Source organism: Hydra vulgaris, chromosome 02 (assembly GCF_038396675.1).
Source record: "Hydra vulgaris chromosome 02, alternate assembly HydraT2T_AEP".
In the NCBI taxonomy this organism is placed as follows: domain Eukaryota; kingdom Metazoa; phylum Cnidaria; class Hydrozoa; order Anthoathecata; family Hydridae; genus Hydra; species Hydra vulgaris.
The window spans coordinates 24,172,256-24,240,629 of NC_088921.1; the positions used below are offsets into that span (position 1 = coordinate 24,172,256).

General features: G+C 27.9%; 1 protein-coding gene across 2 annotated transcripts; it reads left to right on the top strand.

Annotated features, from left to right (window-relative positions):
- The first annotated feature begins 8,382 nt into the window (after window positions 1–8,382).
- Window positions 8,383–56,434, top strand: LOC100202892 (uncharacterized). 2 transcript variants are annotated; one of them, XM_065790358.1, is made up of 14 exons: window positions 8,383–8,667; window positions 16,126–19,599; window positions 20,099–21,283; window positions 21,487–22,165; window positions 25,824–44,218; window positions 44,884–45,124; window positions 45,561–45,628; window positions 45,753–45,885; window positions 46,098–46,205; window positions 46,960–47,022; window positions 51,127–51,188; window positions 51,282–51,350; window positions 53,188–53,265; window positions 56,221–56,434. In XM_065790358.1, the coding sequence occupies exons 1-14, from the start codon at window positions 8,613–8,615 to the stop codon at window positions 56,292–56,294; spliced, it is 24,684 nt and encodes an 8,227-aa protein (XP_065646430.1). In that variant the 5' UTR covers window positions 8,383–8,612; the 3' UTR covers window positions 56,295–56,434. The 2 variants fall into 2 exon arrangements, with proteins under 2 accessions (XP_065646430.1, XP_065646431.1); XM_065790359.1 differs by having other exon boundaries at window positions 53,191–53,265.
- Window positions 56,435–68,374: the final 11,940 nt, after the last annotated feature.

A 68,374-nucleotide genomic window follows, 5' to 3' on the forward strand; every position in this document is an offset into this window, starting at 1 on the left:
GGACAAATCCAAGGAAAAGTTTATTTAATTCAAATAGTAATGCATCAGAGAGGGATAAATACTTTTTTTATAAAGAATTTATATATAACTAAAACATTCTTTTCAAATGTAATTGTATGATTTCTAGTTATTATTAAACATTATTTTTGTTGTGGTTTTTGACTTTTAAGTTTATTTTCTAAATGCACCCCAAAAACCACTCTTAGGTTGAACTTGGCTCAAAAATGTAAAAAATAATATTGCAAAATAATTTAACTTTATGAATATTATTGAAAAGGGCACTTAAGGGCTTATAAAAAAGCCAACTTTGCAAACTTAATCTGACATTATCATGCTTTATGGTGTTTTTACTGAAGTATTTGATTTAAAAAACCAAAGAAATTTTTAGAAAAGGCTCAAAATAATCACTTAAAGCTATAAAAATGAAAAACTGATTTATTTTTCCATTACCTTAAACATTTTAATGAAAAATAATCAAACCCTTATACTTTTTAGGTGTAAGTCGGACTAGCTACATTCCAATTAGTAACTGTGTGGTTTTGGGTGCAATAGTTTTTGCGGTGCATATACCTGTAAGCGGATTTTGACAGCGAAACATCTGACAACTGAAAAAAAAATGTTGAACTAAAGGATAATTGCTATTTTACTCTTTATTTTTTTTCTTAAAAACTAATTTTTATTGTTTGTATTTGCATTTTATATTAATCAAAGCATTACATTCTTCATCAAAATTGGTACGAAGTTTTTACGGTATGTATCTTAGTTCTCATAAAGGAAAGACGCGAAAGATTGAACCTCTGACCAATAGAAATTAAGAGAAAGTGCTTCTACTGAGATATCGGATATCAGCATAATTTCAAATAAATGAAAAGTAACTTAATATAATTTTTTTTTTTATCTTGTTTTGATGAAATTAAATTATATTTTGAAATGTTTGTTTATTTTTAGAGAATCGTTCATCGTGCGTGAAAAGTGTAAGTTGAAAAGTATTTGTTTTAACAATTTATTTCTATACCTTTTCAAGATGTAATTGAGAACTTGAAAGTTATAATTAAGAAACGTAAGATGTAATTTAGAACATGAAAGTTGTAAATTAGAAATCGTAAGATGTAATTGAGAAGATGCAAGTTGTAATTGAGAAAAGTATAGAGAACACAAAGTTCTTTGTATTTTGAATTTTGTAATCCTAATATACTTTGTAATTTAAGGCTGGAAATAATAATATAATATCAATAAAATATTAAAAGTCATGAAAAAGGCATTTGAGGTTTAGACGGTAACTGGAAAAATCCTAATCGGTGTCAATTAAAACTTTCTTTTTTTTTTGTTTGTGAAAAATTTAATTGATATTTCAAATGAATAATAAATAAAGCACATATAACTTATGTACAAAAAAATTCAAAATTTAAATTTAAACAACGTCATTAAAAATCATTTAAATATTTAGTTAAACACCAACTTGGACGTCTTCCTTATTTAAAATCGTTGCGTAATGCGTGGTCGTAAGTTGTACAGCGCGTGTACAACTTACATTATTGTATTTTTTGCCGCAGTAACAATTCTTTCTAAATACTGCATTCGTTGTTCCATAATCCCAGCGCCAAATACAGGTGGAATTCGAATAACATTTTTAACGTTTATTTTTATTTTAGACCAGATAGCTTCCACTGGGTTTAACATTGGGCTGTTGGGTCCTAATCGTAACAACTGAGCCGGTGAATTTTCAAACACCCTTTCCAAACGACTCTGACATAGAGCATTGTCTGTTACAACGACCAAATCCTCTAAACGATTCCCTTATGTAACCCACTGGTTAAACAAAGCCAACATCCACTCGTTACAGGAATCTGCTTTAAATGATCCTCTGCGAGTTTCCATCATGATGACATTTGTTGTTGATATAGCTGCAATCAAATGTATGTTTGCATCTTTTGAAGAAGGTATTATCATTTTTGCTCTTTTTCCCTGTTTTGGCATTTTTCTACAAAAAAGATTAAAATTTGTTTCATCTAACCAAACTATCTGATGACCATTTGTGATGTGTTCGTTAATGTTCCTAACATATTCAGCTCTTTTTTTTGTTTGTTTTCATTACTATTCGTTGTAGTAGGCTCCTTGTGCACTTTTTTAAACGAAAATAGTCTGCCTTAGAGGTAATTGGCAATTGTGGTTGTGCTGACGCTAATATTAAATTATCTTAATATCCTTGTTTTAATGGCCACCAATGTCAACTGACTGTCACTTTCAATCCATGTTAGTGTTTCTTCAATTTGATCATAGGTTAGTTTTTTTGGTTTAAAACCACCTCTTCCAATAAAACTTAAATTTCTACTGCGGACCCAATTGTATGCTGTCTTATATTTGACACCTAAAGTTTGCGCCAGAGTCACCCAATCGTCGTTTCGCTCAGCACATTTAATTACTCTTCTTCTATCATTCAATGAAGATAAAACATAATGTTTTCTTTCAACTTGTTCAGTTGTATGTATTTCATGTCTACAAATTGGGCATGGTGGTTCTGGTTGTTCCAGAAGTGATTGTATACAAATTTGGTGAAATAAATGCTTGCACGGATTCAATTTAATAGCAGACTTCCTATTCATAGTGATTGACAAATAACACAACGATCTTTCAATTCCATTACTGTATTACTGTATTGCTGTTGCATAGAAATGCTAAATTTGTTATTATTAACTTATTAAAATGCATGTCCAAGAAGATCTTTTATAATTACCTTTAAGCATACATTGAATTCGCAATAACAAATAATGTTTTCTCATTTACATATTACGATTTCTTATTTACAGCTTTTGTTTTTTAAATTACATATTGCGATTTCTTATTTAAATGTTGGGTTTCTCAATTACTTTAATTATTTTAAAATTTCTTAATTACATGTTGTGGTTCTTAATTACATATCGCGACTTCTAAATTACATGTTGTATTTCTCAATTACATCTTACTTTTCTTAATTTTAACTTTCAAGGTTCTCAATTACGTCTTGAAAAGGTGTAGTTCGTTATTCAGCACGGCAATGTCTTTAATTGTAAAGAAAACTGGTGAAGTCGTAATCAGCGCTAACAAGTTATTAGAAATCGTACAAATTTTTTAAAGTTACAAAATACAAAACAATAAAAATTTTGTTTAAATCATAATTTTGTTTGAAATAGTTAAAATGTTTTTAGCTTATGATATTTGTTATAGAAAAACATTTACTTGTATATTTATAGTCTTAACGTGTATGTAATATTTATATTAAAAAGTTGTTTTTTAAAATATATATGTTTGCTCCTGGAATAGTCCTTTCAAAAAACTTTAATTATTAAAATCTTATTAAATCATGTCAATCATGAGTAAATTCATGATGGGCATGATTTAATAAAAAAAAGTAGTATTCAAACATTAGAGTATTATGTAACGTGAACACCTTTATTTGCATGAACACCTTTTAACCGCAACACCTATACGGTGTTCATGTATCATGAACTCCTTTTTTTATCAACACCTTTTTACAGCAACACCTAAAAGATGTTCATATAGTATCACACGTTTACACCTTTTTTCTTTAACATGAACACCTTTTTCCGTACCAGTGTATATATATGATAAACATGTTGAAAAAAAAGTTTTATAGCAATTTACATAGATAATTGCTAGATAAATTCATAAAGTTTCTATAGAAATTAAATAGCATTCTAAAGAAATTCTATAAGCAATATGTTTCAAAGGGTTATAGAAATTCTATAGAACTTTTTTTCCTGAGACAGATCAAGAAAATCATAGAATGCGACAAATTTGCCACGTTTCTAAACAGGAAAAAGAGATCAGCTCTGAATAGTTTTGTTGCAGCTGTTTCCTGGTTTCCTGGGTTATTACTAATAAATAACGATCAATAATGATTGCTATACGTTAATAATTTTTATTGATTTTTCAAAACCATTCGACGCTTTTAACCACAACATACTTAAAAAAAAGAATTCTATGGAGTTTTAAACAATAACTTACTCTGGTTTGAAGATTATATCTTCAAATCTTTTCTAATATATCTTGTGGCGTTCCCCAGATCAATCTTAGGACCGCTATTATTCCTACTGCATATAACTAATTTATTTAGCATCAAAAATTTTTAATGTTGTTTTGTTTGTTGACGACTGCAATCTTTTTTTCTAAGTAAAATAAAAAATCTGTAATAAGATAAAAGATCTGTGCAAAAATAAATGAGTGGATTACAGGTAATAAACTTTCATTGAATGTAGAGAAAACTAAATTTAGGTTGTTTCGCAAAAAGTTAAAAAATCACAAATTAAAAATAAACAAGTAAAAATTGATTTAGTTCCAAAATATATTACAAATGGTAAAATGTAGTATAAAGTTTTCTAAATAAGCTATAGAATATATATTTTTCATTTTATTAAGAAATAAATAAAAAGAGAAAAATAAGTAAGTAGTAATGATTTTTTCTTTAAATTTACCCAATCTCTCTATAAATAAAATAATTATTAAAAGAGAATCAACTGTTAACTTTCTAGGAGTAATGATAGATGAAAATATATCAAAAAATAGACGAAAAAATCTCCAAAAATATTTCAATCCAATATAGAGTTTAACTGTTTCTTAATAAGGAGTCTTTAAAAATTATGCTTTTTATTTATTTATATTTACTTTCTCTTATTGCAATATTGCATGTGGAAATACCAATTTTACGAAACATAAAAAATGATTTGATAAACAAAAACCATAATGCAGAATTATATTTGGCGTTAACAAAACCATTCACGGAGAATTATTTTAAAAGGTTGTTCATAAATTACGTCACGCTTATGGAAGTGAAGAGGGGAAAGGTTAGTGGTTTTGTGACAACTCATACAGGACTCGTTCGTTACTAAAGAGTTATATAAGGAAAAAGTATAGAAAACTTCGGTTTGGAATAGATTTACAAAGACCCGTATATATATATATATATATATATATATATATATATATATATATATATATATATATATATATATATATATATATATATATATATATATACATGCATATATATACATACATACATACATACATACATACATACATATATATATATATATATATATATATATATATATATATATATATATATATATATATATATAAATAGATATATATATATATATATATAGATATATATATATACATATATATATATATATATATATATATATATATATATATATATATATATATATATATATATATATATATATATATATACACACACACATATATATATATATATATATATATATATATATATATATATATATATATATATATATATATATATATATATATATATATATATATATATATATATATTCCCTAAAGAAATTTAATGCACTAGCCTAATATATACCAAGTTATACTTTGAGATAAACCATGTTTTAGTCAAAACATGTTTTATCTACTAATATAGTTCACTTTTACCTCACAAATATTTCTCATAACCCCCTTACAAAATTTTCAAATGATAACTTTATTATTCTAAAATCTTATTTAAAACTCAGTTCTTTTCAAAATCAAAATTTAAAAGAGAGCATAAGCGTTCTTATAATAAAAAAAAAAAATTATTTTAATTTCTTTCTTTTAAAATTAGTGCTTAAAATAATTAAACTAAAAAAAATCATCAATACTCATTTTTTTTTCTTTTTATTTATTTCTTATTAAAATAAAAAATATATGTTTTCTTTCAAACGAAAGCTTAAAGAATTTATTTTTACAATTGAAGATTTAACAAAATACTTCTGATACTTTTTAGTAATCTTCCTTTTTACCCTTTATTTAAACATGAATTTATAAAAGTTATATATGTATCATTAACAAATGTAATATACATATATAATAGATATAACGCATCTTGTATTTATAACGGAATATTTTAAGTTTCTTACTTTGCTACTTATTTATTATTTTGTAAATATCTTATAAATTTTAACACGAACATTTCTTATCGGTACTCGACGACAAGATCGTATGGTCTTCTACGAGTCCCCGCGTTCTTTTATTTTTTTTCAATAACAATCATTGTATATATATATTTTTTTATTATTATATATTTATATTTTAGATATTGAAATGAAATGCTTATTTGAAATGTAATAAAAAGAACAAAACAAAAAAAAACAAAAAAACAAAAATGTTCCATAGTTTATTTATAAAACCTTATAATACATTTTACCATTTGTAATATATTGCAGAACAATATTGCATTTTACTTGCTAATTTTTAACTTGTAATTTTCTAACATTTTAATTTTTAGCTTGTAACATAAACTGAGGGCGACAATGTTAACGGGGCTCGGCGATAATACACGATATACATTATATGTTTTTTTTTTTGCTCCGATCATTTATTATATATGTACAATCTTTCTTATTGTAAATTTTATTATACAGCTAACAAAATTAAAAATTACAAGGCTGGAAACTATTTGGAGCTGTTTCAAATTCTTATAAAGATCTACGCCACGATGGGATCCAGAATGTCCTTCAAAATTCATCTTGATGAATTCAAAGATAATACGGAAGTTAGCTCAGAGCAGGGCGAGCGTTTTTGTTAAGATATATTGGCCTTTAAACTTTTTTGGTAATCATAATCGCTTAATGCTTAAGGGGATTGCAATTTCTTGAAAATCGTTTTTAATTAAACAAATTAAATCTTTTAAATTAAGGTAGTAAAAAAAAAAAAAAAAAAAGAAACTTATATGAAAACTCTGTCAATATTTAAAATAGCACATTTAAAACTCAACGCTATTTAAGTTTTTTAAAGTCGTCGTAATTGGTTTGAGATTTAAGAATCATGAAAATGCGATTGGGTACAAAACCTCTGATAATCAAATGGCTTTTAAATGTATCGGCAACATGCCTATTTTTATTTGCAATTGGCTTATTTGACTTAACCAATTGAAACTAGAGGATTTAAATATGCCAAAAAAGATTGAAATATGGCTCAGCTTTAAATTTAAAATAAGCTTTTTTAATGTAAACAAAATAACGCAATCTGTTGCAAGCGAATAGCGAGTTTAATTATACTGAGAGTTTAATTATATAGAAAAAGAACTTTATTATGAGTTTTGTACAGTAAAAAACATGTATAGATTAAAAATTAAAAAATAAAGTAATTTACAGCCATAAACTAACTTTAACAAGTCTATATGACATTTCAAAAACGTCATAAGTGTGTAGGACGTCTTTAAGACGTCCAACAAACGTTTTGTGCCCACTGGATAGTCTTATATTAATTTTATTTTGATTTATAACCATAAACTAACACCACTTGGATTTACATTTTGTATACGTTTTATAAACTGAAAAAGACTTATTGAATGTGAGAATAATCAGTGGCGTGGCCAGTAGGTCGTAGGCCGTAGTAATTTTTCCACCAGGTATTAGTAAAAAAAAAAACTCCTTAAATTTACAAATAGGTCCCCTAAATTTGCTGGACATTTCCCCCCCCCCCCCTCTCACTTGAGGTGTGAGGTAGCCTAATCACGGCTCTGAGGATAATAAATATTTTTGAAAAGGTTTCTTTGATTACCTTTCAAAAAATTTTACAGTTTTTTTCATAAGTTGTAAAAACTAATGTGAGATACACTTTGATGAGTTAACTGAGAACACTTTGATGAGTTAACTGTCTAAGGTTTTAGCTATTTAATTTTTGTTTGAACATCTCAAAGAGTAGCCATCGTAATGAGTTTGATACTGGATTTAGAGATTAAAAAACTGATTGATTTTGATACAATGATAAAAAATAAGCTAAATTTTTTCATAAAAGAACTTTTTTTTATTTCTATTGTTTCTTTATTTTAAACGTAAGCGTTAAAATTTTGAAAACAGCTAACGTAAGCAAAAACTTTTACTAGAACATTAAAACTAAAAATTTCACCCTGTTCAAGTTTTCATTTGCTATATATACTTTTTATTTGCTATATTTACTTTTTAATAAGCAGAATGGTAAAAAATTATTTTTCAAGTTGATAACTACTAACTACTTTTACAAGTTTTAAATCTCATTATAATTAAAAAATATAAATTTATATAGATTATAATTTTGACCAACTTTAATTTCCTTATAGATGGATGCCTACCAAAAAAACCTATAACACTATCAAAAACTTTTAAAAAACGTTAAAACTTTTTAAAAACTAATCTCATAAGTAAATACTCCTTAAGGTAGTTGCTTTTCTAGGTACTGTATAGCTTTTTAAAATGACTAAGCCCTCTACAATGTCATTCGTCAATTTGTTCTACTAAAATCCATAGTTACAGAATGGTAATCACTAAAAATGGATTACTGAATAATAGAATTTTATATAAGAAGGTATTAAAACGCTTTAATAACATTATAATGAGCCTTATATATAAATTACCATAAAGAATAACAATCAAAACTATTTAATATGCACTGACATATGAATTTTGAAAATATGATGACTCATTGTTAAACGAATACCATTTAGTGGTTGAGAGTTTTAAAATTACGCTTTAAAGTTACAACTGAAGTTTTGGTTGAACATTTATCGAAATAATATTCACACAATCAATGCGTGTTTCTGAACATTTTCTTGAAACATGAAGTGTGCTTTGCTAGCAATCATTGTTTTAAACTTGTTAAGCGAAAGTACTGGTAAGTGGTGTAATTTTGTTTTAGATATGTTTTTTTAACATTGTATAGCGTTTAATAGTACTTTGTTGGACCTAAATAATTGCTTTTCAAATAAATATAAACACTTAATTTTAACTCATCAATTACACCCGATTATAAACATCAATTACGCCCAATAACTACATTAATTACACTCAAATAACATATATTTTCGGTTCATTTATTTTCTTAGTTCTTAGATTTCAAATAAGTAATGTAGAATAATAACAACATATATAATAAAAACTACATGTAAAAATGTTATAAATAAAATTAACAATAAAATAGTTTAAAACATGAAAAATAAAATATTGCTCCATTGTTGATTACTAAAAATGTTAATTTTTTTACAACAGCAAAAAAAAAAAAGTAGTTGTGTTTCAAAGAAATCATAAAGTGCATTTATAATATGTATAAATTATTTAAAAGAGGGTCGTCTGATTCACTAGTCATTGTTTGAATTACTATGTGATTCTAAAATACAACTTAACCTGATGATCGATTCATAATGATTAGTGCTTAATTATGAATCGATCTTTTATTTTACTTTTATTTATATCAATTTTGATGAAATAAAACTGAAAGTTACATATTTAATTTTATAACGTGTACATTTTCGCGTTTTACAATCAAATTTATCATATAAGACACAAATATTTCCAACTTTAACATTTTGATGTCATGTTCTTTAACATTTATTTTATTTAATCATTTTTTCGTTTTTATTCTATCATTTTAACTTTAGTTGATATAAATTTAAATATTTAAATAAAAACATCTTTCAAACCGCGCGCACACACACACACACACACACACACACACACACACACACACACACACACACACACACACACACACACACACACACACACACATATATGTAAGCGTGTTCGCGTGTGTTTATATATGTCTGTGCTTGTGTGTGTGTAAATATTACGTAGTAATATATTTATTTTTTTTACGTAACATTACTTTTGAACTTTTACTGAATTTACGTAACCTTAGTTTCGTATCATTACGTAAGTAAAGCTTACATTACATAAATCTAATATAACTCCTATTATATACTTTAACTATTATATATACATAACCATAATACTTATACACACAATATATATATATATATATATATATATATATATATATATATATATATATATATATATATATATATATATATATATACACAGTGTCATGGGTCGGAGGCCCCCCTTCCTCCCTACCTCCACAAAAAAAAAACCTGCCAGAAGACCCTTAAATCTAAAAAATTTTTTTACTAGATATTACTATAAAATAGTAAAAAAACTCCATAAATTTGAAAAAAGGCCCTTAAATTTCCAAATGGGCTTCCTTTTATTGCTGGTCCCAACAATTGCCTAGCCGTGGGGGAGCCTAGCCATGGTTTTTGTCTTTTATATCCCAAATTTCTTTCGACAACTCGGTGTCATTTTTATTTTTAATAGTTTTAAAAGATTTTAGGTGATTTGCATACCAAGATTTACATGGAGTTTCACATAAGCCAAATTATGCTTTTTCTTTGTAGTCTGGTTTACTCGGTGGCTTGATAAACGATGTTCTATATCAAGCACTGATAGTTCATTGAGCAGAAGGATTTGTTGACACAGTTGCATGTTTTTTCCTCATCCGTAATTTGTTTATATAATATTCTGTGTTTGTGCGAATGAACAATTATTTCGATGTTTAGCATACATAAGTAGCTTATTTGATTGTATTTCAATTAAATATTTTGCAAAGTTTATGACCGCCAAAAAGTGCAGATCTACCGAGGCCAAAAAACGAATGCCTATTTTTGCTGCAACATTAATACTGAAAGGTGGGTTATACCAGATTATGTTTCGTTTGTGATTTTTGAATAGGTCCGGTTTTATATTCGAATGAGAAGCAAATTTGCAAACATTATCTGATTTAACTAATGCTTCTTGATAAGGAGGAATGGATTGTTAAAAAATACTTTGACTTGAAGAGTTGATTGACAATATTAGTTCAATAGTTTGAGGAAGACTTTTTACTAGGAGGGGGGTTAGATTCAGCATGTATAACTGATGATTAACAATTGTGAATTTGCAGCTGATGGCTATAAGGAGATCATTATTCTTAAAAGCTTATATAGAAAAAAATACTCAAATTGAAAAAAAAAAATTTTTAATATACCATTTAATTCAAAATTCATCATTCTTTCAGAAAAATATGTACATTTTCCATAAAATATTTACTAGTATTACCTTACTTAAAGCGAGTACACGAAATAAATGTGAAAGTAGAAAAACAACTAAAAAAAAGTACCCCTCAATTTTTATTTCGAACCAAGTAATAATTTTAATCAAATAATATAAGAAGATTAAACATTAAAAAAAAAATTAATTATTCCTGTCGGAATCTAATTTCGAGCTTTTGCTTTAGTGGTACCCATAAGCTTGCGCACAGAGTAATAATCAAAACTATTTGGTGCATTTTTAAATGATATTTTAATATCATTTAAAAATGCACCAAATAGTTTTGATTATTACTCTGTTGAAAAGTACTGGGCTATTATTAAAAAAAAAATGAAAAAAACTTTTTTGTTTTTTTCATTTTTCTTTTAATAATAGCCCAGTACTTTTCAATAACTCTCAATTCTGGGCAGTTTGGAGGATTTTCTGTTTTAGGCACAAATTTCACATTATTCTTTTTATACCATTCCATAGCTAGTTTACAATAATGAACTGAAGCTAAATCAGGCGAGAACACAGATCTGTTATTGTGTGATTTAATGAGAGGTAAAAGGCGTTTTTGTAAACATTCTTTAACATTTATTTGACCAGAAAGTGTGAGCAGAGAAATATAAGGTGCTGATTTTTTTGCCACAACTGCAAATATTTTGTGTATTTAAATTTTTTATCTGCTTTTCCTCTATATTTTGCAATGTAATAAACAGCACCATGAATTTGTTGATGATCGTACTTAATATAAGTTTCCTCGTCTTTAACAATACAGAAGTTTTAAAAAATAAAATTGTCATACAACTTTCTGCCGCGGATTCTTGCACTTTTTTGTTGAGTTTCAAAACGGTTGGGCACTTTTTGTGCTTTGAAAGAATGAAAACCATGTTTGTTTTTAACTTTTGCAACAAAACTATGAGAAAATCCATATATTTTTGCGCGTTCCTTTAGTGAATGGCTTGGGTTATTCTTAAAACTGTTCACCGGTTTTCTAACTAGTTTTATATCTTTAAAACCTTCCTTTTTTCCACCACCAGATTTGCGTTTGATCGATGTTTGAGAAAAACGTTGAATAACACAACTAACGATGTATTGATGTATTTGCATCGATTTTGCTATCGAATTGTAGCTACTATTAGGATTTTTTAAATATTTGTGCATAATTTTTTCTCTTTTTTTTTCAGAGGTATTAAAATGATCAACTAAGAATAGTTTTATAAAATTTTACAACACAACACTGTTTTTTTTTTTTTTAAATATTGTGCCCTGTTTTTGATATTTTAATTATTTTTTCATTCTTTTAGTAGAAATGAATGATAATAATGTAACGAAGCTCTAAACAAAAAATTATTGAGTTAAAACCAAAATTAATCAAGAAACATTTTGAATTTTTCAAATTTGCTTTTTTTACCTCTGATTTTGTTGAAAGTTGCTTTTAGTATAATTTATTTACAGTTTTTTTTAATGAAACTTGAGTTTCATATATCATCAAAAATACAATAAAATATTTATAAACCGTTGCTATTCTTCTATTAATTTTTTTTCTTCTTTTTTTTTTATGAGCCACATTAAACACTGCTAGACCATCTTCTCTGTACAATCGTCATTTGTCTTTGTTCTAAGACTGCGACTATTGAAATAAAATAAATATTTCAACTAACTCACAAAAATCTGCGCTATCAAAGACTCTCACGGAGACATCAAATAACGGATTGTCCATAAATTACGTAAGCAAAATTAAACTTATAGACTAAAGTCAAAGGATTAAAGGTTTTCCCTCGCAGAGTCTTTAATTGAACCAAGTAACTTTTCCAGAGTCTTTAATTGAACAGTCTTTAATTGAACCAAGAACTTTTCCAGTCCTGCGAAAACCGCCGCGCAAAAGAGCAAAATGATCTCTTATATTTTTAAAATAAGTTTTGCATTGCGTATTTAATGGACGATCCCTAAAAGAATCAAATTCAAGTAGCCGTGGCGAATTGGAAAGAGTTCTGGCTCAGAAAAGATTCCACGCTGGCTTTAGCCCATTAAGCGGCATTTGTAAAGAAGGAGGCGTGAACTTCTTAGTAAAATGCTTTTCCGCGGTGCTCTGTGATAAGACCGTAAGGACTTCTCGAAGCTTCTTAACACCCTCAAAAAAAAAAAAAAGTTCCGTGAAAGGGATCGACCATAAATTACGAAACGTTAAATTTATTTAAAAAATAGAAAAAAATATTTTGCTCTTTTTTTGCATATTCGCTTTTATTGTCCCAAAAACGTCAAGTATATAAAATTAACCAAAAATATTAATAAAAGTAGAACGGATAATATTAAGATAAAATTTATTCTACTCTTCGGTTTTCCTCGCTTATCTACTTTTTCTTCTCTATATCTACTCATATACCTGTCTTTTTCATCTTTATCAGTTGCCTTCTTCTAGTTTCAGTGCTAAAAAACTAGTTACTGCCAATAGTATTAAAAGTAATCATGATGAACAAATTGATAATTATTTTGTTTTGATGATTTTTTTAAAATAAAAATTTCGATTTCTAAAACGAATCATTGTTGTTAATATTTTCTTTTGATTGAAAATAAAGTAAGTTACCAAATGGATTTTTCTCATTCACTCAAAATTTTTCTCATCTTATATAAATTGTCAAAAGAATTGAAAAATAAGGTATAGAGCAAGCTGTTACTAAGCTTCTAACTAGTAAAGATACCAATAAACAATCAAAAAAACATTTTTGCATTGATGGTTTTTGGCAAACACGTAGACACACATTATTAAATTGGTAATATATATAGCATTGATGTAGAAGTCCATTCAAAATGTTACAAAGAATGAGAATTGTGAAAAATGCAAAAAAATCAAACAAAATCTAACTCCTGGACAGTAGGACATGGTTGTGCCATCAATTATCATAAATCTTTTAAAATGATGGAGTCAATGAAGTTGTAGACTAGTGTTTCCAGTAAAAGAAATTTGACAGAGAAGCTTATAAATTCAATGCAACTCACATTTATAAAACCAAATTTATGAAGTTCAAATTTTATTGTAAAGTTAGCATCTGCTACATTATATATAAATAAAATATACAAATGTAGTGTGTAATATATATATATATATATATATATATATATATATATATATATATATATATATATATATATATATATATATATATATATATATATATTTATATATATATATATTTATATATATATATATATATTTATATATATATATATATATATATTTATATATATATATATATTTATATATATATATATTTATATATATATATATATATATATATATATATTTGTATATATAGTTACCAAATAAACTGGATCTTCAAATATTTATAGCAAAAAACCGTTTTAGTACTTTATACCATTTATTTACAAGAAAATGTTTTTATTCAAAAAACAACATTTTTAACATAAAAGAATAAATAAGTCACAGTATAAAACATGTTTTAGTACTTTGTATGGACTTCTCAAACTTTTAAATCAGCCTCTGTTTTTTGTGGTATTGAGGCAATAAGAGGCTTACAATATTCAGTTTTTTTTTAATGGCACCACACTTTCATTATGGCTTTTGTTAGATCTATTAGTAAAGTTGGATTCTGTTTAGAAAACTCTGCTTTAATTTTTATCCAACAGTTTTTGATAGGGTTTTAATTGTGTGAGTTATATAGCCATGGGTTTAGATGCATTTTATTTCCAAATTATTTACGTTATAATCAAAAGTATAAATCATCATGACTGCTCTCGGTGATTGCATCCCAAATCATATTTGCTGGTCATAGCTTTACAGAAGGTGAAACTTATTGAGGATTTAAAGGACAAGTTTGGTTGCCAGCAAATATTAACTGTTTAACATGTGCTTTGTTTGAATATGCCAAGTTCAATCTTTGTGTTCTATGCAAAATTTGAAATAAATCATGAATATTTTCTTTATAAAGATGTGGCTTTAATGCAGCACACTGCAGGCCTTGTTACGAGATTTCGCTGCGTAGCGAAAACGCGTAACGCATTTCTAAGTTACTCAACTCAGCAAATATATTTTGCATCGTTAGAAGTTATATTGCGTCACTAGCGTCTTTTCAAGTACCGCATAAAAGTTATTTTATTAACGCATAAAAGTTATTTTATTAACGCGTTAAAAATCATACAAACAGTTTTTTTTTTCTCAATATAACAAAAGTTACAAACAAAATCTAAGTTCTTATTAAAAAAATCATTTTTATTATTTTTTTCAAATATGAACTAAATTTTATTTTGAAAAAAATAATTTTTTAATGAAACGTAAAATGTTTGTTTATTTTCTTATGATTTTACATTTGGTTTTTGGTTATTTTATTAACTGTTAATAAATTTTTTCTTATTTAATTTGTGAACTCATTTTAATAATGTTTTTAAACAAGAAAGAGTTTGTTGTTGTTTATCAGTTACCGATAACATATTCGTGATCATAATTTATTTTCATAAATTAAACGAACGTCATTAAAACTTTACGTTATTGAATTAGCAATAAACAAAATATCTTATTAATAAAATATTTACATCAAAATAAATCGTGCATTTTTTAAACTATTATGACTAAAAATAAATTTTATATTTAAAAGGAATTTATATATTTAATTCCTTAAGAAAAAACTTAAAACACTTAATTTTTTCCAACTAATTTTTAACAACAACAAAAAAAATTATGAAACAAGCTGTTTCTTTAACAAAAAATCTATTAGTTTACATTTGCGGTTAAAATACTTACGACTTTATTTCTTCTTAATAAACGTCACGACAATCAAAAGATAATTTAAATATAAAAAAGTTTTTGCGTAGCGCAAAAGTGCTGAACGCGTAGGCAAATCGCCTTTTCGCAAGCAAAATGAGCTGCGTAACGTTTCTTAACAAGGCCTGTCACTGCAATATGCAGGTGCTGTTTTAATGATGAACCAAATAAATATAAAATTATTAATATCTTTCCATTTCCATATTTTGACAGCATGGTGTCTTTTGAATACTTTTTATTTTTAAAGGATTGCTTAAGATTGGCAAAACTTTTTTCCATTAATTAATTTAAGTAATTATAAAAATCATATGTTAAAGAAAATTTTTGGGGTTTATTGCTATATAATAATTTGATATTATATAGTAATTTAATATCCGATTTAATATGATTTTACTTTACCTTTACTCTATTTAACTTTTTTACATTTACTATTTTTATTTTTAGGTTTCAGTTTCAACAGGAGTAGTATTGATCTTTATATATATGAAAATGCTACTATTAACTTCACAGTGGGACAAATAACATTCCAAAATGATTCAAGTTATTATCCAGTTTTCCAAATTGTTGAAGACGATGGGTCATTTTTTCTTTTTGTTAATACAAACATTATAAGTATTGTTGTCAATAAACCTTTAGATGCAGATTCTGGTAATCCTCAACATGTGTTTATGATACAAGAGAAAATTTCAGAAAAAGGAATAAATGTTGTCATCAATATTTTAAATGTTAATGACAATGCACCTACATTTCCACAAAATCGTATATATTTTATTATTAATGAACCAATGTTTAATGGACAACAGGTTGGTCAAATCCGTGCAACTGACTTGGACAATGATGTCATAACTTATTCTTTTAATGCTAGTGCATCTCCTGCTGATACTTCAAAGTTTTTTATTAATCGCAATACAGGGATTATAACTCCTAAAAGTATTCCATCTGACTCTTCTATTGATGCAGAAAAATCACAATTTCATGTACTTCAAGTCTTAGCAACTGATCAGGATCAATTGACAGGATCAATTTGGGTAAATATTATTGTGTTTGATCTTAACGATAACACTAACAAGTTTTTACAAACTCAATATTCATTCACAGTAGACGAAAATGCTGAAATTGGTACTGAAGTAGGAAAAGTTAGTTCTATAGATAATGACATTACCTCTAAAAATTCAGATATCACATATTATATTCTTTCTGGTATTTATAATGACATTTTCACTATAGATCCTAACACAGGAATGATCACTGTTAATGGAAAAATTGATTTTGAAATTCAAAAGCAATATGGTTTACCTGTTTGTGCAACAGATAAACAAACTTTATTTGCAGATGCTCGTGCTAATTGCACTTTTGTCCAAATTAATGTCATGAATTTAAATGACAATCTTCCAACTATATCACCAGTTAATTATTTTTTGACTTTATCAGAAAAACAAGTGACTTATTTTGCATATCAATTTCTTGGTGTTGATGCTGATGGTTCAAAACCAACGTTTGAGTTTAACACATCGCTAACATCTTCTGTTGTAATGAAGCTTTTTAATTTGAATGCAGCTACCGGACTTTTGACGCTAAATGGAAAAAAGTATGACTACGATGATCCAGATAAAGTGAATCTTCCTTATTTTGTTTATGTAGTCGTTAGAGATTCTGAAGCACCATTTAAATATGGTGGTTCTTCTAGATTAATTATAGGTGTTAAAGATACAAATGATAATTCACCTATATTTGACAACTCAAGTTATCTATTTACAGTGAATGAGAACTCTGTGATTGGTACTGTTATTGGTAATGTTAATTCAACAGACTTAGATAAGACAGCATTACCACGACTCTATTTTGAATTGAACAATAGATATGCAGACACTATTAAGGTTGATCAAGTCACAGGTACATTAACAGTTGTTGGAGTACTTGATTATGAAAGTCTTGCTTTTTATTACTTAACTATATGTGCAACTGATCAAGCACTTGATGTTACTCAGACTTTTCCTGCAAATGAACAACGCGTAGGGTGCACTTTTGTAACCATTGTTATAAATGACTTGAATGACAATTTGCCTTACTTTGAAAATTTATTGCTAAGAATTGACATTTCAGAAAAATCTCCTACAGGGCTAAAGATATTTACATTTTTTCCAAAAGACAAAGATAGTAATTCAGTGAACACACTGCAGTGCATACTAAATAACACTTACACTGACTCTAGAAGGTTTAATTTAGATCAAAATACTTGCGTACTGACTGTTTCTGCAGTTGGTCTAATTGATTATGAGGAAAAAAAACAGTTTGATTTATATGTGAATCCATATGATGGCACAAGTTTTGGAACTGAAACTCATCTCATTATTTATTTGATTGATGTGAATGATAACTCTCCACAGTTTTTATCCTCTGTCTACTTTTTTAAAATTGATGAAAATTCAGCATTTAACACCACATTAGGAAATGTTAATGCCACTGATAATGATGTTACTGCATCAAATAATCAAGTAAATTATTTCATTTTAAATAATCAGTCTCCTTTTGAAATATTGAGTTCAGGGACCATCTATGTTAAGAGCCTAGTTGACTATGAAACTACTGCATACTATAATCTCTCTGTGTGTGCTTCAGATAATGCCATTGATTATAAACAACTTAACTCATCAGCTGAGTCAAGAATTGGTTGTACTATAGTAAATATAGAAGTTAATAATTTGAATGACAATAAACCAGTTTTTACTCAAAAAGTATTCTCTGTAAATATAGAAGAAAAGATTTTAATTGGAACTTCAATTTTGAAGATAACAGCATTTGATGCTGATGGAGTTTCTCCAAAGTTTATTTATAATTACACAGCAATGTCAAATACTACTTTAAGTAAATTTAGTTTGACTGGAAATGGTGATATAATCGTAGCAGGAATTATTGATTATGAAGAAGGTATTCAAACTTTTGTTTTAGTGGTACTTTTAATTGATGGTGCTGATGGTCAGGTGTCAGCCTCAACAAATGTGAATATATACTTGTCAAATGTAAATGATAACTCTCCAGTTTTTACTAATGTTTACCACTTCAGTGTAAAAGAGGATGCTCCACCTGGAACACCAGTTGGCACTGTTTTAGCTACAGACCCTGATATTTTTAATTTAACATATTTTATTATGAATACACCAAGTTTATTTGAGTTGGATAGTGTAACAGGAACTATTACAGTATCAAAAGGGGCAACAATTTCATATAAAGCACTAGAGTACTTACTGACTGTATGTGCCACTGATAATTATGTAGACCCACAAGAGTTGAGTCCGTTAAATGAAAAACGTACTACATGTACTGTTGTCACCATCACAATTGAATCAGAAACATTGCCCAAGTTTGTTGGGGGAAATGTTAGCATCCAAGTTTTAAGTTCAACTTCAGTCAACAAAATGATCTTTCAGTTTTTTGTTAATAATCGTTATGGCTCGACTGTAATTTTTGCTTTCAATGCATCCAAAACTAGTCAAGAAGCTATGAGTCTTTTTGGAATAGATGCTAAAAATGGAATTATATTTGTCAGCAATAATTTAAATATAGCAACTCAAAAAACTTATGTAATTTATGTTGTTGCACAAGACAATAATACATTGGTGACAGATGATGAAGCAATGTTAACTATAAGTATTGTTGACAATAATAACAATTTTCCTCTATTCAGCGTTGTGCCATATGTTTTTCAATTCAATAATAATGAAAGTGTTGGTTATTTTGTAGGAAGTGTTTTTCCACCAAATGTAAATTCTACTATTTTAGTTTTCAATATTCTCCAAAGTCAATATAGCTCTTTTTTTGCAATTGACAGTTTTGGTAAAATAACATTAGCAAAAACATTCACTTATGGATTAGGGGTGAAATCATTTACAATTGCTGTTTGTGCTAAAGATTCTGCAGGTAGTTTATTATTTTCCTCATTATTATAATTTTTTTTTTAATTTTTACATTTAATATAGTTTTTTAATGTAATATTTTAACTTCTAACCTTTTTTTTTTTTGACATAATAAGGGCAACCAAGTTCAGTTCTTGAGGCTTTTTATCTAGAAAAAAGCGCTATATATACTTACATATATGTGTAATAAATTCAAATTTAACTGTGAATAAAACATCAATGGTAAGTTCATATTGAAACAGCTATCTGTGGGCTTAGGTACAAAATTGACTGAGGGTTTGGTCAGTATCTACATATAAAGGGCGTTTATTACAGAGTTTTTTTTTTTTTTTTAGTTTTCATAATTTTTTTTTTCTTTTTCTAAAAAAGTGTTTGAAATAATTTAGTAGTATGTATTAGTATTGTGCTGACTATGATACATTTACAATTGCAGAAATCCGCAATTGTAAAAGTCAATGTATATCAATGTATGTCGATGATAATTTACTTTAATTTATTTATAGCTGATTACAAGAAGGATTGCACAGCTGTTGACATCACTGTTCAAAATGTTATGGACAGATTTCCAACACCAGTTTTTGCTTTTGCCTCAGGTATAATATCATTATATGAAATGCTTGCTGTTGGAACACCTATTTTTCAATTAGCTGCAAGTTATTCAAATGGGATTGTAGGGTATATGTTAAATAATTATCTTGATACCTTTCAAGTTGACTCTCAAACAGGAATTGTTATTTTAACAAAAAATCTAAATTCTACAATAGTGCAAAAATATGATCTTTTTTTCACAGCATTTGATGTAAATAATGTCATGGTTAAAACTGATAATTATCAGTTAACAGTTTATGTTTTTAACTCCAGTTCAACTGGTTTTGATAGTTATTTATATCAATTTCAAGTAACAGAAGATTCCACTTATGGAGTGATAGTAGGCACTATTGCCAAATTGACAGTGAATAATCAGCAAGTGTCTTATTTCATTTTAAATAACCAGTTTAGCAATTTGTTTTCCTTAAGCAATAATGGTGGTTATGTACAGATAGTTGTGGTTGGGTCCATTGACCGAGAAGTTTTAGATAAATATGTGCTTACTGTTTGTGTCACTGATAAAGGAAGTTTGCAAGGTTGCGCTCAAGTTTATATTAGTGTAAATGATATCAATGACAATCCTCCAATTTTTTCCTCCCCATTATATAGACTTACAATTTCAGAGAAAGTACCAATAGGATTTGTTTTTAAAAAGTTCAGTGCTACGGATAAAGATATAGGTATTAATGGTATGGTATCTTATTTTATTGACAACAGCACTAACGTATATTCTGATACATTTTATCTTAATAGTACAAACGGAGAGTTGCAACTTTCAGGGAAATTTGACTATGAAAATGAACCTTTTTCAAGTTACAATTTAAAAATAAATGCATTTGATTCTGGCTCACCTCAACTAAGTACTTCCTGTGGTATTGTGATTTCTTTAAGGGATGTAAATGATAATTCACCTGCTTTTACAAATGAAGCTATTTCAATCACTATCAATGAAAGTTTTCCAATAAATTCTGTGGTATTGACAGTTCATGCTGAAGATAAAGATAAAACCTTAGCCAACCGTCAAATAATATATTCAATGCCTGGTGACGATGACGGTTATTTTAGCATTAACTCCTCAACTGGTGATATAATTCTTAAAAGTATGTATGTTTTATTAGTTGTAATATATTTATGCTATTTAACAATATTTGTAGTACAATATATAGAATTTATGGTATTTAAAGTAACTATGATATTTTAAGTATTTAGTTTAACTTATGCAACATGTTTTATATGCTTAACATTGTTTGTTTATTTTACATTGGTTGATTTTTTTGACGTTGGTATTAACAAATGTTTTTAGAAAGCCTTGATGTTGATTTATCAAATAATATATACTACCTAACTGTTGTGGCTAATGATCAAGCTGTTGATAACACACAATATAATCCCATTGCTGAATCTAGAATTGGAGTTGAAGTTGTAACTATTTATGTTAATGATACCAACGATAATTCTCCAATATTTACAATAGACCGTTACATAATATATGTTCCAGAAGATGTTCCTGTTGGTAGTGTTTTATTTCAGTTTATTGCTAGTGATGCTGACAAGTCTTCAATATTTAACACACTTCAATACATTGCTATTGAAATCAATTCAGAATTTTTAATACTAAACCAAACTAGCGGGATGTTAACAGTTAAAAAAAAGTTTAACAATCAACAAGTTTTCACTGTTGTTGCTAAAGCTCGCGACAGTGGTATGCTTGAATCTAATAATGCAACATTGGTTGTTTATGTTGATAATGTAATCGGAAACACACCTCGCTTTAACCAAACATCCTACTATGTAAATGTATTTGAGAATACAATAATTGGGACCAAGATTTTCACTATAACTGCAACTGATGCATACGGTTCAAGTCTAAACAATAATGTTTTATATTCAATAGTTGACCCAGAAAGTTCTGGTATTTTTGATATAAATAGTTTTGGTGAGATAACAATCAAACAGCCTTTAGATAGAGAGAAAAGAGAAAGGTTTGTCTGTTTTCAATTCTTATAAAAATATACAATAAATATATAATATAAACATATATATATATATATATATATATATATATATATATATATATATATATATATACATATATATATATATATATATATATATATATAAACATACATATAAAATATAATAAATATTAGCATACTAAATAAGATCTAGCAGTACTAAATGTTTATTTTATTGTGACAAAAATACTAAAAAAAGATATTTTTATTAGTATTTTTTATTTATTTACATTTAAAAAAAATTTACTTATTAAGTAAAAGAAAATGTTTTCTAACAGGTATGTAATTAATTTCTAACAGGCATGTAATTAATTTTTTGATTGAGTTATTCTTTTTTAATTAAATATTCTCTCTAAATATTTCAAATTAACTATAAGATCTTTATAAGGAATAAAAAAGTTCTAAAATAATTTTATAGTGTTTAAAAATAACCATGATCACATTTTACCTATACTAAAATAAAACTAATAATAACTAAAAAATAAACTAAAAAATCAGTTGTAAAAAGTTCCTTTATCTGAAAATCTAAACTTTTTCCCTAAAAAAAAATAATTTTTTTTGAATAGTTTTGGTTTTTAATTTTTTCAAAATTACCAGAATAAATTTTTAATTTTTTGACTTTTCTTTCAAAAAGTTTTTTAAATTTCAAATTGAATAAATTTGTAAGTAAATATAATTTTAATCAGAAAACTTTTTTGTTCAAGATTTAACTTAAGAGGATCTTAGAAAGATAGGGTTAAAAGGAGGAGGGGATAATTTACCAAGATAAATCCATTAACGAAATTTGTAAGTAAATATAATATAGAAAGTAAATAGTAAATGATAAAAAATATATATATATAATTTACATTTATTGAATTAAAATCTAACTTTTAAAATAAGTATATATAAAAATAATAAAATATATTTATATAAAATAAGTAAAAATATACAGTTATGGCCAAAAAATCTGACCTCCAAATTGCAAAAATACGTTTTTATACTGTATTGTGCATTTATTAATAGAAAAAGTTTTAATTCAAAAAACAACACAAAAGTCACACATAACATACATATAAAATACATATAACACACTTTTAAACTTTGTTTTTTTTTTGATCTTTTAAAACTTTTATTCCTTTAATTGAGACTTCGGGCTTTATTTTATGATAACATGTTTTTTTGTAAAATGTTTCTCAGATCTGCTTGTGAGATTGGATTCTATTTTGAAACTTCTGCTTTCAATTTTACTAAAAGTTTTTGGGTTCTTGCCCCATGATTACAAATGTTTTTTGAGAAAAGTGTGGCTTTGATGCTGTACAGCTGAAGATTAAAATCTTTGGCAAGGTGTCTTTGAACTATGCAGGGAGTAACATTCGCAATAGGAGACTTAAATTAAGTAAGAATTTGTGAGCTTGAAATCTTTATTTCTTTCACAGCCAAATGGGGCATCATGTTGTCAGTTTTTGAAGTGCTATATTTTAGTCTTCCGTACAATTTTCTCGGATTGATGCCATCTGTTGACACAATGAAAAGATATTATAAACTTGTCGGACTTAGTCTTAAGAATCATCAAATGCAATCATTCGTTCAAACTTGCCATCTTCCATTAAATGTTCCGCTTGTTTAGAATACTCTAAGATCATATTGAATTACATCTGATTCTAGTGTATAAAAAACATATAAAATGTTTTACTATTGTGTGATAACTACTCAATTGCCCGCCCACCCATTTTTAAGTAATTATCTATAAAATTATGAGTGGTTGAATCTTTTTAGCCATAACTGTAAGTTTAAAATTTTATAAGTAAAAAAATTAATAATAAGTTCAATCACAACAATCTGTTAAATATATTGCAGTTGTTGTTGCAGTTGTAGTTGTTAAATATATTGCAGTTGGTGTTGCAGTCGCAGTTGTTAAGTATATTGTACAATATCATTGTGGTAAACCTAAATCTCACAGTAATTCTTTTTTTTTTTCTTTTCAGAACAATTTCTCAGCAATAAGAAACAAATAAAAACGAATGGTCATTTTATTTAGTTAAAATATTTTATGTAAATATTATATTGGTTTCCTTTGTGTTAATAGTTTTATCATCATACTTTTTGTAGTTGTGCAAAATCAAACTCTTGAACATTTAAAGTGTCCTTAATATATAGTAAAAAAAGTTCTTCAAAAGTAGATCAACCTGGTAATTAAAAAAAACCAAAATTATTTAAAAGTTTTAAAAATTTGTTTTATAAAAAACAAGGAAAAAAAATATCTTCAATAACTTGTAACAACTTTTTTGATTTTAAAATCAAAATTTTTTATGAAAAAATATTAAAAACACCCTTTAAATGTTCAAAGGTCTTTATATAATATCTATTTATATAACATATATTAAACAGTTATAGTAAAACATGTAATACATGTTATATATATACATTTACATACATACATATATATATATATATATATATATATATATATATATATATATATATATATATATATATATATATATATATATATATATATATATATATATATATATATATATATATATATATATGTATATATATATATATATATATATATATATATATATATATATATATGTATATATTTATATATCTTTATAAATACAGTAAAACATGTAATACATGTTATTTATATAACATATATTGAATAGTTATAGGAAAACATGTAATACATGTTACATATATACATTTACATACATACATACATACATACATATATATATATATATATATATATATATATATATATATATATATATATATATATATATATATATATATATATATATATATATATATAGTAAAACATGTAATACATGTTGTATATATACATTTACATACATATATATATATATATATATATATATATATATGTATGTAAATATATATATATTATTTATATATATATATATATATATATATATATATATATATATAATATGTAAACATGTATATTTTTTAGATATAAATACACTACTGCCTATAATTATTCGAATGGAAGTTTTTTTCGATATAAGATATCAAAGTTTTAATTACTATTGGAAGAAAATTTATTATAATTATATGTTATCTTCCTATTTATTAGGTTTACAAAAATATAATATAGTATATTTTAGTAAACTAATTTTGTCATTATTCCCTATATTTTTACAATGTCACCTGGTGCATTCCAACCAAAACAGCCCCACACTTTAACACTACATCCGCCATGTTTTATAGTCAATATTAAACACTATTTTATTGTACATTCAACAATTTTTTTTGTTTACAGTCATTGATGGTCCATTTTTTATGTTTACAGTCATTGATGGTCCTTTTTTATGTTTACAGTCATTGATGGTCCATTTTTTATGTTGTTATGTAGTCCACTTTAGCATTTTTATCATTTTAATGATTTTTATCTCTAGCATTTTAATCAAAAACCTTTTATTTTTTTTAAATTGTTAAAAGTATTATAATAAAAATTGTCAAAAATATATTAATAAAAATAATGCAAAAATAAACATAAGAAGTAGTTAAATAAAAAATAGCATTTAAAAAAAATTAATTTCATTTGAATAATTATAAACTGTAGTGTAAATACACAAACATTTACAAACATGACTATATAAAATATTTTTAGATATGAATTTTTGGTGGTTGCAACTGATACTGCACTTTCAATGACTCAAAGTAGTCAAGCATGTGCATTGCTTACTATAGCAATTATTGATGTAAATGACAACAGACCAGTTATTACTTCAAGTTCAACTACAATATATTTGCCCATTTCAATCTCATTAAATGCATTTATTTTTGCTTTCACAGCTATTGATTTAGATTCTTCTTCAAATATTGTATTCCTATCAGCTGATCCTTCAAATGCTGCATGGACCTTTTTCAAATTAGACATGTATAGCGGAATTATTAATACAAAATCTCTTTTTGATTTGAATTCACAGATGGAATATAATTTAACTGTTATAGCAAGAGATTCCCCAACTTCATTTTATCTCCAATCTGAGCCAGTAACAATAACCATTAAAATTTTAACTGATGTCAATCATTTGCAATTTACTCTATTAAATTACCCCTTTTCTATTGATGAAAACATGCCATCTGGAAGTTCTGTTGGGAGTGTTGTAGCTTTTGGTTCGAGTTCTATAGAGTATTCCATAAGTGGCGGGATAGACAGTCTTAATACTTTTAGAATTGATAAAACATCTGGTTATATTAACTTGATTGCGTCCCCAGATTTCGAGTCACAATCCTCATATACGTTTAATGTAAAGGCTCATGACATGATGAATCAGAAATATGATGCTTTTTGTACGGTTACTGTGAAAGTCAATGATCTAAATGATATATGGCCTATTATAGACACTGTAACCTTAGGTAATATTTCTGAAAATGCTGGACCTGGACTAATAATTGCAGTAATTCATGTTAAAGATATGGACACTTCAACTATATCAGAAAGTGGTTTGACATTTTTTATAAGCCCTAATAATTTTCCAGTGAAAATAATTAAATCATATCAGCAAGCAGAAGCTACAATTTTAACAATTGGAGATTTTGATGCAGAGGATCCTAATCTTAACAGCAATAGATTTAATGTTACAGTTACAGATGCTGCCGGACATTCAAGTTATAAAGAGATAAGCTTTTTAGTTGTTGACCAGAATGATAATAGTCCAGTTTTTTCAAAACAGTTTTATAATTTTACTGTTTTTGAAAACTCTCCTGATAAAACAATTATTGCCAGTGTTGTTGCTGTAGACAATGATAAATCTGATATATACAAAACTATTAGATATTCATTCAGTGATCCTTTAGCAAATCCTAACATTATCATTGATCCCATTAGTGGAGTTATTTCAACAAATGGAGTAATAGATTTTGAGACAACGCCAAGGTATTATTTAAATGTTATTGCTACAGATAGCTTCACTCCAACAGTAAGAAAAACTTGTGCAATAGTTATTATTAATGTTGGCGATCAAAATGATAATGCACCAGTCTTTACTTCTGCCACAAATTTCAGTGTTTCAGAAAAAACTGTAATTGGAACTGTTGTTTTTATATTATCAGCGATAGATGCTGATGCCAACACAAAAATAACATTTTACTCTCAAATGGATTCTACTTTTAAAATCACTCCTCAAGGTTATGTGATTTTAGCAACTGAACTTGACTATGAACAGAACCAATCATATACATTTACAGTTGTGGCAACTGACAATATTCATAACACACCTCAGTTGATTACAGTTAATGTTATTAATGAAAATGATATCGGTCCAGTGTTCCCTAAAAATTTTTATGAAGCTTTCATAACTGAAAATAAACTTTCCATGAATAAACCATTTTTAATTGTTACTGCCATTGATGGCGATTTACCTCCATTTAATATTGTAACATATGAGCTGATTGATTTAGACAATTTGGGGTCTATGTTTCAATTTTATTTGTTAGACTCAAATGGAGGTATTTCTTATCAAGGAACATTTGATAGAGAAGTTAGAGAACTTTACAGATTTTTAGTCAAAGCAACAAACACCGGAAATCCTACTAGAAGTGCAATTACTTATGTTGAAGTTACAATATTAGATGAAAATGATTATCCTCCAATTGTGCCCTATCCATCTTATAACTTGACTGTATCTGAAAATACTCTTGTTAATCAATTAGTACTGCATATTGATGCAAAAGATCCAAATAAATGTGCTAATGGTTCCATTATGTTTTCATTTTCACCTGGAACTGATCCAACTGAGTCATTTAGAATTGATCCCAAGGAAGGTGATATATATGTTAAAAATAGTTTAAGTTATTCCAAACAAAATGTTTACCAGCTACTAGTCATTGTGAGAGGATGTTCAGTTACTCAGCCTCTCTACACATATGTAAATGTTTTCATTTATCTCAATGAAGAATTAGGCAGTTATCCAAGCACACTTTTAAGAATTAGTGTTAGTGAAAACACAGCCATAAATTCTGTTGTTTTGACCGCACAAAGCATGCAGGTATGGAATGTGAATAATAATCAGTTATTTTATGAAATTGTTTTCTCTGACAGTTCTGACAGCTCTGTGTTAAAAATAAATTATTTAACTGGGGAGGTTATGTTAATTCAACCATTAACTTATGAGATTAAAAATGAGTATATTTTTATAAGACGTGCTGTGTTTAACGGTGTAATCTACGGTGTTCAAACTGTGAATCTTAAGATTATTGATGAAAATAATAACAATCCTATCTTTGATTTACCTAACCAACCTATTACTGTTAGTGTTAATGAGCATTCTCAGATTGGATCATGCTTAACACTAGTTAATGCATCGGATGCTGATGCAAGAAGTCGTGGAAAATTAGTTTTCTCAATTAACCCCCCTGTTGCTGGGTTTATGATTATAAGTGTTAAAGATATGGGTGAGATATTTCTTGAAAAAGATTTGAATGCAGAAGAGAAAATGCTTTATCAACTTGTTTTGTCAGTAAGTGATTCTGAAGGTAGATCTAGCGTGATTTCTAAGATTGTAAATATTCAAGTTGTTGATATAAATGATGAACCTCCAACTTTTGCTCAGTCTGAGTATATATTTAATAAACTTGAGGGACCTTACCAGAATTCTTTTGTTGGCACAGTTACTGCTACAGACAAAGATGTCACACCAACAAATAAGGCTATTTCATATAAAATTGTTAACAATGATGCCAGCCAAGTATTTGGAATTGACACTTTAGGAAACATTTATTTGAAAAAGGAACTAGATCGAGAAATGGTATCTAAATATACTTTTATGGTTGAAGCTGCAAATATAATTAATGGTCAAAAGACTTTAGTTGGTACCTGTTTTGTCAATGTAATTGTTGATGATACCAATGATCATGTTCCTACATATAATGGGGATGTTAGCTTTAGTTTTTATGAAAATGTTCCTATTGGCTCAACACTTTTTATAATAAAAGCGGAAGATCTAGATTCAAATTCTGAATTAGTATATTCATTTGATTATATTGGTGCAATACGATCACCAATTTCAACAATTGGTTTAATCAACGTTGATCAAGTGTCTGGACGAGTTACTTTGCTTGATATTTTTGATTATGAAAAAGCTACAGAATACATTATGTCTGTAAATATATATGATAGAAATTCTCCACAAAATATTTTGAATGTAAAGTTTAACATTCACATCCTTGATGTAAATGATAACTCTCCTCGATTTAATGTACGCCCTCAAACTCAGCTTCAGTATTTCATTGGAGAAGATACACCTTTGAATTATACAATAGCTTTTCTATCAGCTACTGATAATGATTTTGGCTCAAAAATTAATTACAGTCTTGTAAATGTTTTTAACAACAACTTTGCAATTGATCAAAACACTGGCAGGCTTTACACAATTGGTTTATTTGATTACTTAGTTTCATCCCAATACTATTTACTTGTTGTTGCTTCAGATAATGGTTATCCTCAACTCTCAGATACAATACCTGTTGTAGTAAACATAATAGATTTGAATAACCACAATCCTGTTTTCACTCAAACAAATTATAATATAACCATTCTTCAAGGTACTCCTGCTGGTTTATCGATTGGGAAAGTCTCAGCCATTGATTTAGATTCTGGAATATATGGTCAAGTAAACTATTTCTTTAAATCTGGAAGGAATGACATGTTTACAATTGATCAGCGAACTGGCGATATATTTACTTTAGGTCAGGTAACCATCACCTCAAATTTAATAGACAGGTATGAAATCCTTGTTGGATCTCAAGACTCAGATCCTGTGAGTCCAAGGTCATCTCAAGATGTCAAAATTATTGTTAATGCTATAAAGATTAATGTAGAAGTTGCGCAGCCAATGTTTTATCAGCCATATTTAGAGATATATGTCAGAGAAGATCAACCACTTGGGGTGGTTGCTAACACTTTAGCCATAGTACCTGGTGGATTAGTTAACTATTCTATTGTCATAGATGGTTCACAGGCAAGATTGGGTGTATCTAAATTCTCGGTAGATATGCAAGGAAAAATCTCTTTAAACTCCTTCTTAGATTATGAGCAAACTCAATTTATCTCATTTTCCATTAAAGCTCAGGTGATTGGAAGTAATATTTTTGGAACACAAAATGTTTTGGTAATTGTACAAGATGTTGATGATAATATTCCTGTTTTTGCAGAGCCCCAGCAGCAAACGGTAACCATACCAAGTTTAGTAAACATAGGAATAATTGCATTTGTAAAAGCTAATGATACTGACTCAGTAAATAAGGGAAAGTTGAAATTTTCTTTAATCAACGACTATGGCAAAACATTCTCTATAATTAGTGTCAATGATGTTGGATTAGTAATATTAAATCGTATATTGATTGGAGAACCAAATTATTTGCTTGAAGTACAGGTACAAGATCCTGCTGGCCACACAGCTGCACAAACTAATTTTATTAAAGTTTTTGTCAATTCTGGACAAGTTCATGTGTTTCAGTTTACAAAAACCCTGTATAATTTTTTTATTCCAGAATATTTTGAAACTGGATATAATGTTGGGTACGTTTCAGTATTTATTTCTGACTTGGTTACATCTTTATTATCTAGTAACACAGGAGTTACCTCTAACATTGAATATTCAATTGTTCCAGCAGGCAGTGCAGAATATATTTTTAATGTCCTAAATAATGGTTCCATTTTTTCTAAAATTCCATACAATAGTAAAACACCTTACCTATTTTCAGTACAAGCTAATATAAGTGCACTAGGTTTAACAGCAGTAACCTGGGTTTATGTTAGTATTTTGCCTCAAAATAAGAATCCCATATTTTTTTCATATAATAAATACACTCTCACTGAGGATTTTCCTACTGAAACTGTTATATTTAAAGTAGTTGCTATAGATGATAGCTCTGATGTTGTGTATTCGATAGATCAATGCACAGGAGATTTGATGCTGAGTATTAATTCATCAACAGGTGAGGTAGTTTACAAAAGTGGTTTAAACTTTGCAAAAGCCATAACTCACACATGTCAAATAAGAGCTCAAGACCAAACAATGTTATTTGCAACTCAAATGGTAACCATTGATGTGGTAAATGTAAATAAATACAATCCAATATTTGTACCAAAATTTACTGGAAAAAAGTATTATAACTCAAGTATAATAGAAAACTCTGTTGCTATTCAGCCTGTAGTGACAGTATTAGCTACAGACCAAGACTCTGGTGTTTTTGGTACAGTTCAATACAGTATTGTAAATGCATTAAGTTCTATGCCATTTTTCGTCAATCCTATAACTGGTTCTGTTTTTACAACTGCAGTACTTGACTATGAGAGTGTTAAGAGTTATGAGGTTTTGATAATGGCTGCTGATGGAGGATCGCCACCTAGGACAGATGTTATATCTGTACTGGTTAGTGTTATAGACATTAATGATAATTTCCCTATATTTGACTCTTTAAGTTACACAGCAACTGTATTTTCAAATACTCTGGTTCCAGCAATAATACTCCTTGTACATGCCACCGATAATGATATTGGAAATTTATATATCTCATATGCTTTGGCTTCTGGAAGCAATAATAAGTTTTCAATTGATGAAAAAACTGGTTTAGTATCATTAATTGGAGCTTTAGACTATAATGATATTTCACAGAGGTATTTTGAAATTGTAGTTACAGCAACAGACTATCAAATTGGGTATCCAAGCAAAACATCAGCAGCCATTATTAAAATCAATGTTATTGAAGGTAAAAACAGTCAAATAAGATTTGTTGAATCATATAAGTTCATTGAGTTGCTCAAAAACCAATCAGTAAATGTTGTTCTATTTACTACTCAAGTAGCCCCATCAAATATTAACATTTCGTTTAGTATTGTTCAAGGAAGTGACAATAATAATTTTCCATTTTTGATTGATTCAAGTGGATCTGTTTATTTAAATCAATCACTAGGATCTGTGTTTCAAACTGAATTTGCATTTTTTATTAAAGCAGTAAGGGTTTCAGATCAATCCTTCTCTTTTCAGAGTATCATTGTAACTGTATTAAATTCAGATGATGAAAAACCTGTATTTGGACAACCTTTAATTCGTGTGTTAAATCTTAATACATTGTATACTGTAGGACAAGCTGTATCTTTTGTTACAGTTGCAGACAATGATTCTTTAGATTTTGTGTACAGCATAACACCAGATAATGTTCCTTTCAAAATTGCAAATAATGGCTATGTTGGAATACTTTATATTTCGGAGATGTTAGTGCCAAACAGTTATACATTTAATGTATCAGTTTCAGATGTTGATGTGACAGGAAAATTAAAGAACAAAGCTGAAAATGATATTTTGTATAATATTATCGTTAGTTCGGTTTCCAATGGTTTAGTTACGTTTAGCCAATCTATTTATATCTTTAATGTAAAAGAAGAAGACAGCGCACCTAAAACAATCGGAAGTGTTTATACAGATTCTGTTAGTCCTGTTAAATTTAGTTTACTTGAATTGTATCTTTCAGATATCTTTTATGTTGATGCTAAAACTGGTGCCATTACAGTACTTAAGAGTCTAGACTATGAGTCTACTAAACAGTTTATCTTTACTATCTCTGCAACAAATGAAAATGGATATAGTGCTTCAACAATTGTGAATGTTGTAGTAGTTGATGTAAATGATAACAAGCCATTATTTAAAGGTCCATCAGTATACAATGCTTTTGAAAACACTGAGTTAGGTTCATTGTTGTTTACTGTTTTTGCTACAGATCAAGATAGTGGAAATAACAGTATGTTGATCTTTTCCTTAGAAACCAATGTGCCACAGATTCAAGTGAACCCATACTCTGGAGATGTTGTTTTAGTTAAGAAATTAGATTATGAAAATAGCAATAAAATTGTTTTTAATATTTCAGTAAGTGACCAAGGTATTCCACAACAAACTTCGAAACAGTTGTTCACACTACTTATTGGTAATTTAAATGATCATAATCCAGTTTTTTATTCTCCTGAAGATATTATTATTTCATTGCGAGAAGATAATAGTATTTATAGTAATGTTGCCAATGCTACTGCTACAGATCTTGATGCTGGTATTTTTGGACAAGTTTTTTATTCATTATTCAGTACCACACCAATGCTACCATTTACTATATTACCAACAGGTATTATAAAACAAAATTCAACTCTTGATTATGAAAAAAGTAAATCGTACAATTTTTTTGTACAGGCTAGTGATGGCGGATCTCCACCTAGAATTGCAGTAAAAGCTGTCTCTATAAACATTATTAATGTTAATGACAATATCCCTTTCTTCTCACAGCTTTTTTATTCGATTGCAATATCAGATCAAACACCTACTGGAACTGTTTTTCTTCAAGTTACTGCTCATGACTACGACAATGGCAATATAAATTATACATTAGTTAGGGGTGGAAGCAATAGCTTTGGTATTGATGTTCAGAGTGGCAGCCTTTTTGTGGCATCTACATTAAATGCAAATCTTAACAGTTATTATGAACTTTTAGTAAATGCTAGTGATGGAGGCCCAAATATGGCTAGTGTAAAAGTATATATAAATGTCACATCTACCAATCAACCTCATTTTGCAACCTTTGTGCAGTATATTTCATTATATGAAAACATTGTTCCTCAAATCATTGGGCGATCACTTGTTGTAAACACAAACACCGTTACATATTCTTTAGAGTACACAGATGCTGGTTCTAAGTTTTCAATAGACTCTGTTTCTGGTTATATATATCTGATTGGAACATTAGATTATGAGATGCAGAAGGAGTATGTTCTAACAGTATCTGCAGCAAATGATTTTTATAGTGGATACCAGCTTGTGCGGATTATTGTCATGGATGTAAATGATAACAAACCATACCTGACACCAGCTACACAAACTGTCACAATAAGTGAAGCTACTCTTACATCCCAACCTTTTGCTTTTTTAAGAGCTTTTGATGCTGATTCAGTTAATAAAAATAACTTATCTATTTCAATTTCAAGTCAGTTTGATGCATTTCACTTAGATTTTGACAATCAATTGCTGGCATATTTATATGTTAAAAAGGATTTGTTTTTGATAGCTCAATCTCAATATACCATTAACTTGATTATCAGTGATGGGCTTTTTGCAACAAATGCTTCAGTTTTTGTCTACGTTATTCCTGTTGGACAAATAATGAATGATCTTCAGTTTCAATCCTTTTTCTACACATATCAAGTTTCAGAGTTAAAAAAGCCTTATGAGATCTTTGGCACAGTTTTGGCCACTTTCAACCAAAATAATCCGCTTCCAATATCCTATACGATTTTTGAGACCGATTTACCTTTTATTATTGATTCAAAAACCGGTGAATTAAGTTTAAAAACTGCTTTAGATTACGAGCAAACAGAGATCTATATTTTTCATGTTGTTGCCAGTGCTCAAGATTCTAATCGATCTTTTGTGGCTTACTCATCTGTTGTGGTAAATGTGTTAAATGCAAACGACAATGGACCAGTTTTTGACCAACCATTATATGTTCAAGTGGTTGCAGAAAACTATCTTGTTGGTACAACAATACTTCAGGTACATGCTACTGATAAAGATGTTGGTGTGAATGGATTAATGACATACAGTTTAAATGTTTCTGGTTTGAACCCTTTTTATATTGACCCAAATACTGGTGTAGTAATGCTTTCAAAGCCTTTGGACTTTGAAGGTAGAAAATCATATAATATTACATTATATGCCACAGATAAACAACATGTTGGTACTGCACAACTACAAGTCCTTGTGTTGGATTCAAATGATAATGCACCAATATTTCAAAAATCATTTCAAACATTTGTTGTGCCAGAGCAAAAGTCCAATGTTTTAATAGGGTGTATTGTAGCTTCAGATTATGATGCCACTACGTTGAATAACCAAATAACATACAATCTTTTGTCTGCTGGTTCTGATTATAACAATGTTTTTTCTGTAAATAAATCTGGCTGCATTATTTCATCTGCAAAACTTGACCGCGAGATACAAGATAAGTATCACCTTACTATGGTGGCAAGGGACAATGGTGTGCCTAGCCTTTCTGGGTATACTGAAATTGTAGTTTTTGTTTATGATGTTAATGATAATACTCCCAAGCTTGCTCATTCTGTTTATGATTTACAAATATCAAATTTAATTCCAACTGGTACCTTGTTGATATCCCTTCAAGCAACCGATGAAGATTTAGGTGTTAATAGCAAAATAAGCTACTCTATTATTAGTGGAAATATTGGTTCTGTGTTTTCATTATTGTCAAATGGCGATGTTAAAACACAGTCAAGTATGATGAATACTAATATAACATTTTACCAGCTTATTATAAAAGTTGAAGATCAGGGAAGTCCGGCTTTATCATCAATTGTAACACTCAATATTGCAGTTATTGGTTTAAACATTTTCATGCCACAGTTCGATAGAAATGTTTATGAAGTCAGTGTAAATGAAAATTTTTTAGGCAATATTTTTCAAGTTAATGCATCTATTGATCCCTCTATCAACTTAACAGTGCATTATGCAATCATGGAAACATCTTTATTAGGAAAAAACAAATTATCTATTGATGACGCAGGTCTCATCAGTATTCAGAGAGCTTTTGATTATGAAAGTGCACCCACATACATCTTTATAGTGAGAGCATTTACAGTTATTCATCCTGAAGTTTTCACGTCAGTAGTATTTCGTTTGTCTGTAAATAATACAAATGATAATAGTCCAGTATTTGAAAGACTCTCATTTACAGTATCTGTTGCCCGACAATCTAAAGTTGGTACTATTATTTCTACAGTGTATGCATATGATGCTGATGAGAATGCTAACAGCTCAATAACTTATAGTTTTCAACCTAACCAAATGGATAAAGATTTATTTGGAATTGACTTGAATTCAGGAGATGTAATATTGTTGCGTGAAATACAATTTAAAGACATAAAAGTTTATACTTTGAAAGTATTTGCATTTGATTCATTTGGAAAAGTGTCAAATCTGCCTGCAACATTGGTTGTCAAGATATATCCAGACAATATGTTTAAACCAACTTTTTCTGCATCACCGCTATATTATATTGTCAGTGAAGGTGCACCATTATCCACTGTTGTTGGAAGTGTTGTTGCTGTAGATAATGATGTTAATTTACCTTCATTCGCTATTCTTGAAAGACCTGAGGCAGAAAACTATGGCAGCATATTTTATTCCATTTTGTCTTCTTCTGGTAGCATTCCCTTCTCAATAAGTAGCTTTGGAGTTCTTTCAGTTAGTGGACCATTAGATAGAGAAACTAAATCAATATATGATATGTATGTTCAAGCAATTGACGGAGGAAATCCTGGATTGAGTTCTGTAAAGCTTGTCACTGTTTTAATCACTGATATAAACGAAAGACCAGTATTTGTTAAGCAAAACTACAGCATTGAAGTCATGGAATCAATCCCTCTTGGTTTCTCAATACTTGCAGTTTCTGCTAAAGATTCAGACACATTTTCAAATGGAGTAGTAAACTATGCCATAGTTTCAGGTAATGAAGATTCACGTTTCCAAATTGGTACAACTACTGGCATAATATCTTCTTATGATTATTTAAATTTTGATAAACAGCAATACTATGTGTTAGAAATAAAAGCAACAGATCAAGGTACACAGCAATTAACATCTGCATTGAATGCTTTTGTTAGAGTTAAGGTACTCAAAGATCCCATGGTATGGCAGTACCCATTCTTTAGTGTTTCTCACTATGAGTTTATTGTTGAAGAAAATACTACAAAAGCACTTGGTAAAATCATTGCCACTGGATTACAATCTGTATCTTACAGAATACTAAACACTAATGACTATGCATTATTTACTATTGACAACACTACAGGTTTATTAGTTATTATTAACTCAGATTATGAAACAAAAACAGAACTAAATATCTATGTAGAGAGTTATTTTACTTTTAATCCAAATTTGACCTCTGTCATTAATGTTCTTGTTACTGTTTTGGATGTAAATGACAATGCTCCGATATTTATTCAACCAGAACTTAATGTTACAATTAGTGGATATACACTTGTTGGTGATATTGTTGCTGTTTTTAATGCCTATGATGCTGATTCTACAACAAACGGAAATGTAGATTTTGGGTTATCACAGTCTGATATATTTTCCATTAGTACGCTGGACAAGAACACTGGTGTTATTAAGCTTAATCAAAAACTGAACGAATCAAAAAAGGTGTACAATCTTGTGGTGAGTTTGTCAGATATGGGAATTCCAAAGCTTTATGCTCCAGATATCAATTTTACTGTTTTTGTTACAGATGAATACACCAATTCTCTAATGTCATTACCACCAGGTTTTATTACTATTAATCAGAGTACCTCTATTGGTTCAAGTATATACACTCTGAAAATTCAAAACTTTAGTTATGGTCAAAATCCTTTATTTGAACTATTTAGCGTATTTGGTGGACTTATAAACCCATTTAATCTGAGTGCCACAGGTGTGATTAAACTTGTTAGAGAGCTTGAGCCTGTTGATAAATATATATTATTCATAACTATAAAAGATCAATCAAACCCTTCTTTCCTAGCAACTCTTACTTTTACAATTAACATTTCACCTAGTGTAATTTTTAGTCCATACTTCGATCCCAGTTATTACAGCGTTGTTGTAAGAGAGGATGTTCGAATAGGTGCTGTCATAAAAAAACTTTTTGTTGTTGACCCAAATCCATTTGTTAGTTTGTTTTTCCAAATTGTATCAGGAAACATTGGAGCTGTTTTTTCAGTTAATAGTATTGGGCAAATTGTTGTTCAGAAAGCCTTAGATGCTGAGAAAATTACCCACTATTCACTGTATGTAAGTGTAGCTGATAGTTATGGTCCAGGTGAAACATATGCAATTGTAAATATCTTTGTTACAGATGTTAATGATAATGCCCCAATATTCTTAAACAGCAGTTATTACGTGCAAGTTAGAGAGGATATGTTAGTTAATACAACTATTGAGACCTTTTTAGCAATAGATCCAGATGTTAGTTCAAATGGTTTGATACAATACAAAGTTGTTGATGCATCAGATACATTTGGAATGTTTTTGAATGGCACTTTGTTTTTGAAAAAGTCTTTACATTGGTATTTTCAAAGAAACTACACTATAATGATTGTTGCTAATGATGGTGGTTTTCCTCCAAAGTATACTTCATCACTTGTTTTTATCAGTGTAGTTAATGTCAATTCTCCACCATCATTTGATGTGCCATTTTATTCTTTGAACATACTAGACACAATTAAAGTTGGATCTAGTCTTCTTTATATTGAAGTCACCGATAACGATGAAGGCAACAATGGAAATATTTTTTTAAATATTTCCAAAGATGTTGAGTCTGTTTTTGGATTTGTTGGGAGAGTTTTAGTCTTGAAGAGTGCCTTGAACTATTCCCTAACCTCTAAATATGCATTCACAATAGATGCCAAAGATGGAGGTATTCCTCCTTTGCAGGCAATACCTAATGCTATAGTAAACTTAACTATTTATGGTGTATCCTCCCTTCAGCCTCACTTTTTACTTAGCATGTATAAGGTTATGGATTTAATGGAAAAAATTTTGTATGATACACCAATTCTAACTGTTTCTGCCTTTATAAATGATAGTAAGAATCTGGGTATACTTTACATTCTAGATGGGAATGACTCTCAATATTTTACAATTAACAATAATGGAAGCATCTTCAGTAAAATTGTTTTTGATTATAAAAATCAATCTTCTTATATATTTGAAGTTATTGCTCAAAATAGTGCAAATCTAAGTTATTTTGATAGAGCTGTTGTTAAATTATCTATCAAAGAAACAAATGACAACGCTCCAGTGTTATTACCTTTAATGTATAATTTCAATGTTAGCAAAAGATCACCTGTTGGTACAATAATAGGCAGAATGAATGCAACAGATCAAGATAACACAAACAATAAACTAGTTTATTCCCTTTTTAATACAACAAATAACTTGTTTATATTGATTGGAGACCTACTTGTTGTTAATGCACCATTAGACTCAAGTTTACTAACTGATTATCAATTTTATGTTTATGCTACTGATGCTGGAGTTCCTCCACTAAACTCTGCTCTTGGAAATATAATGATTCACCTTTTTACCCCATTTTCTGGTTTACCCCCAGTCTTTGAGAGCAATCTGTACATAGTAAATGTTTTTAACAATATTACTACTGATGATACAATTCTAAATGTCAAAGTCCAAATTGATCAGAGCACTGATAATGCAATCAGTTATTCACTAGACTCATCCACTGATGCGCTAAGCTTTAAAATTGGCAGCATAACTGGTGACATTAGTTTAAAACCAGGTTTCAGATTTTCAAATCTTTTAAGGAGTACATTTGCTTTTTATGCAATAGCTACAGATCTTTCAGGCTTTTCAGATAAAACCTTTGTTATAATTAACATAATAGACTCTTCTGGCATCGACCATACTAGACCTGTTTTCATACAAGAGGAATATATGACATCAATATCAGAGAGTATATCGATCGGTAGCACTGTTGTAACTGTACAAGCAATAGACATTGATAGTGTTATGCTAACATATTCAATTTTGTCGGGAAACAATTTAAATTCATTTTATATAACATCTAATGGAGCAGTTATTGTTAATAACTACCTTGATATTTCTACAAGTGGTGTCAATTGCTATGTGCTGAAAGTGTCAGCTAAAGATGAGTTGAATAAGACATCTGTCAAGAGTGCGGTAGTAACAATAAACATAGTACCTTCTAATCAGACTGTTAATCACTTGTTTTTTGAGAATTCTACTTATTTGTTTTCTATTTCTGAAAATACAAGTATGCAAAAAATTGGTTCTGTTATGGCACAAATATCTAATGGTAAACAAGAATATGTTCAGTACAAAGTGTTGGGTTTGAATACTCTTTTTGAAATGAAAGGTGCAGATCTTTGGTCTATGCAAGTATTTGATCGAGAACAGATAGATAGATATGTTTTTCAAATCTTTGCTTACTCAAACATCAGCAGTTTTGATAAAGCTGTAGTCATTGTTGATATCTTAGATGTAAATGATAATGTTCCTGTGTTCCGTGATACTCCTTTAACAAGCATAATCTTATCAGAGTTTTCACAAGTTTCCTCAGTTATTGCTACTATCAAAGCCACAGATGATGATATCGGTGTAAATGGTGAGGTAGACTATGAGCTTTCCGCAAATGACTTTTTTTCCATTGATAAGTATGGTCAAATTATTCTTAATAAATCCTTCACGCATGACACTCCTGATATAATCAATATTACAGTCATAGCAAGTAATCCAAATTCTCTTAATCAAAGCTCTATGTTACTCATCGCTTATGTGATTAAAGAGCAAGTTCCTCAGTTTAAGAATACAACTTATTATATTTCTTTAAGTGAAACGAATAACTCTGCAATTATTTTTACATTAACAGCTTTATCACCTGAAATTGTAGACTATACAATGAATCCTGGTCGTGATAATAGTGTCTTTGAAATAACTCCAAGTGGACAATTAAAAAATATTCTGCCCATTGATTATGAATTAAATAAATATTTTGACTTATGTGTGCAGGCACATGGTCATTCAATAATTATGTCCTCAGTTAGTATTCATATTGATGTGCTCGATATCAACGATAATGCTCCTGTTGCAGAGAAATCCTATTATGAAGTTAATGTTTCTGAGACTTCATTGCTAAATACACAAATTGTTACCATCTTTTCTAATGATTTAGACAGCGGAAGTAATGGAGAGTTGACTTATGAAATAAAAGATGGTAATATCAATAACATTTTTTCAATAAATAATGAAGGTGTCATTTCATTAACAAACTTTTTGGACTCTATGATTAATCCTATGTATTTGCTTAAAGTTATGATATATGACAATGGAGTACCTAGGCTAAATACAACAGTACAAGTGAAAGTTAACATTGTTAAGTTTGAAGATGGTCTTTTTGAACTATTTGCTTCTGATAACAATGTAACTGTCAATGAAAGTACTAGCAAGCAGTATATCACTAATGTGTTTGTAAAGAATTCAACAGGTCTATCCATAATGTACTCATTGATTGACTACAGTGATGTTTTTACTATAAACGAAACAGGACAAATATGGAGTAAAAGCGGTCTCAGTTATACAACACAATCCAAGTATGTAGTTGTAGTCATGGCTGTTGCAAATGATAGGAGCAGTTATATCCAAATCATAGTTAATATTCATAGCATTAATCATAAACCATCCATTATTAAAATCTTACCATTTTCTGTTTCTCAAAAAGCACCAATTAATACCTTGGTGGCGCATGTTATTGCTCAAGATCTTGATTCCCCTTTGTCTCCAAACGGGAAACTTAATTTTTCCATAATTACAGGAAACGATAATAACATTTTTAAAATCAACGAGTATGGATATGTTTCAACACAAAAGTTGTTAACCATTCCGCAAATGTACAACCTTTCAATAGTTGTTTCTGATAATGGAACCCCAAAGTTGAGCTCAGACATCAGTAATTACACAATAAATGTTTTAAACGGTGGTCTGATTTTTAGCAATTCAAGTTACTCGTATACATTTAAAGAGAAATTAGATTATACTATATCTGACATTGTAGCTACAGATCCTGACAATGGCGGAGAAATAGCTTATTCTATTGAACCTAAAGAGGCAAAGGATTGGTTTGTAGTTGGGCCTAATAACACAATTCATAACCAAAAAGTATTGGACTACAAAGTTTGGCGAGAATTTTCTTTTGTTGTTGTAGCATTCAATAGTTTTTATGAAGCTAAAGCAATAGTTACAATATTGCTGACAAGTGACACTCCAGTATTTAATCCTACAAACTACGAGGTAATGATTCCTATTAATACCACTGTAGGGACTAATATCACTGTAGTGAATGCAACTGTTTCAGACAAAAATGCAAAATTTGTTTTTACTTTAATTGATAGTACAAACACATTCTCAATTGACAACTTTGGGAATATTTATACCATAAATACCCTTAGTTATAGAATCAGTAAATACAATTTGAATGTAAATGTTTCAGTTAATGGAATAAGTTCCCTATCCCAAGCTCTTGTGGTTGTAAATGTTGAGTTTTTTACTGTCAAATTTGATCAATGTCTCTATGAATTTACACAACAATTAAACAGCGCAAATACAACCCTTGGAACAGTGAGTGCTACCTCTAAAGTTGCAATATCTTATTCTATTATTGGGTACGAGGATCAATTTACTATAGATCAGAATAGCGGAAAAATTACAATTACTAAAAATTTTTACCAGAGGATTTATGTTTTTAAAATCAATGCATCTACTACATTTGGTAATGATTTTGCTGTTGTAATAGTTACCGTATCTGGTTGCGACAACATTCCTGTATTTGTTGATAATAGTGAAGTAATTTTATATGCCCCTTTACTAGCTAGAACTGTGGTTAAAACAGTTAAGGCTGTTGGTTCAAGTCAATTAAATTCATATACAAATTCAGAGATTAACTATTCTATATTAAATTTAAATAAAAGTATTTTTGAGATTGGTTCTCAAAGCGGACAAATTTATCTAACAGAGAGCATAATAACGAGTATGAAATATCAATTGACCATATCAGCAAATAATAGTTGTTCTAATACAACCACTAATATTACCATAACTTTGCTTAATGTTCAAACCAATAATACATGTTTTAATACATCCATTTGTGTAGTAACAGTTTCTGAAAATGAAAACTTAACTTTTAAAATAAAAATCTCAGACCTTTATCAAAATCCTGTTTACTCACTCATTCAATATTCAAATACATTTTCTATTGATGAAAATGGCTTGATAACTAACAATACTAAATTTGACTATGAATCCCAAAATGTTTATTCTTTTATAGTGATGATTCAATATAACTCAAATGTGAATTCAAATGTCAGTTATTTACCAGTGGAAATAATAGTAACTGACATTAATGATAATGCTCCCATTTTTGAAGAATGTAATTACAATCAAACATTTTTTTTTAAACCTGAAGCTGGTACCACTTTGGTGAAAGTTTTGGCAATGGATGCTGATTCTGGTATAAACGGTAAAGTTACTTACAGTGTAGCTGACAGTAATCTACCATTCTCAATAAATGCTACAACCGGTGTAATAACAGCAACAGCTGTAATAAATATATCGTACACATTTATTGTGATTGCTAAAGATTCAGGTAATTCACCACATCAAACACTCTTACCAATTCAAATAATTATAAACCTTCCCCCCATTTGCAATTCGCAAAAGCAAATTAGCGTTAATGAATCAATTAATGTTGGTACTTTTATTGTGAATATGGCAGCCACAAGTCAAAATCTTAATGAAACACTTAAGTATTCTATTATTGGCAACAATAATTTTAGCATAGATAATGCGGGTAGCATTAGTACACAAGTGTTGCTTGATTATATGAATGTCAAACAATATTACTTAATTGTTGAAGTTGCAAATTCTCAAAATCAAACACGTACTTGTGATACAACATTAATAGTCAATGTTCTCAATGAGCCAAATCTTCCTCCCCAGTTTGATAACACTCCAATTGAGATTACTTTACCAATCAATTGGCCAGTTAATGTAGAAATCATAGTTATTAATGCATCAAATCCAGAAAATCTTGCACCTATAAAGTACATGTTGGATAATAGCTCAACATTTAGTATTGATAGTAATACCGGCTCCTTGACATTAAATCAGCCATTAACAACTGCTCCTACCGTGCAAACTCATACCGTTACAGTTGTTGCCCAAATTCAAACTTCAATTGTTTTAAAAGCAAATAAAACAATAAAAGTAGTATTTACTGGTTCAAGTTTTGATTCAATTAATGTTGAAGCTTTTGTTGCTCCAAATGCAGAATATATCAATGTTAATGTGGATTTGGATGATTTTTTCAGTAATCAGACATGGAAGCAATTTAAAACACTAAATGTCTATGTTCAAAAGTTTAAACAAGGAATTTGTGAGTGTTTGAAATGTTTGTTTGTATTTTTTGTGTTATTTGTTTATGTTTTGTAAAATCTTGCGCAGTAACACTTGTCAGTGTTTTTTGCTTTTAAAGTTATTATTTTTTGTTTTTGGTATCTGTGTTTTGTAGCATTTTGGAGTTTTTTTTATTAACAACTGTTAATATGGTTGTGAATTTGTTTTTGTGGAACATTTGCAAGTGTTTTATTGTGAAACACTTGTGTAAATGTTTTGTTGTAGAACATTTGTAAGTGTTTAATGTAAACAACTTGTGTAATTTTTTTATTGTAAAACACTTGTGTAAGTGTTTTATTGTAGAATATTTGTAAGTGTTTTATTGTAGAACTTTTGTAAGTGTTTTATTGTAGAACATTTGTAAGTGTTTTGTTGTAGAATATTTGTAAGTGTTTTATTGTAGATCATTTGAAAGTGTTTAATGTGAAGTGCTTGTGTAATTGTTTTTTTGTAGAACAATTGGTTAAGTGTATTTTGTGTAATAGAATGTAAATGTTCGTTTGTGTGTAGCATAGGAAAGTGTTTTTTATGTAACATTTAAAAGTGTTTTTTAGATGTAAAATTGAATGTCATTTAAGTTGTAAAAATTTTTGTATTAATGATGTAATATTTAGTAGTTATGATGTAAAAAAATATTTTTAACAGCTGAAAGAGTAGCATTATTACCACCTCTCACATGGTTGTTAACAAACATTGCAGATGGTACTGATGATTATTATAAAACTTACTTAGCGCTTGTAGTTATAAACAACCAGTTTACAAGAAAACGTCGTGACATAAGAGCAGATGGAAAACTTCAATTAACAATAGGAAATGAAACTTGCAGCTTGCTAAATGATCCACAAATTCCATGCAATGGAAAACTACAGCCTGGTCAAGCATACAGGTATGTATCATTAAAGCTCTAGTATTAAAAACAATAAATTTGACTTTTACACTAATCATAAGTCTGTTTTTACTAATTTATTTATGAGGATGTAAGTCATAGCTTGTTGTCTGGATCATAAGTCATAGCTTAGGATTCATATGATTGTTTAACCATATCATAGTTAACTGGTAACCTGGCTTCCATGATTTATAGTTTTTTTAACCTAAAAGGTAGCACAGTTTAATATTGTTGATCTGTTAATTTTCTGAAAGTTGTTTCAAAAGTTTTTCTTTTGCAGTTAAAATTGAATTTAAAGTGTTGTACATACAGTTTTTTTCAAATGATGGTTTTTTTTTAAATAATAGTTTTTATAAAAACATGAAACTTTTAAATTGTTTCAAATCTTTTCTCAAAAAATCATAAAAAAAATTATATAAACTTTAAAAAATTTTAGGTTTCAGCTTGTTGGAGTTAAAAATGGAATTAAAATAGTAACACCATATTCAAAAGTACTTTATTCAGGTCTTTTTTATTTTTTAAATTTTTTATTTATTTTTAATTAAAAAGTAATTAAAATTAAATTACTAAATAAAAATAATGTAAATTAAAATAGTTTAAAATATTTTCGTTTATACTTACATCTCAGGTGGTGTTTCATCATCTTTGCCATTCTATTTGTCTGGTACAAGTTTGTACTATATTATTGGACTTGTTGTTCTGGGTTCAATTATTGTCCTTTTGGTAATTTTGTTAGCATTTGCTGCACTTTTATATACAAGGTAGGCTAATGGGTTGTTTTTTGTTTTTTTTTGTTTTTGCATTTCCTGCACCTTTTTATGTAAAGTATGTTTAAGTACTTACTACATTGATTGTGTTTTTGTAACAAAATATTTTTGTTTTATTTCTTTAAACAAAAATGAAATAAAAATGATAATTATAATAAGTTTCATATTATCATATTTTGTATAAAGATAGCGCTTTCTATATTTAGTCACCAAGTTCCTGGCTATGAGAATATAAGTCATGATAAAGTAGATGGTGGTATTGATTGGCCAATCAATAAGTACAATAGTGCAGAATCATATATACCAAGAGCTATGTAAGTTAATTTTTTTACAGTAAACAATTTGATTTAAAGTTTTAATGTTTGTATTTTTTTTTGCTTTTTATATATATATTTGTATGTGTGTGTGTGTGTGTGTGTGTATATATATATATATATATATATATATATATATATATATATATATATATATATATATATATATATATATATATATATATATATATATATATATATATATATAATTAGTAAAAACACATTATCAACCTTTTTTCTTCAACTTGAAGTTTCACCATTGCTGGATCATCAGGAAGAATTATTAAATCTCAAAAAAAAACAATTAAAATTTTTTTATAATAATTTATAACTTCCTATAAAATATTTTTTTCTATAAATTGAATTTTTTTTGAGATTTAGTAACTCTTCCTGATGATCCAGCAATGGTGAAACTTCAAGTTGAAGAAAAAAGTTAGATAAGCGTTTTTTACTAATTTATCATTGCTCTGTTCTTTAAGAACATTGAGCACTCTATTTGTAAAATACACTAACATAATTTACACACACACACACACACACACACACACACACACACACACACACACACACACACACACACACACACACACACACACACACATGTATATATATATATTCATTTACTGACGCAAAAATTGATAATATGTATTGAGAATCTTGTGCTGTTCATTTTTTTTTATTTGTTGTTTATTTTAAAAAGTCAAGTTGTTATGTAACTAAAGTTGACATTTTGTTTTGTTTACACTTTATTTAGGAGAGTTGACAACCCTCTTTACAGTACAAAGCCTTCAACTTTCACTCAGAATAACGATCCAAAGTAAATTTTTTTTTTGTCATTACCATTATCTTAATATTAATCAATTTCAATATTCAAACTTTGTTTTATTATAAAATATTAAAATTGCTTCATATTTTATATATATATATATATATATATATATATATATATATATATATATATATATATATATATATATATATATATATATATATATGTATGTATGTATGTATATGTATATATATATATATATATGTATATATATAAATATACATATATATATTATATATATATATATATATATATATATATATATATATATATATATGTATATATATATATATATATATATATGTATATATATAAATATACATATATATATATATATATATATATATATATATATATATATATATATATATATATGTATATATATAAGTATACATATTTGTATGTATATATATAAATATACATATATATATGTATATATATATATATATATATATATATATATATGTATATATATATATATATATAAATATACATATCTAAATGTATATATATATGTACGTATACATATATATATATATACATATATGTGTATATATATATATATATATATATATATATATATATATATATATGTATATATATATATATATATATACACACACACATATATATATATATATAACTCCTAACTAGTTGTCAGAAAGTTTTTCCGTATTTTGGTGACACAAAAAAAAAATTAAAATGCAAGACTTTTTTGGAATTTTTTTTTATTACTTGATAGACTGCCTGCCCCAACCAAACCCTCAGTCGATGTAGCAGCTCTCCCTTGCGAGTCAGGCTATAAGTTAGTTGATGTAGCAGCACTCCATTGCGAGTCAGGCTATAAGATAGTCGATGTAGCAACACTTCCTTGTAACAGCAGGCTATAAGATAGTCGATGTAGCAACACTCCGCGCATGATTTACAGTAAAAATAAATAAAAATAAAAACATTTTATTAAAAAAAACAAAAATAAAAACATTGTTTATATCATTAAAAATATTTAGAATGTTTTAAAAACATTCAGAATGTTTTTAAAAACATTCTGGTCAATTAAATTTGCATTTTTGCAGATTTTTTAAAAAGTGATTAAATTCTGATTAAATTAATGGTTTTAACTTTATGACAACACAGAAATGTTGGATGAAAGTCAAAATTAAAAGTGATGTATTTGTTGTCAAAAGAATCATTTTTTACCTTCCGTACTCTCAAATGCAACAATTTATAGAACTATATATATATAAATAAGTTTAAATATGACATAATAAGATTACTATTATAAGTAGTTTATTTTAAGCACTTTGCTTGTATTATTATAATATACTTATTTTGTTTAATTTAGAATTTTTTAATTTTTTTAAATTTACGTTGAAATATTGTTTTACTTTGTTTAAATCTTTCTTCAGTCATTTTGAATTTGATCTGCAAAAGTATTAAGATTGGATTGGCTTTTTTATCTTAAACTATCTTTAAAAACTAGAGCAAGTTTTCTGCTTTTTTTATGCTTTTACAGACAGGTCTCTAATATTTTATATTAATGTTTTAAAATCAAATAACTCCTGGGTACTGGTGCCTAGGAAGTCATTTAGCCATTCTAAGTGTTTCTAATCCAATCTTCTGATGAGTTTTTTACTTCCAAAAGAGAGATATTCTATGTATCTGCCAGTATAGATTTAGGAGATTTTAGATTCCCTGGGTGAATTTATAAGAATTGTTTGTTATTTTTGTTATAAAAATTTTCTTTGAGCAAAAAAAAGCTTTTGTCATGACTACTCTTTTAATTTTTTCATCAGATTCTTTATTCATCGGATATTTTCAGTATTCATCAGATATCTTTAGTCATCGGTTACAGAAATAATTATCAGCTGTTTAGACAAATTTTATATTTTTGTTATTCATCATTATCTCTGTTACCTCATCATTATTCATTATTTCTATTTCCAAATTATCTTTTCACTATCCAACATTATCTCATAAACCCCTTTATTTTTTTTATTTTCATCCCTTATTATATTATGTCATTATCTCTTCATTATACCTTTAACAAAACCTTTGTCTATATGCCAACCAAATAAGTGTTTTTCTTTTTTTTCACTTTTTTATTAGTGTACATTATTTATCCATTTGACCACCAGAGTGTCAAATGATCAGGTTTATCAAATAGAAGAAATTTCATTTTATTTAAAAATGTTTTATTTCTTCACAATGCCTTTTATAGCTTCAGCTTAGAGTTGCATTTTCTGTCTATGACAGAAATTATCTTTGTAATTAATATAAAATAGCCTAAACATAAGTATTAATGATCAATATTTATATTAAAGCAATATTTATTAAAAAATTAATTAAATCTCAAAATAAAAATAATGGTATTATTATTATGTTAATAGATTAGAAATTATTATTATTTAATTATTAGAAATTTATTATAATAATTACAGACTATATAATAATTTACAAACGAACATAGTAATTACAGACTATATAATAATTTACAAACGAACATAGTAATTACAGACTATATAATAATTTACAAACGAACATAGTAATTACAGACTATATAATAATTTACAAACGAACATAGTAATTACAGACTATATAATAATTTACAAACGAACATAGTAATTACAGACTATATAATAATTTACAAACGAACATAGTAATTACAGACTATATAATAATTTACAAACAAACATAGTAATTACAGACTATATAATAATTTACAAACGAACATAGTAATTACAGACTATATAATAATTTACAAACAAACATAGTAATTACAAACTATATAATAATTTACAAACGAACATAGTAATTACAGACTATATAATAATTTACAAACGAACATAGTAATTACAGACTATATAATAATTTACAAACGAACATAGTAATTACAGACTATATAATAGTTTACAAACGAACATAGTAATTACAGACTATATAATAATTTACAAACGAACATAGTAATTACAGACTATATAATAATTTACAAACGAACATAGTAATTACAGACTATATAATAATTTACAAACAAACATAGTAATTACAGACTATATAATAATTTACAAACGAACATAGTAATTACAGACTATATAATAATTTACAAACGAACATAGTAATTACAGACTATATAATAATTTACAAACGAACATAGTAATTACAGACTATATAATAATTTACAAACGAACATAGTAATTACAGACTATATAATAATTTACAAACGAACATAGTAATTACAGACTATATAATAATTTACAAACAAACATAGTAATTACAGACTATATAATAATTTACAAACGAACATAGTAATTACAGACTATATAATAATTTACAAACGAACATAGTAATTACAGACTATATAATAATTTACAAACGAACATAGTAATTACAGACTATATAATAATTTACAAACGAACATAGTAATTACAGACTATATAATAATTTACAAACGAACATAGTAATTACAGACTATATAATAATTTACAAACAAACATAGTAATTACAGACTATATAATAATTTACAAACGAACATAGTAATTACAGACTATATAATAATTTACAAACGAACATAGTAATTACAGACTATATAATAATTTACAAACGAACATAGTAATTACAGACTATATAATAATTTACAAACGAACATAGTAATTACAGACTATATAATAATTTACAAACGAACATAGTAATTACAGACTATATAATAATTTACAAACGAACATAGTAATTACAGACTATATAATAATTTACAAACGAGCATAGTAATTACAGACTATATAATAATTTACAAACGAACATAGTAATTACAGACTATATAATAATTTACAAACGAACATAGTAATTACAGACTATATAATAATTTACAAACAAACATAGTAATTACAGACTATATAATAATTTACAAACGAACATAGTAATTACAGACTATATAATAATTTACAAACGAACATAGTAATTACAGACTATATAATAATTTACAAACGAACATAGTAATTACAGACTATATAATAATTTTCAAGTAATATTATGTATGAATGTATGTATGTATGTATCTATCAATATTTATATATTAAGTTTCTTTTTTATATATTATAGTTTTGATGAAGTTGATGCTATACCAAGAGCGAGCTACAAACCTCAAAACCCGGTGCAATTAGGTAAGACTTTATGTTTTTTGTGTCATTTTTTTATAAACTTATTTAACTTGCAAATTTAAATATTTAAATAATCTTTTATATTTGGTTTGATAGAAACGCAGGAAATTCAGATAAGCTTGGCTAGATCAAATGATAGGCAAAGTGTTTATTTATCTGGCAAAGGTACTATATATTATTATATGTTTATATTATCAAGTTATAAGTAAATATATAAGTATATATGTACAAACCTTGAAAAGAATAAGATTGGAGAAATTTTTTTCTAAAACTGATTTGGTGTGTCAAGTGGGTTAAATGCACAAGTCATCTGCTTTTGCATCTAGTTTATTTATATTTGGCTATTCAAAGAAACTAGCTTATTTGATAAAAATTTAGCCTCTAGTCCCTAGCTTCACAAATTGGAAAATTAAACATCAAATCAAATCTCTAATTAAATTTTTTTTATTTCAATTCACCTCCCCAAGTTTATAAAGGCTACTAAAGTTGAGGAGGCTATTTTAGTTGTGGTGACAACCCTCTCTCAACTCTATAACTCCGAAACACAAACCTTGATGAACAAGGCCGCTGCGTGGAGAAACAAGTTGAAATTTCCTATATATTTGCAAATCATAATGAGTGTTTTAAAAATTTTCTAAAGTATAATGTCACATGCTAGAAGACATTAGGTAGGGAACTTAGGGTAACTACCTCTTAAAAAATCTAGGATTCTATTTTTTTTGTTGTTGTTGTTGTTGATTTTGTTGATCTTTGTTTGTTCATTTTGTTATGAGATATTTTTTTTGTTAATTTTATTATGAGATTTCTTTTTTTGTTGATTTTATTATGAGATCTTATAAATTACTGTAGTATATAAAAGAATCATTATTATCAGAAAAATAATTTATGTTGAATTAATGTTAATTTATGCATTGTCATGTTGCATAATTTATTTCATTGACATTTTGCAGAATTCACTTAGTGTTTTTTCCTGTTTCTCCTGACAATTTTTCTGGACTGGCTTTAAGTCATTTCGCTCTGCCTTTATTTACACTGTAATTACCACTAAAATAGCTTTAGTAAAAATGAAATTAAACATCTTAATTTGATAGAAAAAAAAAGTTAGAATAATGTGTTTTGTGTAAATATTTGTGAATTGTTATTAGAATTATTTGGATTGACTTGATTGAATGAATTACTTGATTGAACAAATTACTTGATTGAATTGGATATTTAATGAGTAGTTTTCACAAATATGGCTAGACTGAAAACTCGTTCTGATAAACAACTTATTGTTTTTACTGCATTAGCATAGTACAAATTGAACTAAATGCAACAAAAAAAGAAATAATTTTCTTTTTTTCTTTTTAAGTTTCTAGTAGGCAATTATCACTATTATCATAGGTGCCGATTTCCGCAATCTTCGATGCAGCTTTTACAGAACTTCTTTCAATTAATTTAATCAATTTTAATGTTTGTTTTACAATTGATGTTTTTTCACAATTGATACAGTGTGCTACTCATCTAACAGCTTCAAACTTTTTTTATACATATATATATTTTTAAACCTTTATAATATATATATATATATATATGTAAATTATGTTAGTGTATTTTACAAATAGAATGCCCAATGTTCTTAAAGAACAGAGCAATAATAAATTAGTAAAAAACACTTATCTAACTTTTATCTTCCTAGAAGATTAAAGTTAGATAAGTGTTTTTTACTAATTTATATATATATATATATATATATATATATATATATATATATATATATATATATATATATATATATATATATATAATAGTTTATATATATATATAAACTATCTAATTAACTAATATAATAACTTTATATATATATATATACATATATAAATATATATATATACTATTTAGTTAGTTTTTTTTTAATTTAGTATTTTTTATTTAATATTTTATAAGAAATCTGATCTGTTACAAAATTAGTTTTTATGATTTATCAAAACTAAAGCCATAAAATTTTTTTTTCCTATTTTAGCAGAACCTGAAGATCAAATTCCGCAAGCCCCACCACCTCCACCACTTTTTAACCAGTACTTAACCAATCCTAATTACAGTAAGTTAACACTTTTAATTTTTAAGTTTATCACATTTATCACATTTGGAGATGATTTTTATGATACTCATAAAAATCATCAAAATTTTTTATGTTAACCCTTTATATTATTATTAAAAGTTATATTATAACCAGAATATAACTTTTGTTTACTATTTACAAAACTTTAAGAAAATAATTACTTATATGTATATATTTATGTACATTTAAAATATCTTTATACAATTAGCCTTGCATTAAAAATCAATGATGATGCAATACCAAAAAATGTGGGCTTTAATACACACACTGAATAAGGCTTTGAGGTTTTGTCAAGTACTATCTAGATAGAAAACCTAAATTTTTTAATTTTAAAAGTTTGAAAAAAAATACTTTTTTTTTTTGGTTATTTTTATGAGAGTGAGAGCTTGAGTGAGAGATATGGTGATAAAGAAAAAGAAATTGAAGTATAATAATAAAGATGAAGAAATTAATTTTAGAATGAGAGTGAAATATGAAAAATAAAATAAAACTAAAGGAATGGTAAAAAAAATGTTTTGGAAATTTTTTACCATTCTTATCATTTCACTTGAAAATCCATTTTCACAATGGATTTTCTAAAAAATAACACAATTGATAAATATGTCTAAACTGTATAAAACTGTACAAAACAAATACTAAGTATATGAAAATAAAATGAATGTGTAATGTATGTGTGAGTTTATGAAAAAATTTGGAATTGTTAACATTACACATTTTCATAAGAAAAGACATTGTTGTTGTTCCTGATTCTTATGTTGTTACTAATGCAATGTTGAGGTTACAATAGGTTAGGTTTCAATTCATATTCATAAAAATATATTTCTTCGTACTTGTAATGGTTTAATATGATATAAAGAAGTTCATTGGTCTTGAAAATGGGAATAAGTTATTAATCTTCAATGCATTTATATCTGCCAACTGATAAGATATTTTAAATCAAGATGTTATATATATTCTAAGAAAGGTATTTCAATGCATAGAACCGTTTGTTTATTACATTCAGTCAAACAAGCTCTAAGTACTATATCAAAGCATTACAATAAAGACTAAAATTTAAATATTTAAAAAAAATTTGGTGTTAGATTTCAAAATTTTTAGTCTTTGCTATATATTTAAGAGTCTTAACTATATTTAAGTTTAACCTTTTATGCATGTAATGATGTTTTTTGCATATACTGACCTTCTTTGGGCGGTGTAGTACTGACCAAATTGAGGTCATATTTTTTCTACTAAAGCATTGCGTACAAAGTTTTTGTTTTTTTTTCTGTTTAAAGTTAAACATATTTACATGTTTTTGATCAGAGCAATTATTGCACAATGTTCAAATAAAGGCACAGGTGTCTTGATTAACTCTAATTGTTTCTAATTGTTGGACATTCTAATACATGGGTCTGACCTTTTACTTAAGATAAGGTAAGGTAACTATTTGATAACTATTTGAAAAAAGTTTTTCCTTTTATTCATTTCTTGAATCTAATGTACTTTTCCTTTCATTCCATGGAAACAGGTAAATCAATTGTTGGACATGCAGAAGATTCTTCTGATTCTGATCTGTAAAAACTCTAGAGATTGTTTTGACTACTCTAACCATTGGTCAATCAATCGTTATTACTATTGTTACATTATTATTGAGGTTTTCAAGTTTTTAATTAATAAACTTCTAATATCTCATCTTAAATCCAAAAACTCTTAGACAACCAACTCACCTTTCATGGGTAGGTCAGTAGAGAAGAATAGTCTAAAAAAAAGCCTCTGTCACATTGTTTTAAGTTGCATTCCTTTCTTTTTTCTACAAATACTACCATGGTTTCTTCTAATTCAATCTATCTTTACCTTTTCCATCTACCAAAACTCAATCTCGCGTGATTCATCATTTAGCTCTCTCAATTCGCATCCTTTTACTTCATGCTCTAAAAAGTTTTTATTATTTTTTTCTGCAAATATCAATGGTTTAAAATCTCTCTCATCTTTATTTTTTCATGATTCATACAATTTATAGCTTTTTAGAGCCAACCGTGTGTATATATATATATATATATATATATATATATATATATATATATATATATATATATATATATATATATATATATATAAGCACACCTCAAAACATAGAAATGAGGCAATTTTTTGCAAACCTCAAATACTTCTGGGTCGGCATTCCCAAATGCCGACCCTAATTCTGAGGGCTGTATTTACATATATTATTTATTTATATATTTACAAAAAAACCAAGCTATCGCTTGGTTAAAATTCCAACTAAGATAATAATATAACAAACTATTTGTCAACTTTTACCGCATTACTTTGTTATAGTTATTTTTTAACTTAATATAATCTATTAAATTTAGTTTTTTTTTAACTAAATCTGTTTTTTTTTTTTTTGTAGTTATGTTTACTAAACTTTTTGAAGCTTTCGCAATTTTTTTAATTGTTTTTTTATCAAAAAAAGAATTATTTTCCAGCTTCCTTATTGCAATTTCTTCTTATCATTACCGTATTTTGAATTCATTTACTATAGCCCTACAACACAGTAATATTGAATCGTTTGTAATTTTTAAAAACTTTTCAGTAATTTTTTTTTTAATTTTTTTTTTTTAAAGAATTTTTTGAAAAAAAGGGAAGTGTAATTAAAGTATACATTAATTTATTTACACTTTTTTTTGTGTGTGAAAATATTCACAAGTTTTTGAAGAAATTGACAAAAAAGAGTGATCTTAGAATTTTTTAGAATTGAACCTTGTTGTATACCTCTCTCTATATATATATTGTGTACAGACGTATACCAAGGTTCGTTTCTATGACCATCACTAGTCCTTTTTTTTTTTTTTTTTTTTAAAAAAATTTTCAGCTGTTAAATATGTTTGACACCATTCTTAATTTCTCATATAAAATTCTTCATATGAATCATAAACTTGCATATTTTTAATTTAGATGAAACAACTCGGTCAACAGCTCAGCCAAAATTAGCTCGCACAAGTTCCGGACGAGTCATTTTGCAACAATAGCACCTGTATTTAATGTTTAATGTTTACATTGTAAAAGCGATTTTTTTATTCTTTTTATTTGTAAATATTTAGTTTTTTGTTGTAATTTTTGTAAAACTTTTTTTAATTTGTAGTTACATTTTTAAAATGCTTCATACTAAGTTATCGGGTTTTGATATCGTGGTTTTTTGGGGGATCAATTAGTTTTATGAATAAATAATCAATGACATTAATTTTGTGATAAAAAACAAATGACTCATATGTAAATCAGATAGACATCTTTAACTTAAATTTTGAACTTTGCTACAAAAAATGCTTTAAATAAGAATGAGAAGTTATTTTGTTTTAGTTTGCTTTTAACTTTTGGCGTCTTGATCTCATTGTTTTAACATCTTCTTTAACATAATAATTGACACCTATTAAGGGAGTCTCAGTGAATAACTTTTAATAGATCCCAGTGAATTATTATTTTAATAAGTAGAAGCCATTCTGGCGGCTGTATATGCTTCTTTTGAATATTTATGCTGATACAACAACAGCTGAAAACGAAAACTATGAACTATATTTCTTCCAGATTTACGTATGTCAAATAACATTTGAAATAAAGATTTGGTAAAAAAGTCTGCTAAAAAAGAATTCGATTTCAAATTATTTAGCAAAATAAATGTTACTTTAAAAATATATATATTTCTTCCAGATTTACGTCAAATAAATTGAAACAGATTTATTATTAGTATTACTTCAAAAAATATTTTTAAAAATATTTTTTGAAGATTTTTTGAAAAAAATATATAAACTACAAGCATTTGCCAAAATATTTATTTTAAATTTTTTTAAATTGTTTTAAATTTTAACACACAAGACTCGACCAAATATATACTTTCAAGTCAATTTCTCTGTTAAAACTATTGTACGACATTGACACCCATTTTTCTCTTGCGATATCTGAATCTGGTTAGTAGTTAGTTGATATCAGCAGTCCAGCCATTTGAGAAGCCAAACTTATCAGTCATCCATGTACACTTCTTGTTTGTTAAATAATTATTATGTATCAGCCACCAACAATCCCTTCTTATTTAAGAATTTCTTAAGTATTATAAAAAAATAAGCCTCTGGAACATTTTCTGGATTCAAGTTTTTGAGGGTTTTCTGGGCAAACTCTTCACTTTATGATTAAATTTGTTATGATTTTGAATTGTTAATTAAAGTTAATGAGTCTAAATGTGATTTTCCCGATTCTCGGGATCGGATAAATTTATAAACATCTGTAGCAATCTTTTTCCAATAATTGTTTATTATTAATATTATTATTATACTTCCCAAGACTGAGCAGGCCACTACAGTACTTTAGTTGCGGTTACAAACCTCTCTCAACACTTTATCTCCGAAACGCGAACCTTGACGAACAAGGCCGCTGCGTGGAGAAACACGTTGAGCGCGGTAATACCATGGACGTTGTCGCACGGTCGTTTAGATAAAAAGCGCTATAGAAGATAGTAAAAAGCGCTGTTTAGGTACGCATGCGTAATAAAATACGAAAAACTTTTGAACTTGGCTACGGTTTTGAAAATGGCTACGGTTCTTAACTACATAAAATATTTTATATCGCAACAGTTTATCTGTTAATTAAGTTCTGAAAAGTCAATGATGTGGCCTTATTATTAACGTAAATCAATATATTAAAACAAAAATTTCACAAAAATATAAATTAAAAAAAGGTAATAAAAATTTTAGCGCGCTTAAACTTTATTTTTTATTTTAAACCTTTTTAGTGTAAATCATAGACTTGTTTATTTATTTGAAATCAACTTTCTAAAAATCTGACTAAAGGATTTCAATAATTTTTTTTAAACTTTAGATAAATATATCCTATATTTAAGATATTTTTCTGGTCATTGCTTCAACTTTTTTTCAATATAAATTTTTTTTTTACTGTTACGACTATTTCCTAATATATCATGATATATTAGCAAATAGTCAAATAGGAAATAGTAACAGTAAAAAACAAAATTTATATCAAAAAAAGTTGATATCTTTTGATTTGCAGTTTTATAAATTATTTACGCCATTCCTTTTGAAAAGTTATCTATATTTTGCACTTTGCAGCTTTTGTTTAACTGTAAATATTTAGTAAATCAGATGAATCTAATCTATAGTAACATAACTAAAAACTAAAATTATTATAATCCCACAAATCAAATTGCTTAAAGATTATTATTGAATAAAAATAATTTATTATACTTTACTACTAACTTTGTTAAATATTGCAACAAAAAAATAAAAAATGCAATAAGAATACTCTTTTATGCTAAGATTTCCCTTATTTTTTAAGTATATATATATATATACGCAAATATATGCATTTAAACAGTTTAAATATGCAAATAGATGCACTTATTCAGTTAAAAAGTGTATACTTGCATCATAACAAGCAGAGGCCGTATTCTCATCTCTCCGTAAAGCTTAACGGAGCTTTTGTCTGAAATTTCATTACAATGGTGTTCAGAGGTACTTTCAACAAACTATATACGTCTAATAATGGAAAGTTCTTAAGCTTAGTACAACTATTAGCCAAATTTGATCCAGTTTTGCAGGATGTTGCTATGAATGATGATGTTTCAGACCGGCAGAAAAGATATACTACGGCGAAATTATATTGCGCGCAAAGAAATCAAAGTATTATTCAATTATAGCTGACTGTTCTCCGGACATTACACATTTAGAGCAACTTTCGCTGACAATTAGTTACGATTTGTTGATTTATCATCAGATGACGATAAAATATCAGTGAAAGAACATTTCATAGAATTTTTAACTGTCAATTAGTCGACTGGTAAAAGACTCACTAAAGCTATTACAGTTGTTTTAAATAAATACGGACTGGAATTGAATGATTGTAAAGGTCAGGGCTGTAACAATGGGACAAACATGAAAGGAAAACATATTGGGGTTCAAAAGAGAATTTTGGACATAAATCCAGTAGCTATTTATGTACCCTGAGTCTGTCATAGCTACAATCTCGTACTATGTGATGCCGCTAAGTCGTCTGTAAAACCAGTCACTTTATTTGGGGTACTTCAGAGGTTTTTCACATTGTTTTTAACCAATCATTTGGGATTATATACCATTAAAAAGCTCAGTGAAACACGTTGGGAAGCAAAAATAAGAGTGTTAAAGCAGTCCGTTATCAAAATAGTGACATATATGATGCTTTAAAAACTTTGGCTATTGAAAATCAAAGAACTGATGTTCAAGTCTCTCATGCATGAGAGACTCGAACATCAGTTGACAGCTAGAGTAGTAGCCTCATGATCATGAGGCTATTACTCTAGCTGAACAGCTAAAAGATTTCACTTTCATAGTTTCGTTGGTTGTTTGGTATGTCAAGAGCTCGATGTATTAAGCGTCAAGCTGGAGAAACTGCCCGCGATGAGGCAATAGCTTCTCCAGAAAAAAAAATCGAAGTTGAATATTTTAATTGTCTACATTAGGCTCATTCAATGAAAGATTTGATTAGTTAAGTAAGTATTCAGAATCATGGTTTTTTTTTTGTACAATATAAAACAGATTCCGGAAATACCTGACTTTGTCGAACTTTGCGGTAATATATACATTTATATATATATATATATATATATATATATATATATATATATATATATATATATATATATATATATATATATATATATATATATATATATATTACCGCAAAGTTCGGTAATATATATATATATTACCGAACTTACATATATATATATATATATATATATATATATATATATATATATATATATATATATATATATATATATATATATATATATATATATATATATATATATATATATATTACCGCAAAGTTCGGTAATATATATATATTACCGAACTTTGCGGTAATATATATATATATATATATATATATATTACCGCAAAGTTAAATAATATATATATATATATATATATATTACCGAACTTTGCGGTAATATATATATATATATATATATATATATATAAATATATATATATATATATATATATATATATATATATATATATATATATATATATATATATATATATATATATATATATATATATATAACACTTTAATATATTAGTAAATAGTCAAAATATCATAAATATAGAACATATTTATCTGAAGTTTAAAAAAAAAATTATTGAAATCCTGCGTTCAGATTTTTAGAAAATTTCAAATAAATAAACTATGAGTTACACTAAAAGTTATTAATTGAAAATTAAGTTTAAGCTAATATATTTTTAACCCTTTCTTTATTTATATTTTTGTGAAACTTTTGTTATAATATACTGATCTACATTAGAAATATGGCCCCATCATTGACTTTTCAGAAATTAATAAACAAATAAACTGTTGCGATATAAAATATTCTCTGTAGGAAAGAACGGTAAAGCATTTTAAAAGTTCAAATATTTTTCGTATTTTCTTACGCATACATACCTAAACATAGCGCTTATAAACGACCGAGGTCGAGATCAATCTTGGAACTTCTCGCTTATGAAGCGAGCGCTCTACCACTACACCAACACCGCATTAAAGGTTTGCTACAAACAATTTTACTAATGTTCTCGTCATAAAATTCGGACTACAAGCATCTCAGCATAGAAGTCTGGGAAAGAGAATGGGAAAATGCACTACTACCTTTATTTTTAAAAAACGTACTCATCTCTTAATTTTTTTGTTTTATTCCTGTCATTATTAAAATTCCAGGTAATTAGTTTAATTTTCAGATTATTCAAAAAGTTATATAATTTAATTAATATAATTATGATTATCGAATTATAGGTACAATTAAGTTGAAGATGGACACATATTTAAGTTGTTTATGGACACTTGACGCACGTTACCGACCGGGTTTAACTTATTTGCATCGAAAACAATATCGTCTTATTTTTTTCAACTATCACACGTTCTGCAGTCACTTTGCTATTGCTTTGACAAAAGTGTTTGGCGCAGATTATTTAAATAGTTTTATGCAGAGACAAATTTCGACAAATTCAAAGAATGCATTAGTTGAGGAGAGTGTTTTAATAAAAAACGAAACACTCCAGAGATTGAAAGATGCTGATAGCAAAAACGCAAAAAAGCAGGCTAGGACACACGGCAAATGATGATAAGTAGCAAATAAATAAGTCAAAAGTATAAGGTATCGTAAGGTTTTGGGCAAAGCTTGAAATTAAAAATGCTATCAGAGAAAAAAATTCAAAATTTGAAAGGTACAACTTAACATCTAGAACCTTAAAATTTATTTTTCGATATGCCCATTTTTGGCTTAAGTATTTTATCAAATCTTATGATAATTTATTTTACATGCTGATCATTTTACATGATTATCAAGTCTTATGATAATTGATTTCAATGCTGCAAGAATGTGAGCTTAAGGAATTTTATTCCATTACCAACAAAGAGCTAATTTTAACTTGCCCAAAGTTTTATTACTTTCAGAACATACTTTGGCTTCTAGAATGCTCTAAATAGAGAAATCTACGGGATTTGCATCTGGTGAATTTGACAGTTATTGTGAGGACAAAATAAACCAAGGAACATTAGAATTCAACCAATCTTGATTAACCAGAGCTTTGTGCTGAGTCCTGTTGAAAATTCTATGATCTGTAACCAAAATGAGCTAGTGCCAAAGCTTTAAAACGGCTCCCAGGACTAATTGCACAGTACTAATTTTGATCCCAGATTTTAAAAAAACAATAAAGTACGTCCATCAGAGGTCACTGCAGCCCATACTTGACCATTACTTGAGGAGGATTTTTGGCCATGCAAATATTTAAATTTTAATTTGATCTTCCTATCAACCAAATACGATTATTTTGTTTGTTATATTTTGGTGAATTGTGAAAAGTTTTTCATAAGAAAACACAATGTTCTAGTTGTAGCTTATTCTGCTTTTTTTAAAGGTCAAGAACTTTACAAATTTTGTGGTTTCATTTAAAGATGGTTTTCAATATTTGCTTAATGCTTCTATCAGACAGTTAGACAGTTTTTATTTTCAACCATATCAGGAGCAATAACAATTTATATATATATATATATATATATATATATATATATATATATATATATATATATATATATATATATATATATATATATATATATATACAATACATATAGAGAGAGAGCCGTAACCACCGGAGGAGGGGGGGAGGGGGCCTTGACCTTCCCAAAAAATTTTTTTTTAATTTTAGTTATTAGGGAAAAACATAATATTAAAAATTTAAGTAAAATATTTTTATTTAATTTAGTAAAATATTTTTAACATGTATATATTTTCATATATGCAAAAATATTTTTCAAGACATTCCATTTCTTTTAGAATTTTATTTGTCTACCGAATCAACCAACTTTCAAGTCTTCGCTTTAAAGTGATAATGGTTATGGAATGACGACAACGTTTGTCGCATTATTTTAATACTAAATCTTATTGCAAAAAATGCTTTAAACGTGCGAAACGGAATGGTATTCTGTAAAAATCAGACTAGTACGATAGTAGCTTAAGTTATAAGAAATACTTCATTTCCACACGATCTGCAAAAATTCATCAAGAACAATGAGTTAGTAACGCGTGCTGATTTTTATTTTTATTTTGTAAAGTTAATAACACAATGAAATTTTTTTTTTAGGTTTGTTTTACTGTAAAGAGAAATAAGTAATGTCGAGCAAAAAATTTAATATTTTAAAATGGTTCACAAAAGTTGTAAAGTACGTCAAGCTAAAAGTTTTATTGATAACATATAGTTAATTTAATTTGTGTTATATTTTAATATTAGCAATCTACAGAGATTTATGTAAAACATACAATTTTGAAAAACTTTGGTATAAAGCTTTTTATATAGCTATATTATATATATATATATATATATATATATATATATATATATATATATATATATATATATATATATATATATATATATATATATATTATATATATATATATGTTGCACCTCCCAACCCCTGATCCTGATCCAATCAACCAAATAAAGAACTGTGTAAAATTTCAGCTCAATCGAACAACTGCAAGGCGACCCTGAAACGCCTCTAAGTTGGAACATAATATGCATAATGATTAATTCCGTTCAAAAGCGACACACTCTTGGTTATATCGACCATGTTCTTATTTATTACATCAAAAGCTATAGAGCAAAATTATTTTCATGTACAACAATAACGTCTATAGAATCAAAACATAATGTGAACCAATGAACCTTGAACATTACTGTTTCATAAGATAGGATTTTGTAGCAGTTGGGTACTTTTTACGGTCTCCGGCAACGATCTGTAAAACAAATTGTTTCTTAGTTTCGTTTTTGGTGAGAATGTTATTATAATCCTGAATGAGTTTGACTCCTTTTCCGCAACATCATTCACAACCACTATTTTATGAGGTTTTTCAATTCCACTTTTGTAACCAGGATCATCCTTCCATACTGAAGGGTCTTTGTTCAGAAAATCGGTGCTGAAAGAAAATCTGTTGAAGAATGTTTTTGTACTACGAGTTAACAGAGATGGAAAGTCAATTTTTGGAAAAGAAGAAAAGTCTTTTTTGGGAAGAATGTATCTCTTGACTTGATTTTTTTCTTCCTCCGCTTCTTCATCTTTGTCGAGCAAAATTTGAGCCATATTTGCCTTAACTGCTGGTGGAACATTGTCATCAAATAAGGCGAGAGCAACAGTTTCGGGAACTAAGTACCAGAGGTTGTTAGAAAATTTATTTTCAGCAGCCTTACTGACTTGTGGATCTTTGTCTCAATAAATAATCAGTTGGCACATGAATAGGAAATCATGATATGGTGCTGTAATTGCTTCTGATGATAGAAACCAGGCTTGAACTTACACTCGAGCAAGGAACATACATATTCTTCTTAAAGAGTTCTTCTCAGTATGTAATTACTGAAATTGATTTTGAAACAGGTATATCTAGAATGCATAAATTACCTTTGCCATCCATCTAGCATGACTTACAGCTCCTGGTATACGAAACAATATTCCGTTCTTTCGGAATGCCACCAAGAAATATCATTGTTCAACAAATCCAAGAATGGTAGAGCGGACATCATCAGGCACTTCTTTATTACCAGTTATATAAACGTTCTTGTCGAGTTTCGTCCAAGCTTTTTTAAATCTTTTGAAAAGCGCCATGTCCGGAGAAGAAGTTGCACCCATCAGTGACTCGAAACAGCTCTTCAAAACTAACTCAAAAAGTGGTGACGGCAAAGGAGGTATAATAGGTCACGATTGAACAATTTTTCTAGGTTTGTACAGGCACCATTTACTCGACCTGTGTTTCTTGCTGTCGTTTCACAGCGAATTGCCTGAATTTTATCAATTAAACCCCACTTCTCCACTGCTTGATAAGCAGCTATAGCTTGCTCTTCATCTGAAGATGTTTGGATTTCAGGGACTCCTAACAATTGCTCCTTGCCTTGAAAAGTTACTTTTGTTGCCAGTCTATCTACCTTTTCAACATCAGTGAGTGCTTGAAGCAGCTTTCCATCCCAGTGTAGAATTAATTCTTGGCAATCATTTAGGTTAAAGTTTTGCTGAATTTCTGAGTGTCTTGCTTCTCTAAATTTTTTTCTAAGGCGTTGAAAAGAAAAGCGATTTATCACCAGGTTTTCAGTATCACATTTGAAAGCTTCTGCAGTCATTAATATATAAACCCCATTTCTGTCAGTAATTTTGCACCTATCAAAAACTTCTGCGAGACGGGGAGTGAAAAACGGCAATGTACCTCGTGTTGTTGGAACTTTTGCTGCTGCTCCTGCTATTGATATTTGCTGAACGATGGCAGGTGAACTTTCACTGTTGTCACCACTATCAATGTCTTCACTGCCTGATGCTGAATAATCAGTTTTTGATGTAGAAAGCTCATGAGAAACCAAAAAGTTGTTTCATTTCTTCATAAGTCTTTTTTCTCCTAGCAATTTCCATTGCAGTGCGCTTCAGTTCCCTTTCTTCCTTGTGTTTTAGTTTGTGATCCACACCAAGCATAGACCCTGGTCGTTCTTTTTGGCGCTGAAGGATTAAGAAATTCTTATCCTCTTCATTTTTTATCTGTTCTAAAGCTTCTGAATGAGCTATGTCAAACAGATCATCCATATTGCCTACAAAGATATCTCTTTTTTGATTGTCTTTGCCTGCGTCTCTCGTCAAGTTCTTTTGTAAGCCTTTCCATTCATCATACGGTTTCAGTAACTTCTCAACACAGTGGTCAGTTCTTTTAGTAGGAAAAGTGCTTTTTTCCAAATAATGGAAACTTCTTAAATCACCAGTATTGCACTTTCCTTTGTTGCAAGCTTTACAACTCTTACATTGTAGAATCAAAGCGTAAAACTTGCCGGTTCGAAGGCAATTTAACTCCAACGATTTGATTTGAAATGTAGCCAACCAGGCAGACATAAAAATCTTTTCTTAACTTCTGTGACGAACTCCCAGACGAACTTGATGCTATTTTACTGTCTACAAAGAAGACAATCTGCAGGTCACTTTAAACGAGCAGTACAAACAGTTTTGTAAACAGTTTTTAAACTTTTCACCTCAAAAATGACTCTCAGGGCAAAAACTTTGAAACTTCATGGACGATGAGGGTCGACTTACAATTGTCCGATTACGCTAAAATTTTGTAGAGATCATTATTTCATGAATAGAACAAGAAATGGGGTTGGGAGCTAAACAGTTTGAAAGTTTAAAAATAAGGGCCACTCTAATATGTATATATATATATATATATATATATATATATATATATATATATATATATATATATATATATATATATATATATATAAAATGGGCTTTGATTAAACAAAAAATCGGAATTGATTTCTAAATGCAGGCACGAAAATAAGTTTAATAAAAAATAGTTACTTTAAATCCCCCCTTTTAAATTTTTTTTTTTCAAAAAAGCAGAAGTAATCAATTCTGAAGAATTCTTTTTATAATAGTGTCAGCATATTCCACAAATGTGTGAAAAATTTACAGTAGTTAAGATAATTGCGACTTTCTTTAATTTAATTTTTGGTATAATTTGAAGTTTTATTAACTTGATCATTCATTTCTGATGAGTCTTTATTGATGAAACACAATGTAAAATTAAAAAAGTTTTGTTAAGTAATTTTCTACTAAAATATATATATATATGTATATATATATATATATATATATATATATATATATATATATATATATATATATATATATATATATATATATATATATATATATATATATATATATGTATATATACATATATATATATATATATATATATATATATATTTATATATATATATATATATATATATATATATATATATATGTATATGTATATATATGTATATATATGTATATATATGTATATATATATATATATATATACATATATATATATATTATATATATATATATATATATATATATTATATATATATATATATATATATATATATATATATATATATATATACATATGTGGTATGTGTAGTGGTAGAGCGCTCGCTTCATAGGCGAGAGGTTCCGAGTTCGATCCCCACCACGTCCCTGGTAGTACCGCGCTCAACTTGTTTCTATATATATATATATATATATATATATATATATATATATATATATATATATATATATATATATATATATATATATATATATATATATATATATATATATATATTATATATATATATATATATATATATAATATATGTATATGTATACAGGGTGGGGCAGAGAAACTTGCTTATTTGAAACATACATTATAACAAAAGTATTGAATATATATAAATGAATTTTGTAATAGCATAATCAAGAATAAGTAAATTTTACAATTTGCCAGTTTTAAAGATGATATCACGCAAATGACGTCCGTTATTGTCAATACATTGTGTCTGTCGTGTCCGGAAATTGGTGTCGACTCTTTCCAGCATCTCAATAGGAATGTTGGCAACGGCTTCACGAATGTTATTCTTGAGTTGGTTCAGGTTGTTGGGTCTGTCATGGTACACGATGGACTTCAGATGTCCCTACAAGAAATAATCGCAAGGCGCAAGATCAGGGGACCAGGCTGGCCACTGAAGATTTCCCCTCAAAGAGATCACTTACCCAGAAAAGGCTTTGTTCAAGAAAACCATGGATGCACTTGATGTATGTGCAGTTCCACCATCTTGCTGGTCTAAACCAAACATTGTCCAAGCCCATCTCGTTCAGTTTTGGCAGGAAGAAATCCTATAACATTGTCACGAAGCGCTCAGATGTCACCGAAACTGTCCTCTCATTTTCTTCGAAAAACCAGGGACCGATTATTCCAACTCGAGATATTGCGCACAAAACAGTCACACGTTGCGAGTGTAAAGGTCGTAGGTGAAGTTCTCGTGGATTTACAGCGCTCCAATACCGCATGTTCTGCTTGTTCACAGCCCCAGAAAGATGGAAGTGCGCCTCATCGCTAAAGAACACAAGCGTGTCATCAGGCAAGTCGAAGTCTCGAGGAATCAGTTCCTGGGCAACAACAATCTTGTAGGGATGGAACTTCAATTCCTCATGAAGGATCCGTCTAACAGAACAAGCTGATAACCCAAGAGCTGATGTATGCTTGCGGGCAAATTGTCGGGGAGACCTCAAGATGGATTTTCGAACCGCTTCAATGTTCTGCGGAGATTTTGCAGTCCTTTAGAGACCAAGCTTCTTCTTCACATCTCCAGATTCCCTGAAGTTCTTCACCCACGAAACGATTGACTGTTGTCCTGGAACACGGCCACGAGGTGCAGCATGGAAGTGCCGACGAAATGCACGCCGTGTGGCGATGATTGATTTACCACAGGAAAAATATGCCTCAACCGCAAAAGTACGTTCCACGTTCGTCCATTCCATGACTACTGCAAAGAAAAAAAAAAATAAATTAATGCGGCTCTTCATATAAACAAAACTTTACAGTTTGCACTCTTGATTAAGCCCCTCCTTAAAGTTATCGTAGCAAATCATACTTCAGGAAGGCTAATTCAAATAAGCAAGCTCCTCTCCCCCAACCTGTATATATATATATATATATATA

Coding starts and splice junctions, on each gene's coding strand:
- LOC100202892 (XM_065790358.1), top strand. CDS start 8,613: ATGAAGTGTGCTTTGCTAGCAATCATTGTTTTAAACTTGTTAAGCGAA. Junction 45,629..45,752: donor TTCAAAAGTACTTTATTCAG/GTCTTTTTTATT, acceptor CTTACATCTCAG/GTGGTGTTTCATCATCTTTG. Junction 51,189..51,281: donor TCAAAACCCGGTGCAATTAG/GTAAGACTTTAT, acceptor TTGGTTTGATAG/AAACGCAGGAAATTCAGATA.